Genomic DNA, 72,089 nt, shown 5'->3' on the forward strand with positions numbered 1-72,089 from the left:
GACAGAAATCCAATTTCAGCCTCACATACTTAATAGCTATGTGACTTTGAGCAAGTCCCTTAACCTTTCTTATGCTCAGTTTCCTCAAAGGATCCAATTATAAAATGTTCTATCATTTGCAAGGACCCTTAAACAAATGATACAAAAAATCACTAAAGAGAAAATAGATTGTTTTAATTAGAGAAATATTTTCAAAAGCTTACACAGGTCAAAGAACAAATCATAGAAACAATCGATGTTTTTTATTAGAAAATAGCATACCAAACTTTATGGGATGCAGCCAAAGCAGTGTTCAGAGGAAAACATATATCTCTAAATGCTTACACCAACAATAGAGAAAGAACAGGTCAATGAATTCAGCCTGCAAAGAAAACTAGAAAAAGAACAAAATTAAAAATCCCCATTAACCACCAAAATAAAAATCCTGAAAATCAAAGGAGAGATTAATAAAACTGAAAGTAAGAAAACCATTGGACTAATAAATAAAAATAAGATCTGGCTTTTTGAAATAACCAACAAAGAGATAAACAATTGGACAATTTGGTTAAAAAAAGAAGGAATAAAATCAAATTATCAGTATCAAAAATGAAAAGTTGAATTCACCACCAATAAAGATTATATTAAAGCAGTCCTCAGGAGATATTTTGCTCAATTATATGTCAATGAATTTAACAATCTAAGTAAAATGAAAGAATATTTACAAAAATATAAATTGTCCAGATTAACAGCAAAGGAAATAAAATACTTAAATAACCTCATCTTAGAACAATTAATTGAACAAGGTGTAAATGAGCTCCCTAAGAAAACATATCCAGCAACAAATGGGTTTGCAAGGGAATTCTACTACACATTTACAGAGTAATTAATTCCAATACTATTTAAATTATTTGGAAAAATAGGGAAAATCCCACCAAATTCCTTTTTTGCCACAATTATTGTACTGATGCCTAAAGCAGGAAGAGCAAAAACAGAGAAAGATTACTACAAACCAATTTCCCTGGTGAATATTGGTGCAAAAAATATATCTAAAACACTAGCTAAGAGAGAACAACAATTGATCACAAACGGCATAAACTATGGGGTGGGATTTATTTCAGGAGTGCAAGACTAACTCAATATTAAGAAAACTATCAGCATAATTGACAATATAAATAATAAAATCAATAGAAATCATGATTATTTCAATAGATGCAGAAAGGCTTTTGACAAGACAGAATACTAATTTTTATTGAAAATGCTAAAAAGCATAGGAATAAAGTAGTATCTATCTAAAACCATCAGCAAATATTTTCTATATTGTGGATAAGCTAGAGCTTCACCAGTAAGATAGAGGTGAAGCAAGAATGTCCATTACCATCACTATTACTCAATAGTGTACTAGAAATGCAAACTATAGCAATAAGAGAAGAAAAGGAAATTGAAGGAATTAGAATAAGGATTGAGGAAACAAAAGTAAGATGCTTTGCAAATGATATGATGAGGTATAGAGAATCCTAAACAAACAAAGACGGATTAATTGAAATAATTAACAACTTCAGAAAAGTTTCAGGATCTAAAATAAACCTACATAAATCATTAGCATGTCTGTATTTTACCAATGAAGTACAACAGAAAAAAAAAGGAAACAAAATACATTTAAAATAACAGAAAATAGTAGAAAGTACTTGGGAGTTTAACTGTCAAGACAAACCTAGGAACTATAAGACCGCAAGTCCAAAACACTTTTTCATACAATTAAGCCCAGATCTAAACAAGTGGGAAAATATCAGTTGTTCATGGGTTGGCCATGTCAATATAATAAAAATTAAATTTCTTCCTTAATTAATTTACTTATTCCATGTCATACTAATCAAATTACTGAGTAAAAGAATTATAGACTTAGAAAACATAGATAATTTTCAATGAATTGACTAAATTACTGATTGTTTGCTGTCCTAAAGGGTACCATCTCAATTGAGTTGAACAAGTATTTATTAACTCCTTAGTGTAAGGCAAGTTCTTAAAAGGGAAGGAATTTACTTCATAAAAAAAAGCCATGAGGAAAGTGGGTTACGGTGGCTTTTTTCCTTCCTCATAATCTGTGCACCCTACAGTTTGCAGGATAATGGAGAAGAATCATGATATAAAATGATGAAAAAGATAAATTTGGTCTATTTGGATCATTCCACTTTCTAGTACCTACAGCTTCATTTGATGTAACCTAGTCTTGTTTTATTTTTTTTTCTTTTATTAAGCCATATAGCTAAATAAATAGTTAACTTTCAGCCTGTTTGTTTTGAAAGGTCTTCTGAGACTCATAACCTCAGTTTGTAATTTATCCCAGGAGACTTAATCAATTCATTTATAAGGCACATTTCACTGTCAGCTACATGAGCAGACATCACACTAATTGATAGCATTCTCCACAATTACTTTCGTATCCTAGTCTCAGCATAATATGGTAAAAGGGAGGGAGAGATCAGTTACTGCATCAAGGAGTTTTACACATGAAGGCAATTCATTACCATCATAAGGCTGTGTACACAGAGGATATGCTTTTTAATTGGGAAACAACAAAATGGCATTTCATTAAGGGATTGTTAATGCTTGGTTACATATTATAGGTCTGAAACTCTAATAGATATGAAACCTGAAGATGCATTACCTTTGATGGATGAAAATATTGCTTCCAACCAGTGGACTTCTTTATTTCAACTGGCATACTTTCAACATATCCATTAAATTTTCTGCCATGAGTACGCTAATGCTATCATAAGAGCTGGGTCTGAATTAGGATACTGTCTATCTAAAATATTCATAATGATTGCTATGTTTGCTCTTTAAAAGATTGCCTAAATAAACTGATATGCAAAGGGACAATCTTATTATAGGATTTTATGTTTTATCAATAAGCATTTATTACTTAAGTTTCTTCTCATGGACACTGCACTCCCAATTCATAAAGGCATATTATGTTTCACTCCAGTTCCCTCTATGATGTATGTACCATATGACTTTTAGTCAAAGAGAAAGCCCTGAAAATCAATGCTGAATATCTCCTCCAATCTCAATGTTCTCTCTCCAGTAAACAGGATCTTGCTAGTTTGACTTTTGATTAGGTAAAGATTTTAGTGATATGATTAATTTGTCTTTACTTAGAGAAGAAATCATTGCTTCAAACTTATGTCCTATTGACCATCTATCAGCCAAGAAGCCTGTAAATGGAATTTTAGCTCCTCCTTTTCCCCAAAAAAGATTGTACTTCATGCTTTGGTCTCTCAATCTGCTAGGTAAGATTTCACCTTGTCTTGTTGATATCTAGTCTTCCATACTATTTCCATCATCTTTTTAAAATGTTACACTTATATTTCTCCCACTTTCCAGATCTTCCATATGTGTAGTCTTCCACCATTATAATGATGCAAATTCCTTGAAGGCAGATACTGTTTTCATCGTTATATTTATATATCTAGAATTTTGCATTATGTCGAGGCATATAATAAGTACTAATAAATTCTGTCTATATCTATCTATCTATCATCTATCTATCACTCCTGTTTTTAATAGGTACTGCCTGTGGAAGACAAAATCTCAGCAAACCCCTGATATTTTTAGGACGTGGAGCAAATTAATTTGGTGTGGGTGGGAAATAGAAACAATAGGATATCATAGGACAATAGCCATGACCATTGATGCTGAGTTAGAGTATATGATGTATCATAGATGCCCTGTACACACAGTCTAGTTGAGAAAGAGGAAGAAAAAAATGGAATAAAGAGGATAAAAAGAAAGACAAAGGTAAAGAGAGAGACACTTAAGGAGAGAGATGAAGAAAACATTTATTAAATGCTTACCAAGTGCCAAGTACTGTGTTGAGTTATGTCACATAAATATAAACACTTATAATTACAATAACATGGATCTATACAGAATGTTATTTTTTGGGGGGAAAAGCTTCAGGTTATCTCTTTTGATTCTCTCGACAATTCTGGAAAGTAGATGTCATCTCTGTTTTACAGATGATAAGAAACTGAATATGAAAGTAGCTATACGACTCATCCAGGGTCATACAACTCATAAAAATCTGAAATAAGATTTGATTCCAGGTCTTTGTGATCCCATGTCCAAAACTCTTCACAACTATGTATACATAATACCACCTATCTGCCTACATCTAAACAAAACATTTCTTCAAGGAGTTCTGTTACTGCTGTTGATGATGATGATGATGATGATGATGATGATGATGATGATTTGGTTCTCCTCCTCCTTCTCTCCTTCTTCTTCTTCTTCTTCTTCTTCTTCTTCTTCTTCTTCTTCTTCTTCTTCTTCTTCTTCTTCTTCTTCTTCTCCTTCTTCTTCTTCTTCTTCACATACTCTTACCTTGGATAGAAGTGTAGAGTCCATTCATGGGGCCAATCCCGCTACTGACTGTTAAAGAAGTTTGTATCTGCTCCATATCTAAGTTGGGTCAGTTCTACTCTCTCAGAGAACCTGATGATCCTCTGATCTCAGGGACTCACTCACATTGTCTTAACCTATGGAAACATTGAATTCCTGAGCCCAAAGTGATCCACAAGCCTCATCCCCCTGAGAACAGAGAGCCCAGAAGTCGGGACACTAATACAAGCAATCAGCATTCTAATAAAGGAAGATATTACTATATCCATGGTGGGGTCAGAATTTTCAATAGGGACAGGGAATACTATTCAGTCACATGAATAATGACTGCATTTATAGTAAAATGGATTGTTCTAACCTTTCCAGGAATGGGAGTGTTGATTTTGATTATTGTTCTTCAGGGAAGAGTTCGTAAATGAAGGAAAGGTGAAAAGGTGAAGAATAACCATACTTAAAATGGCAGAGAGAGAGAGAGAGAGTAGTGAGACTGGGTCCTGGCTACATATGGTGAGCCACATATATTTTGCTACAGCAATTAAGGATTTGACTATTTGAAATGATTAAATAACAATTATTTCTCACTGAAATAAGTAAAGTAGCCATCTCCATAGATTTTTAAATGGAGAGATAGTTCTATAGAAACTGTTTTCTAGTAACTCCCATGGTGTGAAAAAGTAGGAGTGGGCAGTAGGGAGGCTCCTCTTTCTTTGCTGTATATGCCAGCTGCTCACAAATTACCACTCCATCATGCACATGCCCATTCTTGCTCAGGCCCCTAGCTTCCATTTATCTTCTTTTTTGTTCAATCCCAGAATATTTATGACCAAATAGCAAATCTGAGAGTGTTTTCATACATGTAGATAACTCCATGATGCTGAGATGAGAACAGAAGCTAATAAACCCAAGACCTGGCCTAGCTTTTGAAAAGTCATAAAATATGAGGTCTTTGTTCAGACAATATAGAGACAATCTGAAGGGGGAAGACCTCCTCAACAATCCCATTCAATGTCCCAAGTTTTCATGTTTTAAATAACAGCTACTTAGAAGATTATATCAAGAGTTGTAGTTTGCTGTATCATATTTTAAGTATGATTCATCTTTATGATATTTTGTGTTATAAACATTTCCTTTGATTTTGAATAATTAAATAGTTGCCCTACTCATGATTGGATTGATTATATCAGGTGATATTATATATCATATGTTTTTTTTTTTAATTCCAGCTATGGTGTTAAGCTCTGGGGATACAAAAAAAAAAAGAGTGAAAAGACTGTACCAGCCCTCAAGGAGCTCACAATTTAATGAAGGAGACAACATGCAACAAATATAACAAAGCAAACAACATACAAGATAAATAGCAATTGACAGAAGAAAGGCATTAGAATGAAGCAGGGTTGGGAAAACTTCCTGTAAAGATAAAATTTTGCTTGGGAATTAAAGGAATTTGGGGAAGTAAGTAGGTAGAGTCAAAAACCAAAGGTCATGACTGGAATGAGAGATAAGTATCTTATTTGTGGAAAACTAGGAGGCTAGAGTCACTGGATCAAAGAATACCTGTCAAGGAATAAGGCCTAAGAAGTCTGGAAAGGTAGGAGGGGCTAGATTATGAAGATTTTTGAATACCAAATATAGCATTTTGTGTTACATGGCGTACTGAATACTTTTCTTCCCTTTGTGGGAAGACATCTTAATTTTTTCCCCAGGGCTCTGTGCTGGAAAACTAAAGAACCAAAGAGTTTGGGAAAATAATCCTGTCTTTAGAGGCTCCCTAAAGCCTAAACCTAAAACCCACATGAAAGCAGAACTGGCATCCTTTAGTAGGAGTGAATAAAGCATGCCAGCTCCTCTGGGACCAGCAGTAGTATGTTGTTTGTTAAACATACAAAGAGAGATAAAATGTACCATTCTCTGAATGTTTGTAGTTTCTTATGTATTTGTCTACTGTTATGAACAGAAGGACACTGCTACTGATAAGAATGCAACATGATAATCTTGACTCAGTCATTTTGGATTTTAGGGAGGTCTTTGACACACTCTCTTTAAGCTATATTGCTAGCATGGTGAACTTTAGCCTTGAAAACAGAATAGACTGGGGTAAATCCAAATATGAGGAAGTGAGTGTCACTTGTTTGATTTTCACAGAGATGGAAGCTGACTTTAAAATGGAACATTTCATGCTAAGAAAAGCGAAAGCAATACACCTCTCCCTCTGAAACCATGTCATCAAGTGGAAAGCAATGACTCCCTCAAGAACAGGTCATACCAAACTAACCTCATTTCCTTTTGCGACAGTTAGAAAAGGAAAATGAAATTATAATTTCCACAAATTTTAGACACCTATTCAATAAAGTCTCTCATGTTACTCTTATGGAAGAAAGAGATAAAAGTAAAAGACTTAGGCTAGAAAACAGTACTGCTATTTGGGTTCAGTTTCACTTGCATGGCTAGACTCAGTCAGAGGTCACTAATTGTTCTATTTCTGAAGGAAATCTCTTGTAGACCATGAGTTTCCTAAGTATCTAAGCTTGGCCTTAGGTAATTTAGCATTTTTATAAATGATTTAGATAAAGTCAGAAATGGAATGCTTATAAAATTTATAATATAAATAAAAAATATATAATGCTTATAGAAAAAGATGAAAGACATACTGTAGGGAGAGACACAAGATCCGAAATACCCTTGGATTAAGTCTAATGAGAAAAAAAATAATTAGGATAAAAGACAGTGGGGAGGAGGGGGAGAAAAGAAAGAAGAAAGGAGGAAGAAAGAAAAGCAAAGAAAGACAATAGAGAAAGAAGAAAGAAGGGAGGAAGGAAAGAAAGAAAGAAAGAGAAGAGAAATGAGAAAAAAAGAAGAGAAAGAAAGAAAGAAAGAAAGAGAAAGAAAGAAAAAGAAAGAAAGAAAGAAGAAAAGGAAAGAAAGAAAGAAGAAAGAAAAAAGAAAAGAAGAAAGAAGAAAGGAAAGAAAGAAAGAAAGAAGGAAGGAGGAAGGAAGAAGGAAGAAGAAGGAAGGAGGAGAAGGAAGAAAGAAAGAAAGAAAGAAAGAAAGAAAGAAAGAAAGAAAGAAAGAAAGAAAGAAAGAGAGAGAGAGAAAGGAGGGAGGGAGGGAAGGAAGGAAGAAAGGAGGAAGGAAGGAAAGGAGGGATGGAGGAAGGAAGGAAGAAAGGAAGAAAGAAGCAAGCAAGAAAGAAAGAAAGAAAGAAAGAAAGAAAGAAAGAAAGAAAGAAAGAAAGGAAGGAAGGAAGGAAGGAAGAAGGAAAGATGGAGAAGGAGAAGGGAAAGAAGGGAGGGAGGAAGGAAAGGAAGGAAAAAAGGAAGGAAGAAAGGAAGTAAAAAAGGAAGAAAGAAAAGAATGGAGTGAGGAAGAATGAAAGAAAGAAAGCCCTCAACCACAACAAATTTACCTTTTACTAATTATACATGTATTATCAATGAGTAAAGCCTGAGACAGAGTGGCTGTTCTTTATCTGGAAGGATGAGAACATTAAGAATCCCACAGCTCTTCTTTATTTTGAAACTAAACTCAAGTGCAAGGTAGATCAATCAACACCTTCTTGGAAGGGTGAGAACACCAACCATCCTATGACTCTCAAATTCTGAATTTCTGTATTTCAGAACTTCTGTGTTGTCTCATTTGTGCCATAAATGGAAGAAGGTGCTAAAACATCTTTTTCTCCTTCCCCCTCCACATTTTAGACCATATGTCTTTCTTCATCTTTTTATTGTTCCTTGCTAGGGAGCTGAATATACAATGAAGGATTTCCAGTCGCAGTGATAAGGAAGCCAGGAAACCAAGTCAGATAAAGGTCTGGGACAGTGGGGCTTTGGTCTATTTGGTAGGAACTAATGCTATGTAAGAACTGAATAAAGATGTGAACCTATATCCATCCTCTCTTAGTGACCAAGATATTATCCAGAGGATTATATCCACAAGTATTGGGGAAAATGTTTGTGTGCTTGTATGCTTATTCTTACTTTGAAGTAAATGTACCATTTTAAAGGCAAATAGATTTTAAGTAAGCAAATGGGACTGATGTATTAGTCAGTAGGTCCCTAAAATGGAAGGATATACAATAAGTTGGGAGCTTAATTCAATGGCAAACTAATTCGGAGTATCAAAGAACCCTGAGGAGGACTAAAATCAAACATACCTGGCTTTTAGAGAGTGGAGCCAGAGAAACCATTTTTCAGGTATATGGTTAGCAGTGGGTTATCTGAATCAAAAATTAAGGACAATTTAGTCATTTTTTAAAGCTAAATTCCCAATTGCTTTCCAGAATGGTAGAAACATCCAATTTATAACCAAGATAATATCAGTGTATCTATCTTCCTGCATTCCTTCCAAAACTAATGCATTGATGTAGCTATTTCTTGCAATTTCCAGGTTGCAACTCATTCATATCTCCTAAACCTGCACAATTTGTGTCCATAACTTCAGATAAATCATGTATGAGTTAAAAATACTTTGCAATAATTGAAATGCAACAGAAATGTTAGTAATTATTACAAAGATTATTATATTATGCACATATATGCATAAATCTATGTATGTATTTGTGCCAAATATATATTGAGATATACATATTTACATTTATAAACATTTGCATATGTGCATAAACACATGTGCATAGAATTTGGAATATATGCACATGGACATACATTTCTAAATGTACATAAACTCAAATATGTATATATACAATCATATGAAAACATCTCATATTATGTATGTAGTTAAGCACCTATTCTGCAATTCATAATTTTGGTGAGTTGCCAGAGACACTGAAAGGTTTAGATGACTTAACCAAAATTAAACAAACAGTAAATTACAGAAGCAGAATTTGTGCCTAGGTTCTCCTTGGAGAAGGAGAGCTAGAACATTAGCTTTCTTCTCCTTCTTATTTTTTTGTTCTTTTGACTTTGTTTTATTGTTTCTTGATGTATCATGGAGACATTAGCATTGGCCTGTCTAATTCTAATTTTAAAGAATTTTACTCTTCAGTGAGCTTTTGTTCCTCTTTTTTTTTTTAATTTGGCCAATGTTACTTTTTAAAGAATTATTTTCTTCAGCGAATTTTTGTAACTTTTCTCCATTTGGTCATTTTTGCTTATTAAGATATTATTTTCTTCAGTATGTTTGTGCCTCTTTTAACAAAGTGTTAATCATATTTTATTGATTTTCATAATTTTCTTGTTTTATTTTCATTGTTAACTAATTTTCCTTCTTCAATCTTATTTGCCTTTCAATTTTTTAAAAAGCTTGTTAAGTATTTTTGTTGGGTTTTGTTCAATTCACATTTTTTCTTTGTGGCTTTTTTATAGCTATTTTGACCCCATTTTATTCTCTGAGTTTGTATCTTCACCTTCCCTTTCACCATAGTACCTCCTATGGCTTTCACTCCCTCTTGACTAAAAGTGCTCCTCTCTTCCCTTGAGGTATAAGTACATTCAATGGAATTAACAAATAGTTGTTTCTTGGGGCTCACACTTCCTCTTTCCTGGAAGTACCTCTCTCTTCCATTGAACTATGATGCAGAAGTGGATGTAGGAAATATTGTTGCCAAACAGTGTTTGGTCCTTTTTCCAGTGCTAGGAAAAGGGTACCCTGTAATCTCTTTCTGACTACATTCTAGGGCCCCTTGCTTGAAAGTTGCTGAAGCTGCTACTGCTTCTATCACCATCACATAGTCCCACCAATGGTGTGTCCACCATTTGGGATCCAGCCAAGGCTCCTTCCCCAGTTCACAAATCTCTTTCTGATCTTCTATGTTGTCTTAGATTGGAAGAATGTTTCATTCTCACCTCTTTTTGGCTCTGCCACTCCAAAGTTAGATTTAATGTAGGATTTTGAAGTTGTTTGGAGGGGAATGTTAGGAGAGCTCAGCTGACTGCTTCTCTACTCTGTTATCTTACCTTCATCCTTGGAAGTCTCAGCCTGTACTTCTTATGTCCTGTATAACTTGAGCATACCATTAAACTTCCTTGGACTTGCTTCTTATTTGTCAAATACAAAGACTGGACTGGATCCTTTAAAGGTACTTTCCATCCCTAAATCCTAGGAAAACTTAATTTAAACAATAAAGAAGACCTGTGGGAGTAAATCAGAATTCTGCTACAGTTTCTACCACATGAGTGAGATAGCAAAGTCCTTTTTTATATACATATGCATATGTAATTTAACTTTCTTATGTGTTCTCTAACCAACTTAATCATTCACCCCATTTATTGGGTTATAGGCAAATCTAGTATGGTAGCTAGAGATCTATTCTTGGAGGCAGGAATACCTAGGTTGAAATCATACCTTGGACACAGGTTATATGAATTTCCTTAAGTGACTCAAACAACTCAATAACATTATGACCTGTAGAATTGCTGCTTAGCATACCATCTGTTCTGCTTAACTCAACTCTAGGGAACAATATGCCCTAACTCTCCCTCCCATAAGCTGATGATCAAGAAGAGTTATTTAGGGGGCATCTAGGTAGTGCAGTGCATACAGCACCAGCCCTGAAGTCAGGAGAACCTGAGTTCTCATCTGGCCTCAGACCAAACTCTTGACACTTACTAGCTGTGTGACCTGGGGCAAGTCACTTAACCCCAATTGCCCCCCCAAAAAAAGAAGAAGAATTATTAAGATTTTAATACTCTACACCAGGGGTGGGAAACCTGTGGCCTCAAGGCCACATGTGGCCCTTGGAAAGAAATGTAATTATTATCTCCACTTTACATATGAAGAAACTGAGGCAGACAGAGGTTGTGATTTGCTTAGGGTCACACAACTAGTAAATGTCTGAAGGCTAAATTGAACATAGATTTGTCTAACTCAGGTCCCAGTCCTCTACTCATTCCAAAGCCTAGATTTCCTAGTTCTCCTTCTCCAAGAAGCGAACATTTCAAGAATAATCTCAGGTCTTTAGGGAAGTAGACATCACCCTCTCCTATAATGACATCTAATGGAGTACAATTTCTTTTCCAAAACAAAACCAAACATTGCAGATGCTCAGAATTCTTCCCTGCTAGGCATGTCATATTTCTATGAATTTATTCATGACATGCACAAAGATTGATGTCTCCTTCCTTTGAACTGCATACCACTAAATCTGACATAATGATGGATGTACATCCCTTTATTTCTAAATGATCTTTGTAGGGGTAGTCTAGGAGGAGTAAAAGCAATGAGGTTATGTTGAGGTTATATGTACTCCACTATATGTACTCCATACCTTAACATACAACTAATAATAATTTCAAAATGTTGGTAAGAGGACTTTTCACTCCTAAGGATTGACATCTCACATTCAGAACTGCAAAGAAATAAAACAGAGTTCAATTAAACTAATGGTATCATTTTGAAATTGATATATACATGAATTTAATGTCATTAAGTCTGAGGCTTGCTTGACGGTGGAAAAAGTGTAGCCTGTGGATTCAGAAGACCTGTCTTAAAGCTCCTCTTCACATTAGCTGTGCGGCCTTAGACAAGTCATTTCACTTCTCTGACTTCAGTTTCTTCATCTTGGTTATGGTAATAGCTGCTTTTCCTCCATCATAACTGTAGTGAAAAGACTACCTAACTGGATAGAGTTCCAGGAAGATCTGAGTTCAAATCTAGCCTCAGACATTTACTTGCTCCATGGCAAATCACTTGGCCTTTGATTGCCTCTGTTTCCTCAACTTTAAAATGGGGATAATAATAATAATACCTCCTGAAGTTGTTTTGAGGATCAAACGTGAGAAAAAATTGTCAAAGGCTTAGCACAGTCCCTGGCACATAATAGGCACTACATAAATATCAGCTATTGTTATTTTCAGCAGGTATTACTCATTCAAACAATCATTCAACAATAATTTATTAAGCATATATGTACCAATCACTTCATTCCAAGCTAAAGTTTTCAAGACAAATTTCCAATATCCATACTTGAAAAGCTGACATTCCTTTGGGGGAATCTATATGGATACAGTAAGTAGACACAAAATAAATAAAAGTAGAAACAACTTAATTTCTTGTGGTAGAAAGGAACTAAGGAATTGACTAGAAGTGTGGAGAGGGGAGTGGGAAGTAACAAGAAAAGCATCATAGATAGGATCAGAGGATTAAAGAACCTGAGCATACTTAGCCTGGAGAACAAAAGATTAGAGAAGTTAGTGTCATGATAGTTCCTTCGATAAACTTGAAGAAGAGTTATCCTGTGGGGGAGAGATTGGATTTGTTGTTTTTGGACACCAAAGGTAGATCCAGGCTCTTGTGTGTGGGTTGTAAACTGGGAAATTTAAGCTAGTTGTCAGTGGGCAATAACAAAGAAACACACAAGCTTCCTAACAATTAGAACTGTCCAAATGCTGAATGAATTACCTTGAGATGTGTTAGATTCCTTTCTTGCTTCCTGGAGATTTTAAAATTAAGAATGATAGATTCAGATTTGTCTCAGTAAATATAATTCACAGATTCAAAATATTGGACTTCTAAGAGAGATAGGTGTCATCTGGTAGAGTGGTATTAATCTAAATTTTAAAAAAAGTTGGGGCCATTAAATTACACATAAGGACCCATGAGGATGCATATTGACTTGGAAAACTGCATTATAAATTATCCATATCCTATTTTAAATTTGTTTTCTCCAATATTTCATAATTACATTTTATTCTGGTCCATGACACACTCAGGAGTGTTGCGGGTTGCCATGTGCCCAACAGGTTGCGGGTTTGACACCTCTGAAGTAGTACACCTCCTACATTTTGTAGATTAGAAAACTTGGTTGGAGAAATGAATATTCTTGGTCATTGTGCCTAGAGGCTTCACAATGCTCCTCAGTAGAACTCCTCCCTTAAGCCTCTACCCACTTCCATCTATTCTCAACTCAACTGACAAATTTATTTTTCTAAAGTTCAGACCTGACAATATAACTCAGTAAATTTCAGTGGTTCCCTTTACATACAGGATCAAATATAAAGTTCTCTGATATTTAAAGTTTTTCACAACCTAAACCCTTCCTGCCTTTCTTAACCTTATTTCTCTATCCTACTCTTTGTGGGGCTCCAAGCTAGCCACACTAGACTTCTTGCTGTTTCTTGTAGAAGAAACTCTACCTCCCAAATCTATGCTGTTTCATTGGCTGTCTTCCATATCTAGACTGCTTTTTCATTCATGATTTTGTAATTTTATGGACATATTTGCAAATTAAAAAGATGTTGTAGAGATGATGCTTTAAAACCAGGGTGAATCTCAGGAAAGGAACTTTAGATGAAAGAAGGAGAAATTTTGGGTAAGGAAATTTCTTACCCATCTAATGAATTAAAGGAGGTGGCTACCCATTTGGCCTCTGTTTGGGCCTGACCTCAACTTCAGTCCTATATTTGAGATGAATTCTTCCACTAGGTTTTCTCAGTAGAGACCTAAGATAAAAGGTTCTTAGTACCATTAATTCAGAGCTGGAAAGGACAGCAGATGCCATCTAATCCAATCCTTTGTCTGTATAGATGAGGATTTGAGTCTCAGAGAAGTTAAATGACTTGTCTGTGGTCAAACAGGAAGGAAATAGCAGAGTCAGAATTTGAATCCAGGTTCTCTCACTCCAAATACATGCTTAATTGGTAATGCCTAACATCCTCATTTTCCTATTGCATATACTAAAGTACTGAACAGAAGAGGAAACTATTGCTGGTAGGTCTGTGTATGGTACAATCATCCCTAGTAAAAGCACCATATGGAAGCTCTGTCACAATATTTTGACTGTTTCATGTAAAGTGTGGCTGTTAAACTAGTGTCTGTGCTTCAAATACAAATCTAGCTCTCAGAGAAATTACAAACATTTTCTCCTCATTGAAACTGAGCAAACAATTGAGATGTTGGCTCTGGGGTGAATTTTTATGGTGTTAAGCAACAAAGCAAAAACAACAACAACAACAAAATGTGAAATTTATTTTTTTTTTACTTCTTGCTTTATGACAAAAAAAAAAAACATGGAAAGTAGTCTGCGGAGAATTGAAAATAAGTATCACCCTGAGGGCAGTGGAATGGTGCATAATGGGTATGAGCAGGCAGCAAGATCTTGTAGTTATTGTTTTAATAAAAGGAATTATGAAGTAGAATTAGAAAAAAGATGGTGTTAAAGTAGTGTATTACTGAAATAGGTGACATGTAGCATCTGACTCTTTGTGACTCCATTTGGAATTTCCTTGGCAAAGATACTGGAATCGTTTGCTATTTCTTTCTCCAGCTCATTTTAGAGATGAGGAACTGAGGCCAACAGGGCTAAGTGACTTGCCCAGGGTCACACAGAATATAAGTGTCTGAGGCCAGATTTGAATTCAAGAAGATGAGTCTTCCTGACTGCAGACATAACACTTTATACACTGCATCACTTAGCTAGGATTATATATACCTTTAAACCATTAAAACCCTTTTTCATCTCCTAACTTAACTTCAAATGGAGGTAAGAGGCAGCTCCTAGAACATGTTGCTTAGCAAAATGAAACCAACAATGTCGCTGAAGGTAATGCATGAGATAGATAATTTAGCAAAGAATAACTGAGCTCTAAACTCATTTTTCCCTTTTCTGTTCTATTTTCACCACATTTTCATAAATCACAACCTCAGTGAAAGGGCAAAAAATGATTCAATCAGGAACAGAGCAAGAATGCTCTTACCCCGCTTCTTGTCATTGAATACTAAAAATGAAGACAGATGAGTACATTGAGTCCTATTTGGGACTTTTTCAGAGAGTAGATAAATCTATGCACTCCTAGATCACTGTCTAGCACAGATTCATTTCCTTTGTAATACATTTTCAAACACACCACTGTGCACATCACTCAATTTTGTACCTTAAATGTAAACACAGTTTCCCCTTTAAATTGTATTAGAGAAAGGAAAGAATAAATACTTGCAGCTGATTTAAATAGACTGACTAATTCCATATGGATGACTGTGACAATGCCTCAGATCACCATATATTTGGTTGATTTAACTGTTACCCCAAAGTAATGAATGATAAAAAAGCTTTCAAGGTGAAAAGACACAAGGAAGGACAATTTTTTAGAGAAAAATATACTCTTTTGTTCTAAGAGTCTCTAAAGAAATTAAGGACCCAAAATGTGTAGATAGGCTCTGTTACCATTTAAACACAAACGACTTTTTTCTTTGTATCATTTTTCCTCTTAGTTTTTAGATATCCTTACTGAACAGTTTGAATTCTAATTAATGTTTGAAAAAACCTTTGAGGAGAGAAAGAAATCTTGGAAAGGATAAAGTCATTTCTAAACAGAAGATAGGAAGCAGTTAATTGACTCTCAAATTGTTTGTCTGAAGAATTATGGAGAGAGAGTTTTGAGAGGGAAAGATACATGAATGGAGTATCAGAACACACATTGCAGTGGTCATTTGCTAAAGCGGGGAAGTGGACAAAATGTTCACACTGAGGAATTCGTGCATCTCATTTTCTAAGAACTGAAGGCGCTTTTGAAATTGAATTGAAACCTTTTGTTTTCGTATCACCTTCATTTCAAACTTTATCCCTTGACCCTCCTTGACTCATCTTCCTGAATTCAAATCTGGCCTCTGTGACCCTGGGCAAGCCACTTAGCCCTGTTGTCCTCAGTTCCTCATGTCTAAAATGAGCTGAAGAAAGAAATAGCAAACTGTTCCAGTATCTTTGCCAAGGAAATTCCAAATGGGGTCACAAAGAGTCAGACACAACTAAAGAAAAAATTACTAAAAAACAAAATGTAAAATAAATGCCTTAAGATTTGTTGAACATTTTAAATTGCTCACAAAATTCAGTAAACTGGTTCCCATTGTCATTCCCATTTCACAAATGAGGAAAATGAGATGTAGACAATTCAAGTGACTCGTGCAAAGTCACAGGAAGTACTAAGTGACAGAGCTGAGGTTTGAACCCATGCTCCTTGACTCTAAAGGCAATGATTTGTTGTAATTTAAATGAGTCCCATTTGCATATCTGCCTTTCAATTTATTTACACATTTCTACACTTTTCTTTCCTTTGGACTGACTATATCTTCTAGCTTGAATTTCAACTGCAGAACAGTTAAGTTCAGTTGATGCTTTATATCTTGGCTGGTTTCAGTCATACTTTGTTTAATTACTAGGCCATTTTCTCCTCTTCTCTCCATCCCTCTATACTCATTTCCACATCTTGAACTATAGTCAAATAAGTATTGCTATTTATACTACAAAGGCTATATTAATCCCTTTTCCTATGGACCAATTAATCACTCCATATATTTCCAGAAAACACTGTCCCCTCTCCTAATACTTTAATCCTATATGCATTATCATCCCCTTAAGAATACCTTGACAGCAGGGGATTCTTTTTTGTATCTATACCTTCAATGCTTAGTAAAATGCTTGGTGCATAGTAAATACTGAAGAAACCATTTCTCATTCATTCATCATGTGACTCCTCAATTGATATTAAAGATAAAAAACTGTCAAGTGAGGGAATCTAATCTGATGCTTTATTTTTTTTAAATAACAAGAAACTATCTGACTCTCAGTTACACTGAGTTTCTGACTTTGCTATCACTAAATCCCCCTATCCCAGATGATATATTACTAGGTTATCAATGTGAAAATCTTGTTGCTTCCTTCCCCAGTCCTACAAGGTTATTTGATTCTGTCAAGGATAAGAATCAGATTAGATTGTTGTCACAAATCATTACTGATTTTGTAGAAAGTCTGGACTATTTCCCTGGTTCTTAGAAAATATTTTGCATGAATGGCTTGTGACCTATCCAAGGAAGGGGATTGGGAAATTCTGCTTCATCATTCTGGCTGTGCTTTGAAGCTCCAGGATACTCATCCATTTCAGAAAGGATTCAAATGGAAGTTGAACTTAAACCCACGTGATCCCAGCTGTCCTGCTTAGGTAGGTGAAGCTTTAACCCCACCAAAGTTTGTTGCTCAAAACCATCAGAATATAATCATATCTTAACTAAGTGGGTTCTAATGATAGTGATAATGGTGATGATGATGATGATGATGATGATGATATCACCAATATACAACAAATAAAAAATTCACAAAAAACACTTTAAGTTTTACAAAATACTTTACATATTATCATATTTAATTACTAGGAACTAACAAAGTAAAATGATAAAGAAAAGTCTAACTATCAGGTGAAGTAAAATTTGCCATTCTTCCTCAATATGTGTTAGGGGACACTTAGAAAAGAGAAAAGTCATATTTTGGATGAATTATCAAAAAACAATCAAATGCAATAAAAAAGTAATTTTCAAAGAGCAATAAAAAAATCTCAATGGAATGGAAAAATAAAAGAACAAAAGGAAACCCAAGGTATCCTGGATCAGAATAATAGTCATGCTAAATAAGAACTACAATAAAGTTTGATTAGGGGATTTCCTGAAAAGCTTGTGGGGGGTTACAGAAGGTGAATGCTTATTTCGGACTTCATATTTCCTAATGAAAGATTTAAAAAAAAACTATTGGCATGCCCACTGTCATCTTCACTGGATGCATTGGGAAGGCCTACTGGGATGTACCTCTTAACACCTTACTGAGGATGAATGATTGCATCTCATGATGAGAATTGATTTGCTATGTTTCATTTGATAAAGACATTTCTTTGTGCTGGGCCTATAAAAGAAACTCCTCTTTGAAGTGTAGCCACTTTTTCTCCCCAGACATTTCTTTTCATTTGAAAGGGAGGTAGTCTAATGTAGTGGACAAAGGCAGAAATGGCCTTGGAGACCTGAAGACCTGGATTCACTTTGTTCCTTTGACTCACACTGGTTATGTGACTCATGTCTATACATAAGCAAATATCTATAAAGTGATTGCTAAATCTCAGCCCCTATGCTAAACTTTGGGGTTACAAAGTCAAAAACAATTCCTTCCCTCAAGAAAGTTACATTATAATGGAGGAGAGAACATGTAAATAACTAGGTACATATAAGATCTGTACTCAAGTCCTCTGTCTGACACATACTGGTCATGTGACATTAGGCAAACCATTTCACCACCAAATGCTTGCTATAGTCAATTTCCCAAGGCAATTAGTTGAAGAAAAGATGAACGCCACTAGTAGAGGTTCCTTATCAGAGAGTTCCACATACCAGTAAAATTAAAATTGGATTGCTTATCCCCTTTTCCTGTTTTGGAGATATCCAGAGAAATATCAGCCAAAAATAGAGTTTGGTTTCTAGGGAATAGAGATTAATTTCTAGACATTAGCAATTCATTTGCATATACATGCAAGAACTGACCAACAATGCCCTCCTAAGCATCACAGAGATGTCTCTTGAATAGAGGGAGGGGGTGTCCCTGTATAATTTCAAGTTCATGTAGGCTTCTATGCCCCAGTGGCCACAAAAGACAAGCTATTTGCTTCATAATGTCAAATTCTGGGAAAATTCTGGGACCTAGCCTTTGAGAGGAAGAAGTGTGAGTTCCTTGATTATATCGTGCCTTCAGAGAGAAGAGGATTCTTCATGCATGATTCATCTGGAAAAACAGCCAAAGTCTAAGCCTCAGGCAAAAAGATCTGGAAACCTGGACCTTTCCATCTGTCATTACTGTGAGTTATGTGGACAGCATAGAGACAAAGGGAAAGAGGTATTAATTCTAGCAATACAAAGTATATTTTCTTTTTGTGGAAGTCCTACCATATTGGAGGCCCACATATAACCTTAGCAAGAAGAATGGACTCAGGGAGATAGTGGCATTGATTCTCTAGATAATACAATACAAGTCTGTTTTTTGTTTGTTTGTTTGTTTTAAGAGAAATCAGACCACCTATTTTTATGACTCAGGTGGATTGTATGGATATTTGGGGGGAATATAAGATTCAAGAGAAACAGACAGACAGACAGAGACAGAGAGACATAGAGAAATCAGAGAGTGTGTAATGTTCTTCTCTGAACTGTGCTATTGACTCTCCAGAATTATTTCTCCACAATAAACCAGCAATTTTCTCATCCTAGAAGATCTTCATACCCTTATGAGCCTCTTCCTCTCAGCAATCAGTTACTCCCAGAGCATCCATTTTCACACAAGTGCCACACATCAAGAATCAGTCAAACAAAATCAAAAGAATGGAAAAAAATAGAAGAAAATTTAAAATACTTATTGAAAAAAAAAAACTGAGCTGGAAATTAGATCCAAGAGACATAATTTAAGAATTATTGGTTTATCTGAAAGCTATGATAAAAAAAAAAAGAACTTGGACAGTATCTTCCACGAAATTATCAAGGAAAACTGCCCTGAGGTCCAAGAACAAGAGGGCAAAATACTCATTGAAAGAATCCACTGATCACCTCCTGAAAGAGATCCTAAAATGAAAACACCGAGGAATATTGTAGCCAAATTCCAGAATTATCAGATCAAGGAAAAAATACTGCCAGCAGCCACAAAGAAATACTTTAAATTTCATGGTACTATGGTCAAAATTACACAGAATGTAGCAACTTCTACAGTAAAGAATCAGAGGGTTTGGAATATTATGTTCTGTAAGGCAAAGGAGCTTGGATTACAAACAAGGATCAACTACCCAACAAAATTGAGTATAATATTTCAGGGGAAGAATTGGATATTCAATGAAATAGAGGACTTCCAAATCCTCCTTAAGAAAGGACAAAAGCTCAATAGAAAATTTGATCTTCAAATACAAGACTCAAAAAAAGCATAAAAAGGTAAACAGGAAAGAAAACATGAACATGTTATTGAATAAGGGTAAACTATTTACAACCCTATATGGAAGATGATATTTGTAAGTTCTGAGAAGTGTATTGTTATTTCCCCATTTACAAGGGATATACTTAGAGAGTGTGGGCATAAGTTAACTTTGATGTAATGATAAAACAAATTAAGGGGTGAAAAAAGGATTGTATTTGGTGAATATAAAAGAACAAGACAAAAAAGGGTAAATTACTTCACATGAAATGGCATAAAAACCTATTACAGTAGAGAGAAAAAGAGTAGGGAGGTGAGCATTGTTTGAAACTTACTCTCATCAGATTTGGCTCAAAGATTGTATAACATACACACTCACTTGGGTATAGAAATCTATCTTACCCTACAGAAAGTAGGAGGAGAAATGAGGGCAGGGAAGTGAGAGTTTAGAAGGGAGAGCAGAAGGGAATGAATGAATGAATGAATGCATAACTTTGAAAAGAAAAGAAAAGAAAAGTTCCCAGGACAGTTATGTTAATTTCATCACTCCTGTCAAGGTTCTGCTTTTAGCTCCTGATTCCTTTCTCACCATGGCCCAATAGCCTTCTCATCCTGAAATATCATTATATCCCTCTGGCCTCTTCCTCTGATTCTCTACTCCTCTCCTCATATATGTTTTGGTTTCCTTTTCTGTGCTGTCTTCTCTCATCAGAATATAAGCCTCTTGAAGCAGTGACTCTTTTTTGCTTTACTTTGTATTACTAGCATTTAGCCTTGTACCAATCACATGATAAATGCATAATAAATAATTGATGGTTTGTTGAGAGGGGATAATTGTATTGATTTCTTCTGAACAACCTGATTCCCTTTCATTTTCTTCATTCACTATAAGGGTTAGAAAAAAAATGTGGGTACAGTCAGTATGTTTCAATGGCAGGACCTAAGCCAAGGTATTTTTAACTCATAGTCTGGCTCTCTGCCCACTACACCACACTACTTTTTTTGTCTCTCTTGATGAAGTCTAAAATCAATTATATCGGTGATTATTATGTCATCCTCGATTGTCATTCCATAATATATGTTTTAGAATCTTTCAAAAATAATTCTAAAGAATGGGAACATGATTTACAGGGAAGGACAACTTACCTTAATTGGTACATAAAGTAAGACTTCAAGTATCTTCTCTTTCATGAATAACAACTTTTTCTTCCCTTCCAATACTATCTTGGCCATCCCTCTGAGCACCTAATGCTTGTAGGGACCCCCACAGAGTTCCTGTTATACTCTCTGATGCCTTGGACTTTGATTCTCCTTTTTTTCCTGCCTAGGAATATAATATCTATAGCCACAGCCATTAATTATTCAACTTTATAAAGTCCACCTATGCCTCACTTGAGCTAATCTCTTCTCATGTTACCTCTAAGCACTTTGAATGTCTTTGATTGTGTATACACTTTTAATATCCATTACATTTTGAATATCTTGTTACCCGTAGGCAGGATGGCCTATCATGATCTTTCAAAAAAACAAAATCTATACAGTGTGTTGACCAAGAGTTTAAGAAGTTCCTCAGGCCCAGGCTTTTTGGTTATTATTTGTGTCCACTTTAATCACTTGGCATGCACAGACAGTCACTGGGTCATTCATCTGCCTGGGCCTATACTTCTGACCTTGCCTCACACAACTTTTGGAACTCTAAAAGAATTACTTTCTTGGGGGAAAATCAGCCATAGCTTGAGGACTACAGATCATCTCATGGGATGTTGATGGATGCCAGGACTTTATAGCACCCAGTTTATGGTGCACATCTCACTTCTACCCAGGAACTCTGGAAATGTCACAGAGACACATTCCTTTGAACCATTTCCCTCTTCTTCAGCCTGAATGCATGCAGAAAAAAGATGAATAATTGCCACTAATAGGAACTGATCCCTAAAATAAATAAAACTGTTATAATCCACAAGAATCCACCATAAAATGTGTCTACAATTAAACAGTGAAATATGAAACCAGGAACTCATTTATATAGGGGAACACAGCTATCCTGCAGCCCATGACTTGTTTGCTGAATATTTATGCTATCTAATAAAGTCCATGACTACATATAAAGTATGAAAATGGCTTTTATTTCCCCCACTAAGTTTTGCAAATGAATTCTCTTTTCTATTGATCTTAAAACACAGGCAATGGGATTAAAGTCATTTAGTGTCAATAATTGATAAAGCCCTGGTGCATCCATTTCATATACTACCAAAAAAGTCACAGACAAAAGCGGGGCTTTAATAACTGGGGATGGACTGGCATGTAGAGCCCTTTTGAAACACTCCATAAACCCAGAATTAATGGAGGACAAAGGATCAGTTTGGGAGTTCTTTGAGGTTAGGGACTACATTTCTCTTTGCTTTTCCATTACCAAGCACAGGGCATTGAACATAATAGACAGTTATTGACAGTAAATTATGATTGCATACAATAGTGTCTCAGATAATTTAAATAAATCATTCATTAATTCTATCAGAGTTGGATGGAAGCTCAGAGGCCATTTTCCCAATTCATATCTAAGCAAGAATCCTTGCTATATTATTCTTGACAAGGAGTTATTAGTCAATTAGTTGAAAAGAATTTATTGAGTGATTTTTATGTGTGAGTCTCTCTGCTAACTTCTGAGGATGCAAAGCAAGGAGAAAAAAATGTAACTTGTATTCAAGAAGATCATAACCTAATGAGGGAGGAAATAAGTGGATGGACAGATGATTGGATAGGTGGATGAATAGGTAGATAGAGATTGGGAGAGAGAATAGAGAAGGGGGAAGGACTATAGATAGGCATGAAATATAGCCTATACTAGTCACCTAGCCATTGCTTAAAGGTCTTCATTCAGAAGGAACTCAAAGAAGCCCATTCATTCTACTTTTATATTCAACTCCACCTCAAAGTTCAGTCTACATTTACCTTATTACAATTTTTTTTAAATTGTTCAGTCCTTTTTAGTTGTGTCCAATTCTTCATGACTCCATTATGGGTTTTCTTGGTGAAGATACTGAATAAGTTTGCCATCTCCTATTCTAGTTCATTTTACCCACAAGGAACTAAGGTAAACAGGGTTAAATTACTTGCCCAGCATTGCAAAGTTAGTAAGTGTCTGAGGTCAAATGTGAAGTAAGGAACAGAGTCTTACTGACTCCAGGCCCACCATGCTATCTGCTCTGCCACTTAGTTGCAAGCACAAATCACTATGACATTCCACTTCAACCCTTCATCCACATAGAGATACCTAAGAATACCTGAGCCAGGTGGCAGCTAGGTGGCACAGTGGATAGAGCTCTAGCCTTGCAGTCAGGAGGACCTGAGTTTAAATTCCACCTCAGATATCTTTGATGCTTACTAGCTGTGAGATTTTGGGCAAGTAACTTAACCTGATTGCCTCATGAAAAAAGAATATCTGAGCCATTCTCTCTCTCTCTGTTTCTCTCTGTTTCATGTATATGTGCTTTAGTCATTTAATCAGTTAATGATTTAATTAAATGAGATATCTTCCCAAGAGAGATGATGTGATTCAGAGGAAAGAATGCTCAACAGGATTCTTCTATGTCAGACAATGTGATAATCACTACGGGAATTAAGACACACAAACATATATGAATATACATGCATACATATTCATCTGTGTGTCTATCTATCTATCTATCTATCTATCTATCTATCTATCTATCTATCTGTTGAGGGCCATTCTTAAGAGCCTGATATAGGTTTAAGATCCAGTACAGAGTTTGACCTTTGCCCAGGCTTTAACCCAAAGGGCTCAATAATTAAAAAGCAGGGCTCTCCAAATCTCTCCCTCCTAGGAGGATCCTGAGACATTCCTTCCCACTCTTTGAACCTTAGATTTACATATTCACTCTTCTGTACAGGTGCCAGGAAAAAGGCTTGGAATTTACAACCCTCTCTAGGAACTCTGATAAGGAGGAAATGTATGTTATCATGTCCTTAGCAGATGTTTTGGGGAGTGTCTCCTGGGGAGAACTCTTTGAAATTAGGATGGATTTTCTCAATATATCCTGTACCCTCAGAAGAATAAACTGAGTCAGTTCTACTTCTCTGCCTGGCCCATGTCTTCACATTTTATTTCTCGTCTTTCTGTTTGGTATACTATCTGCTTGTGGGCAACATCTGTCTATCTATCTATCTATCTATCTATCTATCTATCTATCTATCTATCTATCTATCTATCTATCACATACACACATACTCACATTCCCAAATCACTGTATTTCTCAGCCAAATGGCTCTGCTGAATTCCAGTCCTAATCCTCCAAAGTACTCCAACATTGGAGTAACATCTTCAAGGATCTCATGTGTATCTATTTAGATATACAAATAGAGAATACAAGCTCAACATATCAAAAAATAAAAATTATTGTTTTCCCCCTCAACCTAGATTCCTTAAAAGCTCACTATTTCTTAAGAGAAGCCTACTATTAATTGGGAAACTTTTAGGTAGTTTCTAGTAATCTTTAAACTTACCTCTCCCTCACTCACATTTCTAATCATAAAATTAATTATTTATACATGGAAGGGATACTAGATGTTTGTTAGTTAAACTTCCTCATTTATACAAAAGGAAACAGAGGCCTAGATATGTTGCATCATTTGCCCAAAATCATACATGAAGGAAGTAACAAAACTGAACTTCACATCCAAGTTCTTTGACTCCAAATCCATAGTTTTTCCCACTACCCCATGAGTAATCCAGTAGCTAAATCTTGCAATTTTGTCTTGATGGTGTTCCTTTCACTTCTCACTCATAGTCCAGGGGATTGCCAGTGATACTGTATTACAATGAACTGCATAAAATTCTGAGGGCCTGAAACCCAGAGCATAAGTTTACCCTTTAGGTTTACCCGCATTTGGGGGCAAAAATCTATGGAAATACATGAAAGAAAGCTTAAGTAAAACTTGTATCTATGATAACTCATCTGTAGGTAAAATTATCCTCTCCAGTGCAAGAACTTAATGTACATTATGGACATTGAGCACGGTTAGTTTTTTGTTTGTTTGCTTGTTTATTTTTTTTCCCCACCACAAAAAAATAGGTAAACAAAAAGATCTGAAGGCACTTGAACACATCCAAGAAAAAAATATTCAAATTCTTGTTGAATTCTTTTTAGTCATTTCTGACTCTGTAACCCCATTTGGGGTTTTCTTCGCAAAGATGCTGGAGCAGTTTGCCCATTCCTTCCCCAGCTCATTCTATGGTTGAGGAAAGTGAGGCAAACAGGGTTAAGTGAGCTGTCCAGCATTGCACAGTGTCTGAAGCCACATTTGAACGCATGAAGATGAGTCTTCTTGACTCCAGGCCTGGTGCTCTATCCACTGTGCCAACTAGCTGCCCTACAACACTCAAAAATGTCATTATATTCACTAAATAACTCCCAAAAGGTAAGTTAAGTTTTCATTGAATAAATTATTCCCGTTCATCTAAGATCTGCAGTGTCTTAGTAACACAAAGCAATATTATGGCAACTTGGCAAGGTCCAGATCTCTTATGGTATATTTTTTATGGTTTTAGTCTCCCAAACTCATGTTTCTCATTTGGTATTTCTCATGTCCTCAAGAGCAGCTATTAAGTAAATATTCTCCCACAGGGACTGCTTGACTTTCAAACTCAGGGACTTGAGAACTCTGATATTAATAACCCATGACGAAGTAGTCCCAAGGCTGAAAACATTAAATATCAAGATTTCTAGCTTGGTCCCCTTGGATGTATGTTCAGAAAAGGAAACAGAAAATCAGACTAAGGAAACTATGACAGAGTGATCCATAGACTCAATGCTTAGAAGACAAGCAACCACATATCTCTCACTGTCATGTGTTTCTGCTATAAATTGTCATTTCTATTCCTTTTGGTAAAGGACAGGGACAGACTAAAACTTCACCTCTTTCCCTGTTTCACTGAATTTTAGAAATTTTAGGGGAAAATTAAATTTGATGAAAAGGATCTAATCCATTGTTGTTCTTTCATGTCAGACTCTTTATAACATGTGGACTATAGTATGCCAATACTCTCCATGAGGTTTTCTGGGGAAAGATAATGGAGTTATTTGTCATTTCTTTTTTTGTCTTTAAATTCCTTTTTTTAATTTTATTAATTTATTTTGATTTATCAGCAATCACTTCCATATGCTTTAAATTTAAAAAAAAAGTTTAAAATTTTTCTTCCCCTTCCTCCCCATCACCCTCCCCAAGATGGTGCACAATCTCATATAGGCTATACATTTACATTGCTATTAAACATATTTTCACAATAGTGAAGTTGTAAGTAAAAATTAAAACCAATAGGAGGAACCATTAGGAAGACGAAACAAAACTCAACAGAAGAGAAAAACAAATGACAGTAATTCAACTTCCATACTTCTTTTTTTGGATGTGGATAACATTTTCTATCACAAGGCCTCTGGAGATGTTTTAGATCCTTGTATTGCTGAGAATGGTTAAGTTTATCAATATTAGTCATCACACAACATGGCTGTTATTGTGTACAACATTCTCTTGGTTCTTCCCTCTTCACTCAGCATCAGACCACACAAGTATTTCCAGGATTTTCTGAAGTCACCCTGTTCATCATTTCTTATAGCACAATGGTATTCCATTACATTCATATACCACAACTTGCTCAGCCATTCCCCAGTTGATGGGCATCCTCTCAATTCCAATTCTTTGCCACCACAAAAACAGCTGCAATAAATATTTTTGTATATGTGGGTCCTTTTTCCCATTTGCATGATCTCTTTGGGATATAGCCCTGGAAGTACTATTGTTTGGTCAAAGGATATGCACATTTTTATAGCCCTTTGGGCATAGTTCCAAATTATTCTCCAAAATGGTTCAATCATTTCACAACTTCACCAAAAATGAATTAGTGTTCCAGTTTTCCCACATCTTCTCCAACATTTATCATTTTCCTGTTTTGTCATGTTGGCCAATCTGATAGGTGTGATGTGGTACCTCAGAGATGTTTTGATTTGCATTTCTCTAATCAATAATGATTTAGAGCATTTTTTCATATGACTATTGATGGCTTTAATTTCTTCATCTGAGAACTCTCTGTTCATATCCTTTGACCATTTATCAATTGCGGAATGGCTTGTAGTCTTATAAATTTGTCTTAATTCTTTATATATTTTAGAAAAGAGGCCCTTATCAGAGAGACTGGTTGTAAAAATTCTTTCCCAATTTCCTACCTTCTTTCTGATCTTAGTTGCATTGGCTTTGTTTCTGCAAAAAGTTTTAAATTTAACATAATCAAAATTATCCATTTTGCTTTTCATAATGTTCTCTATCTCTTGTTTGGTCATGAATTCTTCTGTTCTCCATAGATCCGATAGGTAAACTATTCCTTGTTCTCCCAGTTTACTTATGGTATCAGCCTTTATATCTAAGTCCTGAACACATTTTGACTTTATTTTGGTATATGGTGTGAGATTTGGGTCTATGCCTAGTTTCTGCCATACTCTCTTCCACTTTTCCCAGCAGTTTTTTTTTTAATACATATAAATTTATTTATTTTTAGTTTTCAACATTTACTTCCACAAGATTTTGAATTCCATATTTTCACCCCATCTTGCCCCTCCACCCACCCCAAGATGGCATGCATTCTGAATACCCCTTCCCCTAGTCTTCCTTCCCTTCTATCTCTCCCCCCTCTCTTATCCCCTTCCCCTTCTATTTTCTTGCAAGGCAGGATCGATTTCTGTACCTCATTTCCTGTATTTCTTATTTCCCAGTTGCATGTGGAAACATTTTTTGTGAACATGTGTTTTGAAAACTTTGGGTTCCAAATTTTCTACCTTCCTCCCCCCACCACCCTCACTGAAAAAGCAAGCAAGACAATACAGTTCATACATGTGCAGTTATGCCAAACACTTCCATAGCAGATATATTGTGAAAAACTAACTCTATTTCCCTTAATCCTATCCTGCCCACCCCATTTATTCTATTCTTTCTTTTGACCCTGTCCCTCCTCAGAAGTACTTCCTTCTGATTACCCCTTTCCCAATCTGCCCTTCTCTCTATCATCCCCCTGCTCTCTTGTCCCCTTCCTCCCCTATTTTCCTGTAGGGTAAGACAGATTTCCATACCCAATTGAGTGTGTATGTTATTCCCTCCTTAATCCAAATCCTATGAGAATAAGATTCTCTCATTTCCTCTCACCTTCCCCTGTTTCCCCTCCACTGTAAGAACCTTTTCTTCTCTGTTTTGTGCAAGATAATGTACCCCATTCTACCTCTCCCTTTCTCCTTCTCCTAGTATAATCCTCTCTCACCCCTTAATTTTATTCTCCAGATATCACCCCTTCATCTTAAACTCACCCTGTGCCATCTATCTATCTATCTATCTATCTATCTATCTATCTCTATCTATCTATCTATCTATCTATACTTCTATCTATCTATATACATACATATAATTTTTCCCCTCACTACCCTAATACTGACAAAGGTCTCATGAGTTATAAATGTCATCTTTCCATGCAGGAATGTAAACAGTTCAGCCTTAATAAGTCTCTTATGATTTCTCTTTCCTGTTTATCTCTTCATGTTCCACTTGAGTCTTGTATTTGAAAGTCAAATTTTCTATTCAGCTCTGGTCTTTTCATCAAGAATGCTTGAAAGTCCTCTATTTCACTGAATGAGCATTTTTTCCCCTGAAGGATTATACTCAGTTTTGCTGGTAGGTGATTCTTGGTTGTAATCCTATCTCCTTTGCCTCTGGAATATTATATTCCATGTCCTGCGGTCCTTTAATGTAGAAGCTGCTAAATCTTGTGTTATCCTGATTGTGTTTCCACCGTACTTGAATTGTTTCTTTCTGGCTGCTTGCAATATTTTCTCCTTGACCTGGGAACTCTGGAATTTGGCTACAATATTCCTAGGAGTTTTCCTTTGGGGATCTCTTTCAAGGGGAGATCTGTGGATTCTTTCAATTTCTATTTTGCCCTCTGGTTCTACTATTTCAGGGCAGTTTTCCTTGATAATTTCTTGAAAGATGATGTCTATGCTCTTTTTTTGATCGTAGCTTTCAGATAGTCCAATAATTTTAAAATTCTCTCTCCTGGATCTATTTTCCAGGTCAGTTGTTTTTCCAATGAGATATTTCACATTGATTTCTAATTTTTCATTCCTTTGGATTTGTTCTACTGTGTTGTGATTTCTCATAAAGTCACTATCTTCCAATTGCTCTATTCTAATTTTTAAGGAAGTATTTTCTTCAGTAAGCTTTTGGACTTCCTTTTCCACTTGGCCAATTTTGCTTTTTAGGGCATTCTTCTCCTCATTGTCTTTTTGGACCTCTTTTGCCATTTGGGTTAGGCTGATTTTTTAAGGGGTTATTTTCTTCAGTATTTTTTTGGGTTTCCTTTAGCAAGCTGTTCACTTGTTTTTCATGATTTTCTTGCATCACTTACATTTCTCTTCCCAGTTTTTCCTCTACTTCTCTTACTTGCTTCTCAAAATCCCTTTTGAACTCTTCCAAGGCCTGGATGGATTCATATATTTCTTGGAGGCTTTGCATGTGGGAGGTTTCTTTTTGTTGTCTTTTTCTCATTGTATGTTTTAATCTTCTTTGCCACCAAAGTATGATAATATAGTCTGACTTTTTTTGCAAGGTTTGCTCATGATCCCAGACAACTACTTGAGTTTTAAACTCTTTGTTAAGGTAAGAATCTGCTTCCAATGTGGAGAATGTACTGTTCCAAGCTTTGGGGGTTTGTACAGCTTTTTTCCCAGGAGTTTTTTTCAAAGAGTGGGTTCTTATCCCAGAAGCTGGGGTTTTTGAGTTTATCAAATAATAGATTACTATAGTCATTGACCACTATGTTTTGCATATTTAACCTATTCCCCTGATCCACCTCCCTATTTCTTAGCCATTACCAAGCAGTTTTGATGATTGCTGCTTTATAATACAATTTAAGATCTGGAATTGCTAGGCAACCTTCCCCTGCATTTCTTTTCATTAGATGCTTTGACATTGTGGACCTTTTGTTCTTCCAAATGAATCTTACTATTTTTTCTAACTCTATAAAATAATTTGTTAGTAGTTTATTTGGTATGGCACTGGATAAGTAGATTAGCTTAGATAGAATTGTCATTTTTATTATATTAGTTTGGCCTACCCATGAGCAACTGATGTCTTAGAACTGATTTTATTTGTGTGAAAAGTGTTTTATAAATGTGTTCATAGAGTTCCTGGGTTTGTTTCAGTAGGTAGACTCCTAAATATTTTATAATATCTGCAGTAAGTTTAAATGGAATTTCTCTTTCTTTCTTTTGCTGTTGGGCTTTCTTGGTAACATATAGAAATGCTGATGATTTATGTGGGTTGATTTTATAGCCTGCAACTTTGCTGAAGTTGTTTATTATTTCAAGTAGTTTTTACTTGATTCTCTAGGATTCTCTAAGTATATCATCATGTCATCTGCAAAGAGTGATAGCTTTGTTTCTTCTTTGCTTATTTTAACACCTTCAATATTTTTTTTGTCATTTCTTTCTTTAGTGGACTAAGGCACATAGAGGTTAAGTTACTTGCCAAGGATCACACAGCTATTTGAGTATGTGAGGCAGGATTTGAACACAAGTCTTCTAACTCTGGGCCTTGGGCTACATTCACTGATCCACTTAGCTACTTAACAAACTTTTAAAGACAACAGGGAGGGTGGATCTTCCAACAGCAGCCCTTACTCCTGGGCTTGTATCAACCAATCAGCAGTTGACTTTTCCAGTCTCTGAGAAACATTCAAACTCCTGAGAGTTATAGTTCATGTCTACCTCTGTGGGAGATATTCCTTTAAGGTAAGAATCTCTAAACTCTAATCTTTATACTTTGACAAGCTAGGCACACTCAAAATTTCTCAGAGGCACTTCTGATCTCCATGTTCTGGTACATATCCATCGACACTGACATCATGACATTATCCTAATTGGCAAACATTAAAGTGCTATATATGTGCTAGCTATCATCATCATTATTTTAACCCTTTGACTTCTTTCATTGACATCATAGCACAAGCATGATCATTTATCTCCCTGTTTTGGTCTCTATTCCAAATAATTCATCTTCTATACCATTGAAAAAATCATCTTATACATTGGACTGAATGACATTCTTCCCTACTGAAAAGGTTTCAGCTATTTTCTATTTCCTTTGTAAAAAAAATTCTCAGGTTAATTTTTAAGCTTCTCCATTTTTTTTAACTTTTTCAAATTTACAACATATGGGTCCACTTCACTCACTTGGTGCTACAATATTTTTGAGTCATTTCATCATTATTTTTGTTTTTGTGCAATGCTTAGTTTAAATTAACTTATTAGGGGTAGCTAGGTGGTGCAGTGGATAGTGCACCAGCCCTAAAGTCAGGAGGACCTGAGTTCAAATTTGGCCTCAGACTAAACATTTGACACTTACTAGCTGTGTGACCTTGGGCAAGTCACTTAACCCCAATTGCCTAGAAACAAAAATTTAACCTATTAAAAAAAAACACAACAATTCAAAAGGCCTACTCATCTACTCAACACTCCATCTTATGCCTCTGTATCTTTACAACATCTCCTCCTGACTAGAATGCAGGATCTCCTCATTGCCACGTCTTAGAATTTCAAACATCTTTCAAACCTCACATTAGATTGCTTTGAAAAACTTTTCATGGTTTCCCTTTTTATGAGTTTTCTCTTTCTTAAAATTATCTTGGATGTATTAGGGTGGGGTCAAAACTACCTCATCCCATGCCTAATTTAGACTTGACATTTTACCGAGGTGAAAAATGACTCAACTGATAAATAAAAAGTCCTTGAAAACCACTGAAATAAGTAAAATGAAAGCACACAGAAAATATGTTCCTAGTGGCTGAAGGATTTCATTCTACATTCTGGGACCTGCATCAAGTTAACTAGAAATGGGAAGTACTAAAAAGCAAAGAGAATATAGCATTCTAGTTAAAACCACTGAGAAGGAATATCTTCAGGGAAAGAGAGGCCTAGACTTCAGCATTTGAACTCTTCCTTTTCTCTCTCTCCTTTGGCTTGAGGAAAATATTGCGATTTCAAAATGCCCAGAGCATTTTGTATTTCTCATATTTCCATTAGTATCTTATATTTATCCCACACAGGACAGCAGTGGCTGATCAATGTGTCCACACTGGGAGGTAAGAAGCAGCTAGATGGCAGAATGTGTAAAGTTTTGGATCTGGAGTCTGGAAGACCTGAGTTCAAATATGTTGGCAAATACTTATTGGCTATATATCCATAGGAGGTCATGTAAACTTCTGTTAACCTCAGTTTTCTCATCTAAAAAAATGGATATAATAATGCCACCATCTCCCAAGATTGTCTTGAGGATCAAATGGGATAAGAATTATAGAATATTTGCACATCACTAACACATAATGAGTGTTATATAAGTGTTAGCTGTTTGTTATGAGCTAGAGACATACTAAATATAGATTCATCATTTCTAAATTAACTTCTTGAGCACCCACAAATAAAAGGGGAAAGGACTTCCAAGAACAAAAAGCTATAAGTTAGTCATTGCCCCATGTATGAGTCAAGCCTGAATCCACTTTCCCTTGAATTCTCTATGTACTTTTGTGGAATGTGTCACAGGTTTTTGAGGAGATGGTTCGTACCAACTGTTCTTACTAAATAATCTTAGTAAAGGCCCTTTTTAGTTTCAACTTATGTCTGGCTGACTAAAGTAATACTTCATAGGTAATCATGAGCGACAGCACACCAGTCAGTATTCAAACCAATGGAATTGCAAACTCACCAAAGACTATTGATGAGTACCACTAGACCTCCAATCGGAGTAATGTAGCCTTCCTATAGTCCCTCACTCTTCTGTGAGGGTAGAGTTTAGATAAGGATGTTCAAAGCCTGCATGGACTCCATATATATCTATGGATCAACATGTCCTTTCTACCCACAAACTGATTTTTATTTTTTTTTGTTTTCTTGTTCTTTCCTTGTTCTTATTTTGCTGTTCTCAGTGCTGACATCCTATTTTTTTCAGACTCAACCATAAAATATTCTGGTATTTAAATGTAATCTTTGTCCTTCCTACCTTTCTAATCTTCTTAAACTTTGTTCTTCTGTGACCCAATCAATATTCCAGCTATGCTAGCCTCTTTGCTGCATACTGCATTGTACACTACATCTTCCATCTCATGGTCATCACACTGGCTATTTGCTATATCTTGAACGTTCTTCCTCTTCATTTATACTTCTCAAGTTCTTGTCATTCCTCCAAACTTACATCAACATATGGCTTCTTCTGGAGACCTGTCCCAGTACCACTAAGCTAGCAGTGCCCACCCCATCAGAATGCCTCCCAATCTGCTATGCACTTTTCTTATACGTATCTAATTGTGTATTTTTCCACCATTGGAATAGAAAGTCAGGTGTCAGGAACTGTTGTTATCTTTGTATCTACAGTGCTTACTGGCATAAAGTAAGAACTTAGGCATTTAGACTTCTTTATAATCTGCCCCCTCTGCAATGTATGACATTCGCCTCCTTGATGCTCCTTGAAAAATATGAGCTGGACATTTTCATTGGATGTCCCTCATGCCTGGAATGGACTCCCTCCTTACCTCTGTCTTCTGGCTTCCTTGAATGATTTTGAGTTTCAGCTAAAATCCTCTTTCCAAAGAAACATTTTCAGGATTATTCTTAATTCTGTTTCACTCCCTCTCTTGAATGTTTGCAATCTATTCAGCATATAACTTGTTTGTGCATTTTTTTGTTGTTGTTTGTTTTGTTTTTTTGGTATAGTTTCTCTCCCAGAAGACTGAGCTGAAAGCATGAACTATCTTTTACCTTTGTTTGAATCAGCAGTGCTTAACATAGTGCCTGGCACATGAGAGGTACTTAATAAATATTTGTTGACTGACTTATTAACAATGATGTAGTAAATGCTTTTTAAGTAATTTGTCTACTGACAGCATAATGCCTTGGATGGAGTAGGCACTCAATAAATGTTCCCTTAATTAAAGCCTAACATCCTCCCCCTTTTATTTTGGATTTGGTCCTTTAAATAGGAGCAGAAGTGAATGGAAGTTTGAAAAGTCTGTCTTCTTTATTACAGCTTGTGGGGAAGCAGTAGAAATCTCCTTGGCTCATTAGTGGTGATTATAAAACAAGAACAATTCAAAGACGAGGTAACAGCTGTTCAGAAATGCAAGTGAAGAAATTAGAGCAGAAATGCAGGTAAAATATGGGCACTTTGAAAATAATTGTAGTAATATCAAATAGGTGCACTTTAAACATTATTTAAAAATACCTTCTAAACTGCTTAAAATCTCACATAACCTAATTCAATAAGGAGTGAATGCAGCAGCTACATCAAAAGTATTGAACAATGTGTGTGTGTGTGTGTGTGTGTGTAGGGGGTGCTATATACATTATTCATTTAAAACCGCATTGTTGCTGGGTGTAAACTGTTTTGTTTTCTTTTGTTTTTCATGTCCTGAGGCCTCTTTAGGAAGAGGTTACAATTCTTCAAATCAGAGAACTTTGGAGTGAAGAGTTGAAAAATAGTTCCCAGAAGTTAATTTTATGTAACATATTTCACCTAAAATGCCCCACTACCAGAAAGTGTTCCACTCAGAATATGAAGAAGACACCCACAATTAGGTTGATTTCCATGATTGTTTGGATTAATTTTGCATATATTAGTCAGTGGGACATTTAACATTAACTTTGTGAAATAAAAATGCATTTACTTCTTTTAACTGCATTAACATTTAATAATAATATCACCCTATTCTTCATCTTAATTGTAAACCACATGAGCTCAAGGACAAGCTCTCTAATTCATCTTTTCTGCTACCTGACCAAGAAATTTTCTCAATGTACCACTGTACTCATGTCATTCTCTCTCTCTCTCTCTCTCTCTCTCTCTCTCTCTCTCTCTCTCTCTCTCTCTCTCTCTCTCTCTCTCTCTCTCTCCCCCTCCCTCTCTCTCTCTGACACACACACACATATACACACACATACACACACTAAAAGACACATACTATTTTTCACAGAAGATATATGTAAAGCGCTTAGATCAACTTAAAATCTATAAATCACAGCTAGTATTAGTAGACATAGTAAGAGTAGCTATAATTGCAACAGTAGAAAAATGAATACAAGTAATTAAAGAAGCAGTAGTAATAATAACAATAATTGTAACAGTAGCAATATGAGTAGTAGTAGTATTAGTAGCAATAGTAGTATTATTGAAGGAAGTAGTAAGAGTATCAGCAGCAGTAGCAGCAATAATAATAAATTAGTAACATTATGCAGTAGCAAAAGGGTTAGCAGTATTGGTGGTGGCACTAAAAGTAGTAGCCATGATCATAGCAATAATAGTAGTGAAAGAAGAGAGCAGGGCCAAGATGGTGAAATAAGGCAGGAAGCTGAACTATCCCAAGTGTACCTTCAGGTAAATCTAAAATAGTGCCTCAAAATTAATTCTGGAAGAGGACAACCAACAAAAGGAGTTTCCTGCCCAAAACAACTTAGAATGTTGCAGAAAAGGTCTGTCTCAAGTGGATAAATTGGAAGAAAGTCCAGTGGGAGGATGTCTGGGCAAGCCAGCAGGAGGCCATGCCCCAGTAATCTAGCAGTGAGGTCCCAAGCCCCAGTGCAGGCCAACAACAAGCCTTCATAGCCCAAGACCTGAAGGCCAGGGTCAAGGCATTGCTCTACTGCCCCAAACTAGGGACAGTGCCTTCTCCAGACAAGGAACAGAGCTGAATTTTAAAAGTCACAAAATATGGCAAAGCTAGGAAGTTGCCAGAGCTCTCCTCATTTCCTCTCAGAAATAACGTGAAACTAGGCATACCTCTTGCCCCAGCAATAGCACTTCTAGGACTGTATCCCAAAGAGATTATAGAAATGGGAAAATGACCCACATATACAAAAATATGTATAACAGCTTTTTTTTGTGGTAGCAAAGAATTGGAAATTGAGGGAATGCCCATCAATTGGGGAATGGCTGAACAAGTTGTGGTATATGAATGCAATGAAATACTATTATGCTTTAAGAAATGATGAGCAGGTGGATTTCAGAAACCTAGAAATACTTACATGAACTGATGCTGAATGAAGTGAGCAAAAACAGGAGAACATTGTACTATGATGACAAGGGAGACAAAAAAAAAACTCAGATGAGGACAGCAATGTTAAAATGCATGCCAGCCTCAAAGAAAAATATGAATTGATATCAGGACCTTAAAGAACTACTAGAAAAGCTCAAAAATTACTTTACAAATAAAATAAAATGTTTTTAAAATGTAGAAGAAAAATTGAGAAAAGAAATGTGTGATTCAAGAGAATTATGAAAAAAAGAGTCAACAGCTTCATAATGGAAGCACAAAAAATGTGGAGAAAGGTGTATACAAATTCACTGAAGAAAACAGCTATTAAAAAGTAGAATTAGTCAAAGGGAAAAATGAGGTACATTGAAGAAAATACTTCCTTAAAAATCATATTTCTGTAATTGGAAGCTTATGACTCTATAAGATATCAAGAAGAAACAAAATAAAATCCTAAGAGTGAGAAAAGAAGAAAATGTTAAAAATTTCATTGGAAAACAACTGACCTGTAAAAAACAATCCAGGAGTGATAACTTAAGAATTATTTGGACTACCTGAAAACCATGACAAAAATAAATAAACAAACAAATAAATAAGTAAATGAAAGATCCTAGACAGGCTATTTCAAGAAATTGTTAAGAAAAATTGCTCTGACTTCCTAGAACCAGAGGATTAAATAGAAATTAAAGGAATCCACCATTCAATTCCTGAAAAAGATATCATAATGAAAACTCCCAGGAATATTATGGCAAAATTCCAGAACTCTTATTTAAAGAGAAAATACTGCAAGAAGCCAGAAAGAAATAATTCTAATTCTAACAGTTAGGGTTACACATAATCTACTAGCTTGTATGTTAAAGAGTTTGAAGACTTTAAAGAAGATATTCTGGAATGCAGAGGAGCTTGGATTACAACCAAGAATCATCTACCCAGCAAAAATGAACATAAAGGAACAAATATTGACAATTTGAAGAAATTAGAATTGACAATGAGGAACAAAACTAGCACTCTTTCAAGATGATATGATGATATACTTAGAGAATCCTAAAGAATTGCTTAAAATGGTTGAAATAATTAAAAATTTTATCAAAGTTGCAAGGTATAAAATAAACCCACCTGGATCATCGGCATTCCTATATGTATATTACCAACAAAGTCTGGCAGCAAGAGATACCAAGAAAAATTCCGCTGAAATATCTGAAGATAATATAAAATACTTGGAAGTACATGTGCCAGACAAGCCCAGGCATCATATGAAAACAATTACAAAACTTTTCATGCAAATAAATTTCTATCTGAATAATTAGAAAAATATCAATTACTCATTCTTAGGTTGAGTAAATATAATAAAAATGACAATTTTACCTAAATTAATTTACTTCTTCAATGTCATACCAAACTACCAAAAATATTTTATGCAACTAGAAAAATTACCAACAAATTTATTAGAAGAACAAAAGGTCGAAAAGATCAAGGAAATTATTGGAAAAGAAATGTAAAAGAATGTGGCTTGCCGTACCAGATTTCAAACTATTTTATACAAAGCTAATCATTAAAACTATGTGATACTGGCTCAGAAATAAAGTGGTGGACTAGAAGAACAGATCAGTTACACAATAGTCAGTGGTAAATAGTCATAGTAATCTAGTATTTGATAAACCCAAAGACCCAAGCTTTCAGGACAAGAACTTACTATTTGACTGCTGGGAAAACTGAAAAAGAGAATGGTAGAAACTAGGTATAGACCAAAATCTTGTTCTGTATACCAAGGTAAGTTCAAAATTGATACATGAGTTAGACACAAAAGGTGATGTCATAACAAATTAGGAGAGGCAGGATAATTCACTTTCTAGGTCTATTAAGAAAGGAAGAATTTATGAGCAAACAGGAAATAGAGAGCATTATGAGAGGTTAAATGAATAATTTTGATTTTATTAAATTTAAAAAAAGTTTTGCACAAAGAAAACCAAGGACAACCAAGAATAGAAGGAAAATTAAAAAAAAAACTGGGCGGGGGGAATTTATAGCAAGTGTTTCTAAAAGGCCTAGTTTCTCAAATACATGGAGAATTGAGTCAAATATGTAAGGATATGTCTTTCACCAATAGACAAAAGATCAAATGTTATGAACAGTTGATTTTCAGACAAAGAAATCAAAGTTATCTATAGTCATTTTAAATGCTCTGAATCACCAATTAGAAATATTCAAATTAAAAGAACTCTGAGGTACCACTCCACAGCTATGAGGTTGGTTAATATAACACAAAAGAAAAAAAAGATAATTGTTTAAGGGGATGTTGGAAAACTGGGACATTAATGACTATTGCTGATGTGATCTGATCCAACAATTCTGGATAGCCATTTGAAACTATTCCCAAAGGGCTATGAAACCATAAATGCCCTTTTCATCCAATAATACCACTGCTATTTCTGTATCCTAAAGATTTTTTTAAAAAAGGACATATTTATATAGTGTGTTTGTGTGTGTGTGTGTGTGTGTGTGTGTGGTGGCAAAAAAAATTGTTAATTTAGGTTATGTCCATCAATTGGGAATTGTTGAACAAGTTGTAGTATATGATTGCAATGGAATATCATTATGCCATAAGAAATAATCAGTAGGATATTTTCAAGAAATCCTGGTAAGATTTACAGAAACTAATACAACGTTAAGTGAGCTGAACCAGGAGAACATTGTACACAGTAACAACAATTTTGTAAGATGATCAACTTTGAATGACTTAGCTATTCTTAGCAGTACAATGATCTAAAACAATTCCAAAGGATTCATGATTAAAAATGCTATCCACATCCAGATATAAAACTGATAAAATCTGAATGCAGTCCAAAGTATGCATTTTTCACTTCATTGTTTTTCTGTGTGTGTCTTCTTCTCTTTTTTCTCTTTTTTCACATGACTGATATGGAAACATATTTTGCAAAAGTCCACCTGTATAACATGGTAAAATGTTTGCTGTCGCAGGGAGGAGGCAGGGAGGAAAAGGAGAGAAGTAATTCAAAATTTTAAAAGATAAATGTCAAAAATTACTTTTACCTGTAATTGGGAAAATAAAATATTGTTGAAAATAGTGAGAAGTCACAACAATAATGATAATATGATTAGTAATAACACTAACATAATAGTAGTAGAAATAATAGCCATGGTAATTATACCCCTTATAGTGGTGGTAGTAGTAGTAGTAGTAGTAGTTGCAGTAGTAGTAGTAGTAGTAGTAGCAGCAGCAGTAGCAGTACTAGTAGTAGTAGTAAAAGCAGTAGTAATAGTTGTAATACTGAATCATGATAGCAATACTACACATAGCAATAACACTAACACTAAAGGTAGTAGCAGCACTAATAACAGTAGTCATAGAGGGGGCAGAGACAAGATGGTGGAGTAAAAGCAGGGACTTTTACTCACTTTTACAAACACCTCCAAATACCTGTAAAAAATGTCTCTAGACAAATTCTAAAAGAGCAGAACCCACAAAAAGACAGAGTGAAACAAATTTCCAGCACAAGACAACCTGGATGGTTGATTAGAAAGTTATATCATGCTGGGCAGGGAGAGGAATGCAGTTCAACATGAGCACACAGGCAAGATAGGCCTCAGCAAAGCTGGAGCAGGCCTCACAGGACAGAATCATAGGCAGCTGTGGCAGTTTCTAGACTTCTCAACCCACGAACACCAAAGACAACTTAGAAGGTCAGTAGGAAAAGTCTGTGACTGCGCTGAGAGAGAATGTGAAATATCTCACTGGAAAAACAACTGACCTGGAAAATAGATCCAGGAGAGAAAATTTTAAAACTATTGGACTATCTGAAAGCCATGATCAAAAAAAGAGCCTAGACATCATCTTTCAAGAAATTATCGGGTATTTCCTAGTTGAGCAGTTCACGGCAGAGCCCCTGAACATGGGCTGCCAGTGGCCTGTGGGCTGGCAGGGATGCACTGTCGAGGGTGGGTGTTAGCACCATCACCAAGAAAAAGCTGTCTGAGGCTAAATATGAGACACTGTCCTGGCCAAGAATCAGCTGACTTAAATGTCAAAGCAGCTGGACATGTTCAAGACCAACTTGGAAGAATTGTGCCAGTAAACACAAGCAAGAAATCTGGAAGAATCCTCAGTTCTAGTTGCAGTTCCAAGACATGTGTGCCACCATTGGGGTTGACTCCTTGGCCTGTCTGATCACTCTGGGGAAACTACACTAGGAGTATTGAAGGGAAGGAGCAAGTTTGCTCAGGATGTCAGCCAAGATGACCTCATCTGGGCCATCGAGAAACTGAAGGCCCTGGGCAGTGGCTTCACCATTCCTGTGGGAGACACTTACCTGTCTAGTCAGTTCCAACCAAACTCAACATGGATCATACTGTGGTGCTGCAGCTAGCAGAGAAAAATGGTTACGTGACAGTCAGTGAGAGCAAAGCAAGTTTCAAGTGGGAGGCAGAGAGAGTTTGGCAGGTTCTGGAGCACCTACTGAAAGAAGGGCTGGCCTGGCTGGACCTGCAGGCATCAGGGAAGGCACACGACTGGCTGTCAGCTCTCTTCACAGACCTGTACTCCCAGGAAATAACATCTGAGGAAGCCAGGGAGGCCCTCCCCTGACTCTAGGAGGAAGCCAACCAGTGGGAAGAATGGAGGAAGACAGAGCAAGATCTACCAAGGAAGCCCAAACAATAAACATTTTTTTAAGAATAAAAATATCAAGGAAAACTTCTCTGATATTTTAGGCTCAGAGGGCAAAATAGAAATTGAAAGAATCCACCGATCACTACCTGAAAGAGATCCCCAAAGGAAAACTTCTAGGAATATTGTTGCCAAATTCCAGAATTCCCAGGTGAAGGAGAAAATATTACAATCAGCCAGAAAGAAACAATTCAAGTATGGTGGAAACACAATCAGGATAACACACAATTTAGCAGCTTCTACAATGAGGGTCCGGAGGACATGGAGTAAGATATTCCAGAGGGCAAAGGATATAGGACTACAACCAAGAATCACCTACCCAGCAAAACTGAGTATCATCCTTCACGATAAAAAATGGTCATTCAGTGAAACAGGGGACTATCAAGCATTCCTGATGAAAAGACCAGAGCTGAATATAAAATTTGACTTCCAAATACAAGACTCAAGTGAAACATGGAAGAGGTAAACAAGAAAGAGAAATCAGAAGAGACTTATTAAGGTTGAACTGTTTACATTCCTGCAGGGAACAATGATATTTGTAACTCATGAGTCCTTTGTCAGTATTAGGGTAGTGAGAGGGGAAAAAAAAATTATATGTGTGTAGACACAGACAGATGAAGGGCACAAGGTGAGGAGAAGATGAAGGGATGATATCTGGAAAATAAAATTAAGGGGTGAGAGAGGATTATGCTGGGAGAAGGAGAAAGGGAAAAGTAGAATGGGGTAAATTATCTCACATGAAACAGACAAGAAAAGGCTTTTACAGTGGAGGAGAAGCACGGGAAGGTGAGAGGGGAATGAGTGAATTCTTATTCTCATAGATTTTGGCTTAAGGAGGGAATAATATACACAATGCAGTATGGAAATCTCTTACCCTACTGGAAAATGAAAGGGGAAGGGGACAAGAGAGCAGGGGGTTGATAGAGGGGAGGGCAGATTGGGGAAGGGGATAATCAAAACTAAACACTTCTGAGGAGGGACAGGGTCAAAATAGAGAATAGAATAAATTGGGGGGAGGAACGGATTAAGGGAAATAAATTTAGTTTTTCACAACAGGACTATTATGGGAGTGTTTTGCATGTCTACAAATCTATAACCTGCATTGAGATGCTTGCCTTCTCAATGAGGGTGGGTGGGGAGGGAGAAAGGGAGAAAATTTGTAACCCAAAGTTTTAAAAACATATGTTAAAAATTTTAAAAAATGACATGGGAATTCTGCTTCTGGGAGCAAAGATGGCAGGGTAAGAAATAAGTCACTCTTGCCCTTCCTTATTAACCTCTGAAAGCCCAGAATATATCTCCCCAGGAAAAACCCTAGAATAATTGAACCAGAAGAAAGATGGGGTGCAGCAGTCCAGTAGCCCAGAGAGCTGGGGGGGATTCACGGGAAAGGCCCCTCTTTCCCTGGGGGAAGGGAAAAGAACAGAATGGGAGGCATCCCAGCAAGCTAGCTGAAAGCCTCACCTCAGCATACCAGAGGGAGATCTGGAACTCCAAGTAGTTGAACAGGCAAACACCAATACCAGGATCCCCGAGTGCCTCAGTAAGAACAGTGGAAACCGGCTCAAAAAAACACCATGTGAGTTTTATGGCAACCAAGTCTTCCAGGGCAACAGCAAAACTCTGGGAAGTGCTCCAAGGGTTCCCCCAGGCAGAGAAACATCCTGCAACATCCATTTGAAAGGAGCTGAAGAAAGCAAAAAGAAGGAAAGACCCAGGTGAGCAGGCAACCTCCAGGGTCCAGGTTACCCAATCCTATCCCTAGAGTTCCAGTGTTGCTGATTCCAGCCCAACACCAGGTAAGTTGCCAGAATCCTACAGCCTCCAACTGCTAGTATCGGAGGACCCAGCACACAAAGCCAGTGACCAGGCCCCACAGACTACCAACACAAGAAACTTGGGTCAGCGCTCCCTGCTCCCACTCATGAGAGCTCAATCTCTTTAAAGCCAGGAAATGAGCAAACACCACAAGCAAAAATAAATGTACTATTGATTCTTATTATGGGAACAGTGAAGATCAGGGCAGAAATACTAAAGAGGACATTGTCAACAAACTCACACCTGGAATCTCAAAAGAGAATATGAAGTGATCTGAAGCCCAAAAAGCCTCCTTGGAAGAGCTCAAGAAGAATTTTAAAAGTCAAATAACAGAGGTAGAATTAAAAAAAAATAAGAAAATAAATGAGAGGTATGCAAGAGAGTTATTAGCTTGGAAAAGGAAGGACAAAAATTAAGTGTAGAAAGAAAGTCCTTAAAACTTACAATCGGCCAACTGGCAAAAAAAGGACACTGAAGAAAACAAGGCCCTAAAAATAAAATTGGTCAAATGGGGAAAGAGGTACAAAATCTAGTAGAAGAAAACAATTTGTTAAAAATTAGAATTAGGCAAGTGGAATCTAATGACTCTGTGAGAGAGAATCAGTCAAACAGAAACAAAAGAATGAAAAAAAATAGATGAAAACATAGAATATCTCATTGGGAAAACAACTGACCTGGAAAATTGATCCAGGAGACAATTTAAAAATTATTGGTCTACCTGAAAAACACAATGAACAAAAGAGATTGGACAGTAACTTTCAAGAAATTGTCAAGGAAAACAGCCTTGAGGTTCTAGAACCAGAGGGTCAAATATCCATAGAAAGAATCCACCAATGACCTCCTGAAAGAGATCCCAAATTGAAAACACCAAGGAATATAGTAGCCAAATTCCAAAATTACCAGGTCAAACAGAAAATACTACAAGCAGCCATAAAGAAACAATTTAAATGTGGAACCACAGTCAGGATTACACAGGACCTTGCAGGTTCTGTAAGACAAAGGAATTTGGATTACAACCAAGGTCAACTATCCAGAGAAAATGAGCATAATCTTTAAGGGGATGAGATGGATATTCAACAAAATAGATGACTCCCAACCTTCCTGAAAAAAAGACTAGGGCTCACCAGAAAATTTAATCTTCAAATACAAGACTGAAGAGAAACATAAAAAGGTAAATGGGACAGACAAAAACAACAACATGTTATTAATAAGGGAAATTGTTTACATCTCTACAAGGGGAGATGACACCTGTAACTCTTGAGAACTGTTTTGTTATTACACCATTTGAAAGGAGTATACACAGAAGGGGGCAGTATAAGTTGACTTTGATGTACTACTAAAGTGGGTTAAATGGATCTGAGTAAGTGGATTAATCTGATCTAACTAAGAAAATGTACTGAGAAAAAAGGAAAGGAGGAGGCAGACAAGGGTAAATTACCTTGCAGGAAAAGGCACAAAAACCTATTACGGTAGAAGGAAAGAAGGGAAGGAGATGAACATTGTTTGAACCTTCCTCTCATCAGATTTGGCTCAAGAAGTGAATAACATGATCAGTTAGGTATAGAAATCCAACTTACCCTATAGATAGTGGGGGGGAGAAGAAAGAAAAGGGACGGGGTAGTGAAGGGAAAGAAGAAGTAGTAAAGGTAAAGGGGAAGAAAAGAAGGGGGCTAATAAAAGGGAGGAGGGACTGAGGGAGGCTGTGTTCAAAAGCAAAACATTGGTGAAAAGGGAAAGGGAGAAAGGATAAAGAAAAGCATAAACAGAGGTGAAATTAGGTGGAGAGAAAGACACAGATAATAACCACAAAAATGAAGGTGAATAGGATGAACACTCCCATAAAACAGAAGTGGATAGCAGAATGGATTAAAAAATATAATCCTACAATATGTTGTTTACATGAAACACATCTGAGAAAAAGGGACTCACACAGGGTAAAGGTAAAAGACCAGAGTAGAATATATCATGTTTCAGCTGAAGTTAAAAAAAATAAGTAGGGTAGCAATCCTGATCTCAGACAAGACAAAAACAAAAATAGATCTTATCAAAAGAGTTAAGAAAGGAAACTATATCCTGCTAAAAGGTGCCATAGACAATGAAGTAATATCATTACTAAACATATATGCACCAAATGGTATACCATTCAAATTCTTAGAGAAGTTCAGGGAATTACAGGAAGAAATAGACAGCAAAACTATACTAGTTTTGAGACCTCAACATCCCCCTCTCTGAACTAGAAAAATCTAACTACAAAACAAAGAAAAGAGAAGTTAAGTAGGTGAATAGAATATTAGAAGAGTTAGATATGGTAGAGCTCTGGAGAAAATTGAATGGTGATGGAAAGGAATATACTTTTTCTGGCAGTACGCACATACACAAAAACTGACATGTACTAGGACATAAGCACCTCACAATCCAGTGCAGAAAGGCAGACATATTAAATGAATCTCTTTCAGATCATGATGCAATAAAAATTATATGTAATAAAGGGCCATGGAAAGATAGACTAAAAATTAATTGGAAACTAAATAACCTAATCCTAAAAAATGAATGGGTGAAACAACAAATCATAGAACAATCAATAATTTCATTCAAGAGAATGACAATAATGAGACAACATACCAAAACTATGGGATGCAGTGAACACAGTTCTTAGGGGAAGTTTTATATCTCTAAATGCTTGCAAAAATAAAATAGAAAAGGAGGGGATTAATGAATTGGGCATACAACTAAAAAACTAGAAAAAGAACAAATTAAAAATCCTCATTAAACACCAAATTAGAAATATTGAAAACCAAAGGAAAAATTAAAAAATTGAAATTAAGAAAACTATTGAACTAATAATATAAAACAGAGCTGGTTTTATGAAAAAAAAAATAGATAAACCTTTGGTTAATTTAAAAAAAAAAGAAAGAAGAAAACCAAATTACTAGTATCAAGAATGAAAAGGTGAAGCTACCACCAAGGAAGAGGAAATTAAAACAATAATTAGGAATTATTTTGCCCAACTATATGCCAACAAATTTGACAATCTTAGAAATGGATACATATTTACAAAAATATAAATTGCCCAGATTAACAGAAGAGGAAGTAAAATACTTAAATAACCCCATCTCAGAAAAAGAAATTGAACAAGCCATTGATGAACTCCCTAGGAAAAAATCTCCAGGGCCAGATGGATTTACATGAATTCTATCAAACATTTAAAGAACAATTAATTCCAATACTATATAGACTATTTGGGAAAATAGGTGAAGAAGGAGTCTTACCAAATTTTTTTATGATACAAATATGGTTTGATACCTAAACCAGGAAGAGAAAAGAGAAAGAAAATTATAGACCAATTTCTCTAATGAATATAGATGCAAAAATTTTAAACAAAATACTAGCAAATAGATTACAGCAACTTATCAAGAATAATACTATGACCAGGTAGGATTTATACCAGGAATGCAGGGTTGGTTCAATATTAGGAAAACTATCAGCATCATTGAGCATATCAACAACAAAACCAACAGAAACCACATGATCATCTCAATAGATGCAGAAAAAGCTTTTGATAAATACAACACATTCCTATTAAAAACACTAGAAAGCATAGGTATAAATGGAGTCTTCCTTAAAATAATAAATAGCACTATCTAAAACCTTCAGCAAGCATTATATGTAATGGGGACAGGCTAGAAGCATTTCCAATAAGATCGGGGTGAAACAAGGATGTCCATTATCACCACTGTTATTCAATATTGTACTGGAAACTTAGCTTTAGCAATAAGAGAAGAAAAAGAAATTGAAGCATTAGAATAGGCAAAGAAGAAACAAAGCTATCACTCTTTGCAGATGACATGATGATATATTAGAGAATCCTAGAGAATCAAGTAAAAAACTACTTGAAATAATAAACAACTTTAGCAAAGTTGCAGGCTATAAAATAAACCCACATAAATCATCAGCATTTCTATATTTACCAACAAAGCCCAACAGCAAGAGATAGAAAGAGAAATCCCATTTAAACTTACTGTAGACATTATAAAATATTTAGGAGTCTACCTCCTGAAACAAACCCAGGAACTCTATGAACACAATTAAAACACTTTTCACACAAATAAAATCAGATCTAAATAATTGGAAAAACATCAGTTGCTCATAGGCCGAGCTAATATAATAAAAATGACAATCCTACCTAAGCTAATTTACTTATTCAGTGCCATACCAATCAAACTACCAAAAATTATTTTATAGAGTTAGAAAAAATAATAACAAGATTCATTTGGAAGAACAAAAGATCCAGAATATCAAAGGAACTAATGAAAAGAAATGCAGGGGAAGGTGGCCTAGCAATTCCAGATCTTAAATTTTTATAAAGCAGCAATCATCAAAACTGCTTGGTACTGGCTAAGAAATAGGGAGGTGGATCAGTGGAATAGGTTAAATATGCAAGACACAGTAGTCTGACTATAGTAATCTATTATTTGATAAACCCAAAGACCCCAGCTTCTGGGATAAGAACCCACTCTTTGAAAAAACTGCTGGGAAAACTGGAAAAGAGTATGGCAGAAACTAGGCATAGACCCAAATTTCACACCATATACCAAAATAAAGTCAAAATGGGTTCATGACTTATATAAAGGCTGATACATAAGAAACTGGGAGAACAAGGAATAGTTTACCTATCAGATCTATGGAGAACAGAAGAATTCATGACCAAACAGGAGATAGAGAACATTAAAAAGCAAAATGGATATTTTGATTACATTAAATTGAAAAGTTTTTACAAACAAAGCCAATGCAACTAAGATTAGAAGGAAGGTAGAAAATTGGGAAAGAATTTTACAACCAGTCTCTGATAAGGCCTCATTTCTAAAATATATAGAGAATTAAGACAAATTTATAAGAATACAAGGCATTCCCCAATTGATAAATGGTCAAAAGTTATGAACAGACAGTTCTCCGATTAAGAAATTAAAGCCATCTATAGTCATATGAAAAAATGCTCTAAATCACTATTGATTAGAGAAATGCAAATCAAAACAACTCTGAGGTACCACATCACACCTATCAGACTGGCCAACATGACAAAACAGGAAAATGATAAATATTGGAGAAGATGTGGGAAAATTGGAACACTAATACATTGTTGGTGGAGTTGTGAAATGATCCAACCATTTTGGAGAACAATTTGGAACTATGCCCAAAGGGCTAAAATGTGCATACCCTTTGATCCAGCAATAGCACTTCTAGGGCTATATCCCAAAGAGATAAACAAATGGGAAAAGGACCCACATGTAAAATATTCATAGCAGCTCTTTTTGTGGTGGCAAAGAATTGGAAATTGAGAGGATATCAATTGGGAATGGCTGAGCAAGTTGTGGTATATGAATGTAATGGAATACTATTGTGCTATAAGAAATGATGAACAGGCTGACTTCAGAAAAACCTGGAAAGACTTGGATGATGCTGAGTGAAGTGAGCAGAACCAGAGACATCGTACACAATAACAGCTATGTTGTGAAATGACTAACATTGATTGCCTTAGCCCTTCACAGCAATACATGGTTATAAGACATCTCCAAAGGTCTCAGGATGGAAAATGCTATCCACATCCAAAGAAATAACTATAAACTTTGAATGCAGATTGTAGAATACTATTTGCTTTTTTTCTTCTGTTTTGCTTTGTTTTCTCTTCTTGTGGTTCTTCCTATTGACTCTAATTCTTCCTTACAACATCACTAATGTGAAAATATGTTTAATAGGAATGTGTATCTACAGCCTATATCAGATTGTGCACCCTCTTGGTGGGGGGAGGTGATAAGGGAAGGGGAGAAAAATTTAAAACTCAAAGGCTTAAGGAAATGATTATTGATAAATCAAAATAAATTAATTAAGAAATCAAAATAAATAAAATGGCCTCTATGGCTCCATTGAACTCTCATATTTTGATCTTCTAAGACCATTTTCTGAATCCTACTCTTCTGCCAACTACTTAGAGGACTTGAGGCAGGTAATTGAACCACACCAGACTTTCATTATCTCATCTGTAAATTGAAGGGGTTGGACTATGGTCTGTGGGAACTCCTTCAGCTTCAGATTTCTAAAATATGACACTAGAATTTGAATTCCAGCTTTTGTGTTAACTACTTGTGTGATGTAGGGAAAGTCACTCCATACCTTGGGAATTTTTGTCTTCAGCTGTAAAGAAGAAAGTTGAATTAGGTACCTCCTAATGTTCTTTCCATGATCGTAGGATATAATGTCATCCTTCATTTCTTCCTAGTCATTTTTTCTCATATGCTAAAAATTTCCCCTTGAGAGTGAAAGATAAACTACAAAAATTGACTGACAAGTCTTTATCATCCCATTTTTCAGAGAATGACTCCCACTTCGCTGTCTCTCCATTGCACCTTGTCTTTGACAAAGTCACAGCCAATCTGTTGCATTAATTGCATTCCCCATGATCGTCTGCCTCATGCAGAGCATTTTTCCCTCTGACACATCTGTGCTATGGGGAAACAAGATGAAGTGAAATAATAATTTTCAATTTGTTATGATTTGAATTAGTTTAAAAAAAGTCTCTGGCTTGCAATCTATCAAACAGTAGCCTTTGCGGAATGTGCCTTAAGCATGCTGATTTCATTTTAGGCAAGGAACAGATGTCATGGCAGAGTTCCCAGTGCTTTTCCACAGCTTTGGGCTTCAATATTGAATCTCCCCCCCTAGTTAGTATGGTCTCTGGGCAAATCTATGAAACAGGCAAGATTTCTCACTATCTCTCATCAGTTTTTTTAAAGAAGACTTGATTCATTATAAGTGCCTCTGAGTTTGCAAATGAAAATAAAGGAAGGGAGGGAGGAAGTAAACATCTCTATTATCACCTACTCTGTGTCAGGCATGGTGCTAAGTATTTTATAAATATAATCTTATTTGATCTTCACAATAATTTTGGGGAGAAGCTGCTGTTAGTATCTATATTTTACAGTTGAAGAAAGTGAGGAAAACAAGGATTAAGTAACTTTTCCAGTTTCACACAGCTAGTGAGTGTCTGAAGCTTGATTTGAACTGAAGTTTTTCTGTCTGCAGGTCCAGTACTTTAGTTTCTAGCTACCTCATAAATAACCTTTACATACAGTCAGAGATATTCTGGTGACCTACATAGATATTTGGCCTTTATGTCAGGAAGAACTGCTTTCTAATCTTGCTTTAGCAATATAATCCTAGGCAAGCCTATCTTGGTCTTCTAGATACCTTTCTAAGACTATAAGCTGCAGAGATGGTCTAGTTGTTATTGATACAGGCAATTTCCTTGATTGAGAGTTTTTTGTTTCAATACCACCTTAGGACCAATCCCTGGCCCTATCTTTCTACATATAAGTAGTTCAGTGGAAAAAATGCTGGCTTTGGAATTAGAGAAAATAGGCTCAAATTCTTCCTGTCCTCCTCAGTATCTGTGAAATGTTGGAGTAATCCCCTGATGTGTCTAGGACCCAGTTTTCACATCTGAAAAATGAGTGATTTGAATTGGACTCCCCTTGAAGTCCCTTACAGTTCAGAAGTTATGATCATATATCCTATTTTTGAGAAACTGAAGGAACATTAGAAGTTATATAATTCAATCCCCCATTTAATAGATAAACAAATAGAGATCCAAAGGGGGGAATTAGCCAAGGCTACCAAAGGATTAATTGCAGAACTTGGACATGAAACCAGGACTAGTAGACTGTAAATGCCATATTTAATATCTCATAGTTGTATATCATGTGAAAGTTGGCAAAAAGCACTTTACATACAATTGTTTGCTTATTTTTCACTGAAACTGAAGAGTAATGCTGAGAGGTCAGTTCTATTATCTCATATTTTTCAGATGAGAAAATGGATCTTCAGTCAGTCAACAAGAATGTGCTAATATTTGGGGTATTAATATTAACAAAAGAAAGAAGTTGTATCACTTTCTCCAGATGGATGAGGTGATAAAATTCTCAGAGTATCTGAGCTTAGATTCCAGGTAAAATCTTTCTGATTCCTTCTCGACAGAGGAATGTTGGTAAATGTTTAACAAGTGGTTCGTTGGGAGATATATACACACATGGATATGTGAATATAGAAACACATACATATATATTACATACATTATATATATATATTTATATATATATGTATATATATATATAATATATGTAGAGAGAGACAGAGAGACACTGACACTCTTTTAAATGTAGTCTCTATTATCAACTTCTTCTCCATAAGTTTCTTAAATTTAGTCAGTCAATAAAACACAAATTCAAACCCCAATTTGTAGTGTAAGCCAATATCTAAAATATAATTGTTCATGCTGAAAAATCTAACAATCAGCTCTCAAAAGCTAGTTCAATTTGGCTCTAGCACACTGTGAAGTGGCCCAAAGTCTAGCCATTAAACCACCCTAAAAGCACAAACAGTAACTTGTTCTACTTTCTCCTGGTTGAGTGCTTACTTTCTCTTAGCTCATCTGGAAACAAAGGGTATAGTCTCCAATCCTGCCTCTGATTATCAGTACCAGTTTGATCTTAGGCTAGTCATTTCATGTCTGTGGGCCTCAGTTTCTCATCTATAAAATGACAGGTTAGATTCACAGATATGAAGCTGGAAGTTACTTAATAGATAATCTGGACTGTTCCCATTTTTAGATGAGGAAAGTGAGTCCTATATATTTTCAGTAATTCATCAAATTGCCCAAAATCATAGTTAATAGGGACAGTATTTGATCACTAGCTTCTTATTCCAAATTTTAAGCTCTTCTCCCCATACTACTTTACCACATATATCAATTTATAATTACCAGTAATCTGGGATGTTGTAACTACTTGAATTCTGTTACTCACCATTGATACCTAATTGCTATCTTTTTCCTACTGCAATCTGAATTTATAGTTTGGAAACATTCCTAGAACTATTTGACCTTAATAGCTCCTCTTCTTAATATTATTTCCTCTCTCCTTCCCCAAAATTTATGAGTTTTTTTTCATCCCTTTATCTTAGTTGTGTTTGCTTCTCTGTTAGCTAATAGGAGCAACAAAGTCCTGCTAATGTTTTGGTGTCATCAGGTCAATATGTTAATTCTCCTAAGTTTTACACAATGCCTGCATTTTTCTGGATGCATCTTCCTTCAAAGCAGTAATTCTCATAGTAGAGACTTTTGAAAAGGGAGTAGGCAGGTGACAGAAGTATTTAAATTACCTTTTAGGTAGCTCTATCTGGATGTCAAATCTAAACTCAGTGTTGTCCAAAACAGAGCTGGATCTTCTCTTCCCTTTCTAAATGTTTTGGCTTGATGATCTCATTAGCTCTCACAAATTCAATTATCTTCTCTATTTAGATGATTCTGAGATCTGTTTGTCTAGCTCTAACCTCTCCCCTAACCAGTAGTCTTACATTTCCAAATGCCCATTAGACATCTTCACATACATGGCACGTGGATATTTGAAACTCAACACATCAAAAGTAAACACATCATCTTTCCATCTAAACCCTTTCCTTTTCTTAACTTGTATAACTTTTTAAAAAACTTTTTTCTTCAGTATTATAGTCAAGGATACCATTATCCTTCCACTTACCTGAGCTTGCAACCTAGCTAATATCCTCAATCCTCCCTCCAATTTCCCAAACTCAATCAGTTGCTTAGTTTTGTGGTTTCTATTATCACGACATCTCCCATATATTCTCCCCATGTTTTTTTTTTTTCCTTTAATACTGTCACAATTTTGAAGAAGGGCTTCATCACCTCTTTCTGAGAAAATCTGAAATGGCCTCCAAGTGGGTTTCTCTTCCACAAGTTTCTTCCTACTAGCCCATCTTCCACTTGTATATCAAATTATTCTTCCTAAAGCACATGTCTGACCATGTGAAACCCCTTGTCAATAAATTCCAGTTACTCCTTATTGCCTCCAGGATCAAATTCAAAATCTTCTCTTTGGCATTCAAAGCCTTTTCTAACCTGGCCCTCAGCCACTTTTTCATTATTTCCATCTTCAGTGTATTCTGTAATTTACTGACACTGGCCTTCTTGCTGTTTCCTACACAGGATACTCCTGTGCCCATCTCCCAACTCCAGACATTTTTATTGGCTTCCATCCAGGTCTGGAATTCTCTCCTCTTTGTCTCTATTTCCTGACTTCTTTCAAGTCTCAATTTAAATTTCATTTGCTGCAAGAAGCCTTCCTTGGTCATTCTTTACCTTATTGCTGTCTTCTCTCTAAGGATATCTCGATTATACATGTGCGCCCACACCTACCCACCCACCCACATACATATGTATTTTACATGTATATAAAACATATAAGGGACAGCTAGGTGGGACAATGGATAGAGTACTGGCTCTGAAGTCAGGAGGACCTCAGTTCAAATCTGGCCTCAGAACAAAACACTTGACATTTACTAGCTGTGTGGCCCTGGGCAAGTGACTCAATCCCAATTGCCTAAAAAATACATAAATAAATAAACAAACAAGCAAATAAATAAATAATTAAACAAATATATAAATAAAACAGATATGTATATATGTATATACAGCTTTGTTTTATATGTAATATATATCACATTATATATGCACACATACACACATACACATGTGTGTATGTGTATATATATATGTATATATATATATATATATATATGTATATATACATATATACACACACATACTTAGTTGTCTGCATTTTGCCATCCTCATTAGATTGTGATAGCATAGACTGTTGTTGTTATTTATTGTTGGTTGCTTTGTGGTTTTGTTTTGTTTTGGGTTTTTTTGCTGTTTTAAGCCCCTCTTTTTAGCCTCAGAACTCAGCACACTGTATGGCATGTAGCAGATCTTAAAAATTCTTGTTGATATGACTTTGCATTCCCCGTTCCGTGAAAGTTCTACTCTCACTCAGGCCTGAAATGTCACTTATCCTACATACAAGTCCCTTCCCTCATGGACAATACACAATTAATTGAAAACCATTATTAATTCTACTTCTATAATAGCTTTTGCATCCTTGCCTTCTCTCCACTCATACAGCCATCACTTTAATTCATGTCTTACTCATTTCTTAACTATATAATTGTAATACCTTCCTACGTTGACCGTCATTTTCTAGATTTCCCTTCATTCCAGAAATCTTCCCTCCTCATCTGGATTCTCTGTGTTCCTTTAAGAATCAATTCATATCTCACACACATACATTATATGTGTATATGAACTTTGTGTTTATATACACCCACTTTTATGTGTAAATATGCACGTGTATGTATACAAACATATAATAATAAGATTCTTATCATCTTCTCTTCAGGTAATTACATATAATCTTCCCTATTTTGATATGAGCTTCTTGATAGCAATAATTATAATTTTGCCTTTCTTTGTATCTCCAGCACTTAACATGGCACTTAACTCTTAGTAAATAGACACTTAATGAATGCTTATTGACTTGTTCATTGACTTTCTAAACCATCCATAACAAAATTGTTAAACTTATTCACAAAGACCAGATTCTGAAGTCATAGTCCCGTTCTAGAATCTTTCTTTCTTGACTCTAGAATTAAAGAGAAATGTTTCAGCTTAATATTTACAGTTGTAATGGTATGTGTATGTGTGTGTGTGTGTGTGTGTGTGTGTGTGTGTGTGTGTGTGCACCGCACAAGGACTGAGGGTCAAAATGCCTAGTCCTTGAAACCTGCTCAGATTTGCAGTTGCTGATGGAAAGGCAGTAAGGCAGTGTGGCATTGAGGACAGAGGATAGAGAACACCTCATTTCCTCAAGTACCAGATACCATATGGGACCTCCCCATTTCCCCCAATCATTCATTCCCTCTCCTCCTTTAAACAACATATTAATTTTCATATAGTGTCTGGCATATAATAGGTGCTTAATAAAATTATTAACAATGACTGTACATGTTCTTGCCTCTTAGCTCCACAAGGGTAGCAACTCTTCCTTCCTTCCTTCCTCCCCTTTCTTCATTCCTTCTTTCCTTCCACTCTTCCTACCTTCCTTCTTTCCTCCATTTCTTCTTTCTTTTCTCTTTTCCTTTTCCTACTTCCTTACATATTTTTTCCTTCCTTCCTTCTTCATTCTTTCCTTCCTTTTTTCATTTTTTTCTTCCATCCTTCATTCCTTCACATGTACAGAGCCTTACATGGTGTCTGATATATAGTAATCATTTGATTAATATTTGTTGAATTTGATTCTTCTATAATAGGCTGAAGGCAGCTCCATACAGCTAAACACTCTTTCTTCCTTCCCCCCAGCAAAATCTACCTGATTTTTCTCACCCTGAGAGGCATCAACTTAAAAGGTAAATAAAAGAAAGCCCATAGCAAAACCTATGAGCCATGAATAAAATATTTTGGAATCTAATTCAGCATATGGCTGGTATGGCCCCTAGACCAGCCCTGTCTTCTTAAGCTTTATCCAAGTTATAAGAACACAAAGGATATTTATTGAGTGGGCTTGGATTAAATATTCTGCTCCGGGACAAGGAAAGCTCAGGTTACATTCTTATATGGAGAATCCTATAGGCTACCTGAATTTCAAAACAGTCTAATACCTATATCTGAAATAAGCCAGTGCAACCTCATATGATTCCAATTGTCTGCCTCATGCTTCCATGGGAAACACATTATAAAATCTCTTATCATCCCATAGCTCATTGAAAGCTCATTGCTACATTTTTTGGGGGGAAAAGAAAGCATCTATCCATGTACTTTTGCAAATATTAAAAAAAAATCTATGAATAATAACCAGCAAACTCCACCTATATGTATGTATGAATTCAAGCATGTACACACACATACACACACACACACACACACACACACACACACACGCACACACTATTACCATCAGTAGCAGCACAAAAAAAAAATAATCAAATAGCATTTCTCCCTTCACTGTTGTTTGGGGTTTTAATCGTGAAGAAAAAAGTTGCAAGCAATATCCCTCTAGCTTCCTTCACTTTTTTGCTGACCATGGAAACTATGGAGAATGCTACTTTCTCCTGTTATTCAAAATTAATAAGCATTTCGAACATTTATCTCTGTTGTCCAATATGCAACACGAGAACACACATTCCAGGAAGCTCCAGGAATTTTCTCTTATATTCTATAATCAGGCTTTATCTGTGAGATGTCAAATTCTATGAATAAACCAGGAAGAACTCTGTCCAATAACAGGAAATATCTTTTATTTGTTGCTTCACATCACCTTTTTAGATGTCTGGATATTTAGTGTTGTATTCAATTATGATATGACATTAAGCAAACTAATTTGGGGGAGTGGAGGGGGTTAATCCCATAAGGAAACTGTTATTGATTGGATCTACATGCACACATAAGGACTCTGTGACCTTTGGCAACTTACATAACCTCTCAGTATCACTTAACCTCCCATGGCTTCTAAAAGTCTAATTTGTAGAGAAGGTGCCAACTTATATTAGGGAAGATGAAGGGAATAAGAATTCATATAGCACCTACTATGTGCTAAGTACATTTACAAATATTCTCTTATTTGATCCTCACAACAACCCTACAAAGTAGGTGGTATTACAATCCCCATTTTACAGTTGAAGAAACTGAGGCAAACAGAAGTTTAGTGACTTACCCTGGGTCACATGGCTAGTTTGTGTCTGACAACATATTTGAACTTACATCTTCCTGACTTCACTGTACCAACTAGCTAGGGGTGAAGATATTTTCTCACTTGGGAGGGGTCCATACTAATGAAATTGCAAACCTATTTCCAACTTGTATCTCTGTGTTCTTTGCAGGGCTTGGGTATCACAGAAGAGTTGGAAGGTAACTGAATCACAAAACCATTAAATTGGAGGTTGTCTGAGTCTTAGAGGTCATCAATACCAATTATTTCTTTTTACAATTGAGGAAACACATGGAGAGGTGTCAGGACCTCCTAAATATAAGTTGAGTAATAACTAAAAGAGCTGAGGCTCAAACCCAAATGATGTGGATTAAAATCAATTGTCTTGTAAGTGAGCGTAGGAGCTAGAGGAAGAGGTCTGGAAATATTCACCCTAAAATGGAGCTGAAACGAATGTGTTAGGAAGTTTGGTAGAAGACATTGAGACTTTTTGTTTTGGGAAAGAGAAGGCTGAAGACACCCAGAATTACTGCCTCTAAGTATTTGAAGGATTGGATTTATTCTGCGTGGGCCCAAGGTTCATAAGCAGAAACAATGTATGGAAGTTTCAAAGAGGCAAATTTGGGCTGGATGTGGGGAAAACAGTAACAGTGCTTTCCAAAAATAGAATGTAAAGTCTTATCAGAGTCCTGATCAGGGAGAATAATTGTGGAGCTTGGATAACCACTTGGCTGGCATGTTGAAAAGGGAATTTACCAGCAAATACAAATTGAACCTTAAGGTCTCTGGGGTGCTACTTAACATTGCAACCATCTGAAGTGACTGGTATATGCAAGAAGACCATTGGTAGGGTTACCAATGGAGCTGAGAGATGCCCTGGTGGTAGGTAGGATAGACAAGAGTGAAAAAATGGGAAAGAAGATGAGTTTGAGCTTATCCTAGGTAATAAGAGATTAGACAGATTTAATCAGAGGAAGTTTCCCAGGCATCTTCAGCCATGCTATTTCCACTGGGGACAGCATCTCCACACTAGAAAAATAGACTCTTCCCCTGGAACAGTCCCAAGATTTGATAGGGAAGCTTTTGCATTTTGCTCTCAGTTCTAGGTCTACTCACAGTTCCTGTATATGTACAAACATGCCACCTTGAATATGCAAACTCATTTGAAGTATCCTTTATATACTGCTTTTCTCTATTAGAATGCAAGCTCTTCGAGGGCTGGCATAAATGTCTTGTTTGCTTGTATTGGAGTCTCTATTATTTCACAGAGTGCCTGATCCATTATTCAATCATTTCACTTGTGTTCAACTCTTCATCATCCCATTTTGGGTTTTCTTGGCAAAGATAATGGAGTAGTTTGCCATTTCTTTCTTCAGTTCATTTTATAGATAAGGAAACTGAGGCAAATAAGGTTAAGTATATTGCCCAGTGTCACACAGCTAGTATCTGAGGCCGGATATGAATTCAGGAAAATTCATCATCCTGACACCAGACCAAACACTCTATCTACTATCTACGTATCTATCATCTATTTACCTATATATCTATTTATCTATCTATCTATCATCTATCTATGATGGGTCTTTCTCTGCCATATTAGAAAAGTAAGGGCTTTATATACAGTACAAAATAGGTTGTTGTGAGGTTTTATCAGAGAGATTGTAAGAACATCTTAAATCAACAATTGTGATTTAGTTCATGTTAGGTCTGTGGAGCTATTACAAGGAGCCTGTCACCTTAAGGGTCTTTGTATGATAAATAAATAGTAGACATGCCTTCTGTGTAAGGGATAAGGGAGAGACGTTAGAGGGGTAGGTAAAATAAGGAATAAAAGGGTAAGGGGAAAAGATAAGGTAACAGGGATAAAAAAAGAGAGGATGAGAAGGAAAATGGTGAGGAAAAAAGATGGAGAGAAATTCATAAATTGTAATTATAACTTTGAGTGTGAATGAGATGAATCTTCTATGGACTGAAAAAATATTTTCCACTATTTTCCAAATGCATATAGATCAACTGTGATTAATAAAATAAACTTAGAAAAAATATATACTCTATAGTAGCATTTTGTCATGTATTTTCTCAATAGATAGTGATACTATTTTTGTGAATTTAGGCAAGTCATTAAGGTAATCTATAAAAGGAGTAGGTTTAGACTAAACAACATATGAGGTACTCAGTTTCTCCATACATACATACATACATACATATACACACATACATACATATATATATATACACATACATACACACACACACATATATATACATATACATATGTATATATATACATATATATACATATACATATATATACACATATACATATATATATACATATATATATATATACACATATATACATATATATATATACATAATATAATTACATATATATATATATATATATATATATAATATATATATATATATATATATATATATATATATACACATATATATATGAAAGGTTGGGACCAGATGATCTCTGAAATCCCTTTAAGGGATCCCTCTTTTTGAATGTTCTCTTGTAGTACAAATTAGATATGGCAGCTGTGACCAATTTTTCACATTAAAATAGATCATAGATCTGGAGCAAGAAGGGATATAATAGGCCTTCTTTCCAAATCCCTCATTTTGCAGATGAAGAACTGAAGACCAGAGAGGTTAAGTGAATTGTTCAAAGTGACAGTAAGTTTCTTAAGAGGGATTTCATTCCAAATACAGGACCCTAGTCATTAGGCCAGTCTGTCTCAAGAACAAAACAAAAAAAAATGTTGAGAATCAGTGAAAAATGATAGTTTTGTAAAGCCTTTCAATACTGTTGGAGAGATAGTTTAATATTTTTTACCTTATACTGTTACTTATAAGTTCAAGGAAAGTGACTTTGTAAGACACTTTGAAAGGAAGAGAATGTTTCAGCAATCAGTCGGGATCATTTTGGCCATCTTTCCCTGCAGGGGAATTCTTAGTCTCTCAGAGTGCATTTAGCATCAACATTTTGCATCTAGCAATCATCAACATAAAATCACAATGGGGTCTTACCCTAGCCTAAAAGTCAGAAATAACAGTATTATCTCATGCAAATTAAAAGAATAATCCTGTATTAACAAAATTCAAAACCCCTGCCTCCTCCTCTCAGCCTCTCTCCCACTTTACATAGCTGTCTGCCCAGATGCAGAGGGGCTAAAGCAGGGACTGGAATTCACTTTAGGTGAGGAATGCATCAAAAAAGCTAAGATTACTCATAGGTGGCATAGATAATCACCTTACTTTTGAGATGGGGGGGGTGAGCAGAAAGTCCTTATTCTTGATTAAGTCTATCATTCTGCATATGTATGTATGTATGTATGTATGTATGTATGTATGTATGTATATGTGCATGTATTCATTACTGTCTTAAAGAGTCAGATTGCCCTTAATTTTCAAATCAGGAAATCTAGGTGCCTCTGACACCTGATATTTGGATTGATGGATGCATGAGTGGATGGTTGAATGAACGAATGAAGAATTATTTATTAAGCACTTACAATGTGTCAAGCAGTGTTATAAGTTCTGGGAATTAAAACAGAAAAACTGAAATGGTTTCTTCTCTGAAGGAGATCATATTTGATTTGATGGAGAGAGGCAACAAATGAGATTTCAGCTACCAGGCACATGGAAAGCCCAGAAGCCATAAGAATTCAGTGAGGAGGTCATTTTCAAAGCATAGGTGTGTGTGCGGGGGGACATCAGTAGCATAGATAATAGTTCTTGGTTGTTAAGATGGCTTAGAAGAAAGGGAAATGGAAGATGGCAGAGTGAAAGCAGTGACTTGCTTGAGCTCTCCTCCAAACCCCTCCAAATACTCATAAAAAAAGGCTGTAAACAAATTCTGAAGCAGCAGAACCCACAAAAAGACAGAGTGAAACAAATTTCCAGCCCAAGACAACCTGAATGGTTGATCAGAAAGATATATCTCACTGGGCTGGGAGCACAGGCCACAGTGAACCTGGAGCAGGCCTCAGAGGACTGAATCTCGGGCAGCTGTGGAGGTTTCCAGACTCCTCAATCCATGAATGCCAAAGACAACTTAGAAAGTCAGTGGGAGAAGTCTGTTTCTGCAGTGCTGAGACTGGAAGGGGGTCTCAGCTCCATTCCCCAAGAGCATGGCCCTGGGGGGGAGGCAGCTGCTTCCCGAGCTTCCAGCCCATACACTGAGGGGGAATCCAGTGGCTCATCAGAGAGGGATTGCAGGGATCTCTTTACAATTTTGAGGCAGGAACCTCTTGCTTTGCCGGTGTTTGGATCTGGGTCACAGTTCTGGGCAGCGGTGCTGGGGTGAGGAGGAGCACAGGCATGGTGGAGCTTTTAGTGTCTGTGAAGAGGAACCACTCCTCACAGTTACAGGACAGAAAGGAGTACTTCTGGTCACAGGCCACAGCTTGGAAGAACTGAAAATTTACAGTTTCCTACAAGTATCTCTGAAAACAGCTGTACAAACCCCCGAAGCTTGGGACAATACATTCTCTACATTGGAAGCAGATTTGTACCTTAACAAAGAGTTTAAAACTCAAGTAATTGGCTGGGATCATGAGCAAGCAGCCAAAAAAATTCAGACTATATTGTCTTACTTTGGTGAAAAAGAAGATTAAAATATACAACCTGAAGACAACAAAGTCAAAGCTCCTACATCCAAAGCCTCCAAGAAAAATATCAATCAGTTCCAGGCCTTGGAAGAGCTCAAAATGATTTTGAGAAGCAAGTAAGGCAAGTAGAGGAAAAAATGGGAAGAGAAATGAGAGTGATGCAAGAAAATCACGAAAAACAAGTCAACAGCTTGCTAAAGGAGACCCAAAAAATACTGAAGAAAATAACACCTTAAAAAATAGCCTAACCCAAATGTATCAAGAGGCCCAAAAAGCCAATAAGGAGAAAAATGCCCTAAAAAGCAAAATTATCCAAATGGAAAAGGAAGGCAAAAACATTACTGAAGAAAATACTTCCTTAAAAATGAGAATAGAGCAATTGGAAGCTATTGATTTTATGAGAAATCAAGACACTGTAAAACAAATCCAAGACAATGAAAAATTAGAAAACAATGTGAAATATCTCATTGGAAAAACACAGCTGACCTGGAAAATAGATCAAGGAGAGACAATTTAAAAATTTTTGGACTATCTGAAAGCCATGATCAAAAAAAGAGCCTAGACATCATCTTTCAAGAAATTATCAAGGAAAACTACCCTGATATAGTAGAATCAGAGGGCAAAATAGAAACGGAAAGAATCCACAGATCTCCTCCTGAAAGAGATCCCCAAAGGAAAACTCCTAGGAATATTATAGCCAAATTCCGGAGTTCCCAGAAAGAAACAGTTCAAGTACTGTGGAAACACAATCAGGATAACACAAGATTTAGCAGCTTCTACTTTGAAGGACTGCAGGGCATGGAATATAATATTCTGGAGGGCAAAGGAGATAGGATTACAACCAAGAATCATCTACCCAGCAAAACTGAATATAATCCTTCAGAGGAAAAAATTGTCATTCAGTGAAATAGAGGACTTTCAAGCATTCTTCATGAAAGACCTGAGCTGAATAGAAAATTTGAATTTCAAATACAGGACTCAAGTGGAACATGAAGAGGTAAACAGGAAAGAGAAATCATAAGAAACTTGTTAAGATTGAACTGTTTACATTCCTGCATGGAAAGATGATATTTATAACTCATGAGACCTTTGTCAGTATTAGGGTAGTTGGAGGAAAAAAAAAATATGTATGTATATACAGACAGATAGATAGAGGGCACAGGGTGAGTTGAAGATTAAGGGGTCATATCTGGAGAATAAAATTAAGGGATGAGAGAGGATTGTACTTGGAGAAGAAGAAAGGGAGAGGTAGAATGGGGCAAATTATCTCACAAATAAGAACCCAGAAAATCTAATTCTCTTACAGTGGGGGCGTGGAAATAGGGAAAGGTAAGAGGGAATGAATGAATCTTATTCTCACAGGATTTGGCTTAAGGAGGGAATAATATACACATTCAGTTGGGTATGGAAATCTGTCTTACCTTACAGGAAAATGGGGGGTAAGGGGACAAGAGAGAAGGGGGATGATAGAGAGGAGGGAAGATTGGGAAAGGGGATAATCAGAAGTAAATACTTCTGAGGAGGGACAGGGTCAAAAGAAAGAATAGAATAAATGGGAGGGCAGGATAGGATTAAGGGAAATAGAGTTAGTTTTTCACAACTTCTCTGGAAGTGTTTTGCATAATTGCACATGTACAACCTATATTGAGTTGCTTGCCTTTTCAATGAGGGTGGGTGAGGAGGGAGGAAGAGAGAAAATTTGAAACTTAAAGTTTTAAAAACATGTGTTTAAAAAAATGTTTTCACATGGTACTGGGAAATAAGAAATACAGGAAATGGGGTACAGAAATCTATTCTGCCCTACAGGAAAATAGAAGGGGAAGGGGATAAGAGAAGGGGGGATAGATAGAAGACAGGACAGACTAGGTGAAGGGATATTCAGAATGCATGCCATCTTGGGGTGGGAGCGGGGGGGGAGATGGGGTGAAAATTTGGAACTCAAAAACTTGTGGAAGTGAATGTGGAAAACTAAAAATAAATAAATTTATGTTAAAAAAACAGAAAAAAGTAATATTCATTACACATATGAAGTCATGTAAAACATATTTATGTATTAGCCATTCTATGAAAAATAAAAGAGGAAAAAATGCTTTAAAAAAAAAGAAGGAAAGTCTCTGGGCCAGTCATTCCTTCATTCCTCTCTGGCCTCCATTCCTCACTCTCTGGACTTCTTTCTCTCACATACCTCTTTACCCTGGAGGATCATTCCATAGGCACCTTCTACCTTTCCTCTTCCCTTCAGCTTCTTTTTGTGTGCTGTCTTTCTCTCCCCACCTGATTCCCTCATCCTCATTAGAATGTAAGCTCCCTGAGGGCAAGAGCTGTCTTTCTCTTGGCTTCTATTTTTAATCCCCCTGTTTATCACTTGCCAACACATATTATATGCTTAATAAATGCTTATTGAATCAACTTGATGAAAGCCAATAATTGGTCTTGAAGAGGTAAAGAAATCAATGCAATAATAATAAACTTGTTTTAAACACACACACAAACACACAAAAGGAAGGGAAATTTGTAGGATTCAGTGGCAGAGAGATGATTAAGATTGTTGGCCCTCCATCTCAGTGAAATGATTGCAATTAATGACTCATAAGTCAAACAACTATACACATAATTTTCCATGCCCATCTCTTCCACAGGCATAGGCATCTTGCAAGTTGGGAGGAGAAAGGTACACAACCTGTGCTTGATCAATACAAAAGAAGTAATGACATATTTATTATAAAGTTATTTCCTATTCAAATTCAATACAATTCATCTTAATAAGTAAATCAGTGCCTTTTATATGTGAAAGATCAATACAAAATGAGGTTTACTAGGCACAGTATGAAACATTGGATGGTATTTTAAATGTTAGTATAAGAAATCATGAGATTAAACACAAATATCACTTGATCTGCAATCAGGGAATCTAGTGGCAAATTCATTTCTGCTACTTGCTACCTTTGACCTTATACCTACCTATAACCTACCACTATATTAAAATACTTTTTGGCTGAGATAATGCTAGTAAACTACTTCACACTATGCCTGGTATGTAGTTACTGCTTAATAAATTCTTATTTTTGCTTCCTTTAAATCGTTTTTCTCAAACATGGGATCTCTTAGTACAATAAAGATAGATTAAAAGATGGTAGAACCAGTATTTTCATCCATGACATTACTCAGATTGGATACTGAACAATGGACTATGAACATATCAGTCACAAGACCTGTAGACATAAAGTAAGAGGCATAGAAACATCTAGCAACAATATCAATGAAATCAAACCTAGCCTTGAGGCTTTGAGGGAAATAGGCTCTCCCATGCTTTCTGTCAGTAAAGATGGTGAAGTGCCTTCAGACCATGTTTTAAGATGAATTGGATAAATAATGTAGGGATGTTTAAGGAGTAGGGTTAAGGTTAAAGTCAAAAGAAGACTTAAGGGAACACCTGCTAATTTTCTTTAAGTGTTTGATGGTTCTCAAGCAGAAAGGAGGTTAGGCTGAAGAGTGCTGAAGGGAGGCCAAAAGATGAAAGTTGTACAAAGTCAAATTTTGCCTTGTTTTAAGGAAGACAAAAAAGGCCAAAATATCTTCAGAGTTACCCTCAAAAGAGAATGGCATGAATTTAGAGGAAGTAGACTCCTTCTTCTTGGATTTCTTCAAATAATTGGATGATTAGTTATTGGGTATGTCTTAAAAGGGACTCTTTTTTTTCAGATATGGCTTGAAAAATATAGCTACTAAAATCCCTTCCAAATTTTACATTCTGTGAAAGAATCATCAATAATCAAAAACCCTACTTAAAACTCATTCCTTAAAAGAATTCTTCACTTTTTTGCTTAATTTGGTTCTGATCTTAATTGTAATATGGTTATTAATTTCTTTTTTTCTTCATCTTTTTATTTTTTAACTTTATTAATTTATTTTGATTTATCAACAATCACTTCCATAAGCTTTTGAGTTTAAAATTTTTCTCCCCTTCCCTCGCCACCTCCTTCCACAAGTCAGCACACAATCTGATAGAGGCTATACATATACATTCCTTTTAAACATATTTTCGCATTATTAATGTTGTAAGTAAGAGTTAGAACCAATAGGAGGAACCATCAGAAAGAGGAAACAAAACACAGCAGGAAGAAAAAAATAGCAAATAGTATGCTAAAATCCACATTCAAACTCCATAGTTCTTTCTTTGGATGTGCATAGCACTTTCCATCATGAGGCCTTTGGAGACGTCTTAGGTCTTTGCATTAATTCCTTTAAAAAGAAAATGGGTGCTAAATGAATTACAGGTGTAGATAGATAACAAAACTATAATAGTAGGGGGCTTCAAGCTTCTCCTCTCAGAGCTAGATAAGTCTAACAAAAATAAATAAGAAAGAAGTCAAGGAGATTAATAGAATCTTAGATGAACTAGATGTGATAGATATCTGAGGAGAACAGAATGGGAATAGAAAGGAATGTGCCTTTTTTTTCCTCAGTGGTATATAGTACTTTTACAAAAATTAACCACATATTAGAAAATAAAAACTTTATAGTTCAATGTAGAGAAGTAGAGATATTAAATGCACCATTTTCAGATCATAATTCAATAAGATTATATTTAATAAGGCACCATAGAAACACTGACTAAAATTAATTGGAAAATAAGTAACCTAATCTTAAACAATTAATGGGTTGAAGAACAGGTCATAGAAACAATAAATATTTTTAATAGAATGATGAGATAACATACCAAGACTTATGGAATGAAGCAAAAGCAGTAATGAAAGGTAAATTCGTATCTCTAAATGCTTATATCAATAAAATAAAGAAAGAGCAGACCAATAAATTGGGCATGAACTAAATTTAAAAAAAAACTAGAACAAAATAAATTAAAAATTGTAAAAATTTAAGGTGAGATTAATAAAATTGAATGCAAGGAAATCATTGTATTAATAAATAAAACTAGGATTTGATTTTATGAAAAAAATGCACAACCCATTGGTTAATATGACTTCAAAAAAGAGAGAAGAAAACCCAAGCAGTAGTATAAAACCTGAAAAGGTGCATATACCATTAAGGAAGATGAAATCAAAGCAATTATTAGGAGTTTTTTTTCCCTAAATTATGTGCCAATAAATTTAACAATTTAAGTGAAATGGAAGAATACCTATGAAAATATAAATTGCCTAGATCAGCAGAAGAGAAAATATAATGTCCAAATAAATCTGCTTAAGCAAATAAAATTGAACAGTCCATAAATGAACTTGTTAAGGGGAGGAAAACAACAACAACAACAGGACAAAATGGATTTACAAGTGAATTTTACCAAACATTTAAAGATCAATTAATCCCAATGTGGTGCTGACACCTAAACCAAGAATAGGAGATATAGAGAATGAGAGGGTAGAATAGAGAGGGAAGAAGAGAGAAAGAGAGAGAGAGAGAGAGAATTATAGACTTATAGACTAATTTTACTGATGCATATGGATGAAAAAATCCTAGATAAAATGCTAGCTAGGAGACTACAATGAAATATCAAAAAAAATTATTTATTGTGACCAAGTGGGATTTATAACACAAATGCAGGGGTATTTAACATAAGGAAAACTATGAACATAATTTGTTATCAATTATAAAAGTAAGAAAATTGTAAGATTATATCTATAAATGCAAAGAAAACTTTTGTTGAAATATAACAATCATTCCTAGTTAGAAAAAGCACTTCAAAAACATAAATATAATCTGGTACTCTCTAAGAAATAGAAAGATGGATCAGCAGAAAAAAAGTGAAATTCAATACATAGTAATAAATGATTATAGTAACCTTGTGTTTGGCAAATGTAATTTAAGCTTGTGAGATAAGAATTTACTATTTGGTTTAAAAAAATGTTTGGAAAACTGGAAAGTAGTCTGGCATAAATTGGGTATAGACCAATATCTTACTCCATTTGCCAAGATAAGGTCAAAATGGATACATGATCTATACATAAATGAAATTATAAAGAGAAATGTCATAAGTAAATTAGAAGAACATGGAATATATTATCTATCAGATTTATGGATAAAATAGTTTATGAAGAAACAAGAGACAGAGCATTGTTAGATGTAAAATGGATAAATTTGATTACATTAAATTTAAAAAAAAAGTTTTTCTGTGTGTAAATCAAAGTAATCAAGATTAAATGGAAAGCAGAAAATTGGGGTGAAATGTATAGACAACTTTCTCAGATAAAAGTCTCATATCACAAACATATAGAGAATATTTCAAATTTAAAATAATATGAGTCATTCTCAAATTAACAAATGGTCAAAGTATATGAAGAGACAGCTTTAATAGAAGACAAAATCTATAGTCATATGAGTTATATGAAAAAATGATCTAAACCCTTATTGATTGGAGAAATGTAAATCAAAACAAACTTGTGATGTCATATTATCTCATACTTATCAGATTGATCAAAATGATAGAAGGGGAAAATGACAAATGTTGGAGGGAATATAGAAAAATTTACACACTAATACATTGTTGGTAGAACTGTGAACTAATAAATCTATTTTGGAGAGCAATCTGGAATTATACTGAAAGAATTACAAAAGTGTGTATACCCTTTGATCCAGCAGTACTGCTATTAATTAGGTTTGTTTCCCAAGGTGACCAGGGAAAAAGGAAAGGAACATGTATGTTCTAAAAACATTTTAACAGCTTTTTTGTGGTGGCAAAGAACTGGAAACTGAGAGAAAACTTATCAATTGATGAAAGGCTAAAAAGTTATGCTGTATGATTGTGATGGAATACTACTGTGCTGTAAAAATGATGAACAGGCTGATTTTAGGGGAAAAAAACATGGATAGACTTGCATGAAATGATGAAGAGTGAAAAGAGCAAAACCAAGATAACATTGTATGCAGTAACAGCATATTGTTTAAAGAGAAACTGTGAACAACTAATTTATTCTAAGTATTATAAACAGTCAAGTCAACTACAGAAGACCTATAAAGAAAGATGCTATCTACTTCCAGAGAAAGAACTGATAAATGGAAGTATGCATAGTATGGTTTTACATATCTATCTATCAATCTATCTATGGACCTATGTCAAATGATGCAGAGTGCTAAGGGAGGGAACAAGAAAGGGTGACAGTTTAGAACTTAAAATGTAACAAAAAATATATTAAACTAAAATTTAAAAATAGTCTAATGTGCTTCAAGATCCAGATAGATTTAATTTTATATGTACTTTCACAGCAATAAACACAAATGAGTCATATATAGGTGAATGTCTTATACTCTGCATGTAATCAATTGATTTCCTGCTTTAAATGCCTTCTAAAATTAGAGAAGATCCTAAGTGTGTGCTCTCAAATGCCTCATTTAAAAACAATTTCAGCCAATATAATTATCATAAATCACACGAATGGAACAATTTTGAATCAATTATGACACAATTGCATAGCAACTCATTGATGATTTCTTTTTCCTGAAGAAAACAGTTCTTTGATATTGAATATAAATATATGGTCTTTTGAACAGCATTTTGAACCAAGTAGGTATCAGTGGTTTTAATTCGCAATCAATGGTTGATCCTTTGCACAATTTAAAAGTTTTCATTGACTCCATCGAAATATGCTTCATAATACAGCATGAAAAGGGAGATCCTTCAGTATATGTCTAGGAAAAGCTGTGACCTGGTTAAAAATGGACAGATGGGTAGGTTATGCTTCAGTATGTCTATGGATCTACATGACAATTAGAGGTATACTCAGCAAGCCTGATACTTTAGCTAGCTTGGCTCAATTCAGTCAACAAACATTTAAATGACTAGAGCATGGTGTTAATGAAATGAGAGTCTTAGACTCAACACAAAGAAATTCAATGTGGCAGTTACAAATGCCTACCCAGTTCTATCTGGGAAGTAATTTGTCAGTCCCAAAACCTAGATGAGGGAGTGAGGATGGGTTATTGCAGTGTGTCCCTTCTACTAAAGGAAATGCTGGAGTCTTCACATGCTAGTGCATAAAGCCAATTATTAAACTTTCCATGTGAGCATTTAAACTTCATAAATGTATAGCTGCTGCAAATTACGGCTTGACTTAGTGTTTTGTTGATTGTCAAGACTTAATAAAATAATATAGAAAATGCTATTTTTGTAGATTAAACTTTAAAAGTATGTTTAGTGTATGCTTTTTCCCCTTAGAAATAGTTGTTAAATATTTATCGGCACACCCCTGCCATTACTGGTAAAAGAAATGATAAAAATGTATATCCCACTCATGCAAAATGTAAGATTTTTGAGGGCAAAGACATATTTTTGTCTTTGTTTTCTTAATGCCTAGTAAACTCTCATGCATAGGAAGACTCGGTGAGTTTTTGTTCCTTGGGATTGGTTTAAGATACATTTCTTTGGATCATCTTCACATGTAAACAATCAGTGTGGCAATGAGCTGCAGTAGAAAGACCCCAAGGCCAAGATTCAGAACACATGGTTTTAAATGTTGTTTCTGATGAATAATACACATAAGACTCCAGTCAAGTCACTTCCACACTTACCTCAATTTTCTCATCTATAAAACAACGAGATGGGACTCAGCCTCTGAGGTCTTTTTTCAGTACCAAATCAGTGATCTGGAATTCAACAGTAGGCAACTAAAATATCAAATATTTCCCTCGTCCATTAGCCAGCCTTCTTTATATATCTTTTCACTCTCATTGAAACTGTGGGTGCTTCCTGAGAAGAAAGTAATAGCTTTTATCCATAAAAAGTTCTATGGTTAAGAATGCATTTTCTCACGGCAACCCAGGGAGCTAGTAATGTAAGCATTATTAATTCTGTTTTATAGATGATGATCGTAAATTTTATCAAGTTTAAATGTGCAAGGTCACTTTGCTGTTTGTTCATTTTTGAAGAGGGCCAATGACATCATGGAGTAATGTCCTGACTCATGAGTGAATTGGATTTGTGAGGCAGAGTTGCACAAAGTTGTCACCCTCTCTCTTCCTGAGTCATCCAAATCCAGTGATAAGACAATAGTCAGGAGGACTAGGAATGGTCTGGGGCACACCTTGGCTTCTTCAATATCTGACCAAGCTCTAAGTACTCCACAGCATCTGGTTCAGCTACCTTCATTGTCGTTGGAATGAATTGTTCTCATCTGCTCATTCTGTCAGGAGAAGTCTTCATGTGCTTGGAGTAGACATCCATTTAAATCACCAATGGGTTGGAAGCCTTTAGTTTACTTTCAACCTGGGTTAACCTGTCTGCTGAAATGATTTACTGGGGTGTAATTGCTATGCAAGCTATTTCTTCTTGGAGCCCCAGGTGAAAGATGAGTGTCAGATGGGCACCAAAGGTGAATGATCATTCCTGAAAATGGCACAGTAGCCCTCACACCAGAGGTGCTAGTCCTCTCTGAATGCCCCATACACTTCAAGGTGACGTAAAGACTAAATGGAAGAGCAAAGTCCTAAAATCATGTATTTTTGCTCCATGTCAAAAATGGTTTTAAACATTCAAAATCTACCTAAGTCGTAAATACAATTTTTGTTGTTTAATCATGTCTGAATTTTTGTGATGCAATTTGGGTTGGTCTTGGCAAAGATACTGAAGTGGTTTGCCATTCCCTTCTCCAGCTCGCTTTACATCAGGAAAAAAAAAAAAAAAACTGAGGCAAACAGGATTAAGTCTCTTGCCCAGAATCTCACAACTAGTAAGTGTCTGAGGCCAGATTTGAACTCAGGAACATGTGCTTTCCTGACTAAAGGCTCAGCGCTCTACCCACAGTCTCACCTATCTGGCCACATGACTAAAATAGGAAAATTATAGAAGTCAGATTAATTATTTGGTTAGTTTGTCAACTAATCCAATCCTCTTTCATTTGAATCTTCCAGAAATTTTCCATAAAGTTCTTCTTTGGACTTGCATGATAACTATGATTACTCAACTTTTCTTTTTTGCACACAATATGCACTTGGTATCTGATGAATAACAAATGTATGAATTAATAAGTAAATGAAAACATGAATGAATGATGACTAGTAATTCCAAGTCTCCTCTGAGTATGATTTCAGGGAGGCTACACTTATTCCAAAAGACCATCAAGATATTCTCAAAATTAAAATGAGTTCATTTCAATTACAAAAAGAAATCCACTGAAATACATTTAAGGGGTTAAATAGAGTGTAAAAATATGTTCACAAAACAAGTAAAAGGATTGTGAGTGTTATTTTGAAAAATGTTACTGCTAATTTTAAAATTAATAACCTTGGTCATTAAAAATACATTGTATTAATTTTATAAATATATTTTATATATACTTACATGTGTATATATTGTATATGACATTTCCCTTGATATATTCTAAATTTCTTGATCATAAGGACTTTTTAAATTTTTTCTCCTTATTTCCCCATTGGCTAACTCAGTTCCTGGCACATAGTAGGTGATGGATAAATGGTGGTTGATTTCTTCATTGATTGATTGATGAAAGAACTCTGACTAATCTTCTTTGGTCACTTTGCCCACACTTGCTATCTAAGGATTTATGTTATTTTTTCCTTAAGGGAAGAATATCTGCTTGACACATTTAATCCCATCAACTATAAACAGCTCTGAGTAGAGGCAGTCTGACTTATCCTATTGGCAAATCTAATCCTGTTCTGGTAAAATGGCTAAGATTTATTGATCTGGAAGAAGTCAGTGTAACAAAGGAGGGTTATAAAAAAAGAGTTTTATCAAAATCCTTGAAAAATAAGATCATCAGATTTGTTGGGAATGAGGTGGTCAATTCAAGCTGTACTCCCCTCAATATTATTTTATGACTGAGCTTTGTTGATCAGTTGCGACAGTGTGATGGCTCTAATATTCAGGGGCAGTCAATAACTAATTTAAATGCAACTTAAAGTATTTTATTTTAAGAAACATGGATATTAGCTTTATTTTGAAAACAAGAAAACAAAACAAAACTGCATAATATATTATCAGATATTGTGATTAGGGGTTGTGCAGTAGAAACAAGAACAGTTGTAAAGTTGCAAAAACTTATATTATCTTTACCTTATTTTGGAACTAGAACAATCTGATACAGGTTAGGATACACACATATGTGTGTATGTGTGTACATATATGTGTATATATGTATATTATAGATATATCAAATATGTAGATTTAATTCAATTACATAATTCAATTGTACAAGCATTTTTTAATCACCTACTATATTCCATT

The 72,089-nt window shown here is 35.6% G+C and overlaps 1 pseudogene; it reads left to right on the forward strand.

The window, feature by feature from the left end:
* The first annotated feature begins 32,793 nt into the window (after positions 1-32,793).
* On the forward strand, positions 32,794-40,772 carry LOC110196334 (vacuolar-sorting protein SNF8 pseudogene; annotated as a pseudogene).
* The last annotated feature ends 31,317 nt before the right edge of the window (positions 40,773-72,089 follow it).

Source organism: Phascolarctos cinereus, unplaced genomic scaffold, assembly GCF_003287225.1.
Source record: "Phascolarctos cinereus isolate Bilbo 61053 unplaced genomic scaffold, phaCin_HiC Scaffold_2;HRSCAF=192, whole genome shotgun sequence".
Taxonomy (NCBI): domain Eukaryota; kingdom Metazoa; phylum Chordata; class Mammalia; order Diprotodontia; family Phascolarctidae; genus Phascolarctos; species Phascolarctos cinereus.